Source organism: Falco biarmicus, chromosome 1 (assembly GCF_023638135.1).
Source record: "Falco biarmicus isolate bFalBia1 chromosome 1, bFalBia1.pri, whole genome shotgun sequence".
Taxonomy (NCBI): domain Eukaryota; kingdom Metazoa; phylum Chordata; class Aves; order Falconiformes; family Falconidae; genus Falco; species Falco biarmicus.
The window spans coordinates 72,082,831-72,154,919 of NC_079288.1; the positions used below are offsets into that span (position 1 = coordinate 72,082,831).

At 37.4% G+C, this 72,089-nt stretch overlaps 2 protein-coding genes across 4 annotated transcripts; both read right to left on the reverse strand.

Moving 5' to 3' along the window:
* Positions 1-3,970: 3,970 nt before the first annotated feature.
* SLC30A9 (solute carrier family 30 member 9) lies at positions 3,971-40,028 on the reverse strand. Of its 2 annotated transcripts, none has more exons than XM_056334495.1 (18): positions 39,707-40,028; positions 37,769-37,945; positions 34,289-34,351; positions 30,290-30,389; positions 28,833-28,925; positions 28,367-28,449; positions 26,925-26,983; positions 26,109-26,176; positions 23,892-23,994; positions 21,940-21,995; positions 20,441-20,576; positions 19,982-20,021; positions 19,463-19,534; positions 18,890-18,997; positions 17,468-17,633; positions 11,348-11,477; positions 8,867-8,980; positions 3,971-7,372 (listed from the first exon to the last, which is right to left on the reverse strand). In XM_056334495.1, exons 1-18 carry the CDS (start codon positions 39,801-39,803, stop codon positions 7,328-7,330), a joined length of 1,710 nt encoding a protein of 569 aa, XP_056190470.1. In that variant the 5' UTR covers positions 39,804-40,028; the 3' UTR covers positions 3,971-7,327. The 2 variants fall into 2 exon arrangements, with proteins under 2 accessions (XP_056190470.1, XP_056190461.1); XM_056334486.1 differs by lacking the exon at positions 3,971-7,372 and adding an exon at positions 10,828-10,961 and having other exon boundaries at positions 39,707-39,950.
* A 9,306-nt stretch (positions 40,029-49,334) lies between these two features.
* On the reverse strand, positions 49,335-60,528 carry TMEM33 (transmembrane protein 33). Of its 2 annotated transcripts, XM_056342043.1 has the most exons (8): positions 60,455-60,528; positions 60,282-60,346; positions 59,095-59,189; positions 58,506-58,693; positions 57,467-57,534; positions 56,548-56,681; positions 53,676-53,759; positions 49,335-52,285 (listed from the first exon to the last, which is right to left on the reverse strand). In XM_056342043.1, the coding sequence occupies exons 2-8, from the start codon at positions 60,336-60,338 to the stop codon at positions 52,156-52,158; spliced, it is 756 nt and encodes a 251-aa protein (XP_056198018.1). In that variant the 5' UTR covers positions 60,339-60,346; positions 60,455-60,528; the 3' UTR covers positions 49,335-52,155. The 2 variants fall into 2 exon arrangements, with proteins under 2 accessions (XP_056198018.1, XP_056198011.1); XM_056342036.1 differs by lacking the exon at positions 60,455-60,528 and having other exon boundaries at positions 60,282-60,448.
* Between the last annotated feature and the right edge of the window lie 11,561 nt (positions 60,529-72,089).

Below are 72,089 nucleotides of genomic sequence, written 5' to 3' on the forward strand. Positions count from 1 at the left end.
AGCTGAGTGTTTGACTTGCAGCCTTTTGGGAACTGACCACCACACATTACTGTCCAGTGTCTCTGCAAGAAAATCCCTTGAGAAAGGGAGTCTCTTAACCTCTTAACTATGAAACGAAACATCTTTAGCAATCAAGACATATGCTGTATATCCAAAATCTTTCCTGAAATATGTTGCTTGACCACCTTATTTCTGATATCTGATACCATACAGACAAAAAAACTCCACCGTTTTCCAAGTTCTCCACTTTATCATCCAGGCTTGTTGCATTTTTGTCTCTTCCTTCCAACCACATACAGATATTTTTTTTAGCCCAATTGAAATAGTTCTTTCCAAACTGGATAAATCACCAGTTTTCATCAGTATTACTGATAAAAAGTGACACTTGAATGAACCAGACAGTACATTAAATCCTTTCCAAGATGACTAATTTCAAGTGAATGATACCTAGCTTTTTCTTAAAAGGCTTGGACAGCTTTGCCGGGACTGTCAAACTACAGTTACTGTGTACGTCTAACACACAAACCCATCTTCTTCAAGAAATTCTCCACACCCTTGACTGTACACAGACATGCGACCCATCTGTCTTACTACTTTTCTTCAGGTCACCCTTAGACCTGGATCAGATCAGTCCGAACTGGAGACAGCAGCAGCACGGCCTCCGAGCCAGGCAGAAAGAGCTTACTCGGTACTAGGGAAGGAGATGCGCGCTCTGGGGGCAAACAGGATGAAAGGCACAGGTGCCAGCTAAGTACAAGCGGTTAACAAATACAGCTTGGCTATCCTAGGCAGGTTGCTCACGTTCTGAGTACATGCTATTTAAGAGTGTGTACTGTCAACATCACAAAGGCAAATTGAATAACTAATACAAACAGATGGCTATAACAACCTTTGTTTTGCATCCATAAAATACTGTTACATGCATTTTGAATTCAGAATTGTAGCAAATCACCAACTGCTTAAAGCCAGTGTTACCACTTACCTTTACAATATGTATCAAATTGCTTAAATTAACAGAACACAACCTTTACCAGCTATGTAACATTTTTACTGGGTAATTACAACTTCCAGACATTTTACAGGATGTACCAAATTCAAGTATTACAAAAGAAGGAACATATGCAGAGAAATATCTAGATGCCTACACCTCACCAATCAAAATTACTTCCCCAAACTAATATGAAGTAACCAAGACACAGAATGAAAAAGCCTGTACACCAAAAAGCATGGCTGGGGGAACACACTCAATTAAAAGGCTGCGTGGAAAAACATGTTTCAGCTTTGCGATTGCTCTTTGAAAGTTCTACCCTAGTGACAGTCCTCACCACTGACTTTCAGATTTAATACAATTTTGGCAATAGCCAAAATGCTTTCCAAATGTTTCTTCTCACATAGTTCTTCAGCATCTTTAATTTGAAGATAAACTTACAAAAAAACCTTTATAGTACATCATTTATACAACATTGCATATTTTTTCTTCTGTCTTCAGATTTGAAGCAGCGGATCACAACCTCAAAATTTTTAAATACAGTCTAAATACAGAAATCAAACATATCCTAGAGTGTGGAACTGTACTCCACTATTTTAACAGACACCTCCTCTCTGTAACAGCACTACGAATGCTGGCAATACAAAAATTTGACCAGGCTTACTGTTAGTGTAACACTACAGAAAGTAACCAAGACCTTTTATTGTAATTGGTGGCTTTGGTTTACATAGAAAAAAAGAAATTGTCCTCAAAAGCCTCATGTGATATAGGATAGAACAACAGTTTTCTGCCTACCTGCTATAATCCGTTGCAGTATGTCTGTGGTATTTTAAAAACGCACATCCTTTTCACATTACATTTTGAATGTTTTAACTCCTTTTCAGAATGTGATGATTTAACTGTAAGTCTCCGTTATCCACAGAAAAATATGCAACTTGAAAAATAGTAACATATTCACCAATGATTACAGTCCACTGCAAGAATTCGGTGGAACTTAGAAACTGCACCTTTTTTTTCCTTTTCTGTAGCATCTTCAGTATGGTGTTTCAATCATTTTCTGGCTGAAAGAAACTATTCGTTTTCTCTTGAATTTAGTCCAGCTCCCATTCCCACAACCACAATTACTCACCCTCCACTCACCAAATACATACCTCACCAACAGAACTCCAGACTGAGATTATACCATTGCCCTTAGCAATAAGACTGTTTTCAGAGGGCAAATAGAATTATACCTGTGAGACTCAATACCTTATTAAGAAACAGTTAAACAGAGGCACTTATTTTCATTGGGGGGGGGGGGGGGGGGGGGGAGGAGATTATTTTTTGCTAGGGGTGGGAGGGAGGAATCACCCACCTATCTGAATATTGCTAGAATGTCATACTACATAGTTTTATGCATTCTAATGAAATATTATTTTACCGTCCTTCTCTCCAATCATAATTTCTTATTTCTGGCCAATTTTTCAGTTTGTGTTCATCTGTTCCTATTCCCAAGCGCTCAACACCTTAGTTTTTTCCCTTCCTTGTATTCTTTTTCTTTTTACCACACACTTTGTTACTGTTTCCTTTCTTTTGCTTCAGCAAAGCCTGATTGAGTGCTGTTTCTGTAGTCCATACAACCACTTAAAAGAGTTCCTGGCACATTTTATTTTCCTCAAAGCAAAGATTTCTGAAGTGCATGTCCTTTAGAAGTCTGGATTCCTATTTCTTTCCGTTTGTAATAAAGATATAGTCTACTTTTGATCTGAAATATTTGCTTCTCACTAACAAGAAAGGAAAAATTAATTATTTAACCCTCGTAACCCCTCCACAAAAGTATCTTTTTGATACACCTCAACTTCTCATTTACATTAAGTAAACTGCATGAGAGGTTAGTTGTACTCTGTTCAGAGCTGACAGCAAGAATAGAAGCAGCACAATACTTAAGCTAGAAGGGAAAAAAAGAAACCAAATTGTTATTTTATGTTCATTTCTACAATGTAAGCCTTTAGGCATGCACAGAAGTTCAATTTTTGTGCAGGAGTCAATATTAATCAATTGTTCTATTCTACCAAGCCAAAATGCCTTAAAAGTACATATGACTATAAAATGAAATACTTGTATTTCAGATCTTGAACAATATGCTTCTGTGGATGCTTTTGTAAGAAACACATCTAGGTCAACTTTAGAACAAGGATTACTTAACTGAAATTTTCAAAAATTGCCACACTTTCAATACACAAAAGCCTAAAAACCCTTTGCAGGAAGCGTGTATTTGATGCACTCATCCTTAGTAGAGGTACCTCCCATAACGCATACTTTTTAGTTTGTTACAGAAAAAAGATAAAACAGCTAAAACTATAACAAATAAGGAGAACACAGAACTGCAATCAGTGTACTACTAGACAAAAAAAACATACTTAAAACTCTTCCCCGTACTCCCCCTTATCAAAATGGAGCCAGTAAAAATCCCTCAATAAAAACTGACTCTCCGGATATAGCTAAAAAAACTGCACCTGCCAGAATCAGAGAGCTCTGGTAGTTTTGGCTAACGCAATTTGTAGTTTTCAAAACAGCAATCACTGTTGTCAACTCAATGAACAAGCACAGTACGAATTCCAGAGACCAAAAGTAGCATCTAGCCCTGCTATTTAAAACTTAAGACACTCGTAACAGCTTCCTCCTCTAAAAGCAGAAAAAAATAATAAAATCTGTGTGGGAATTGAAGGAAGGAGAAAAGCAGAGGCTAAAAAACCTTCAGTCTGAGAATGAGTCACAGAAGATGAAGAATGCAACTTGTCCTTAAAACATATATTCTCCCGTTGCCCAAATCCCTGCTACTTCTAGGGCAGAAAACACAGCAGTCTCTGTAATAGTCGCCCATTGAAGCATATTTTAGTGGTAAATACTTAACAACTGCTTTAGGAAGTGGAGGGATAGAGGGGGACCACATCAAATACTGAACTCCAGTGTATAAAAGAAATAATTTAGACTTGAAATTGATTCATGGGGGAAAGATAATCACCTCAGAATTTTATCTTTTATAGAAAAATGAATTCTACAGGAAAGCACATATTATTAATCTCCAGCCAGCTTTGACTTAAAATACATTAAAATCACTCAGTATATTGGAACATGAAGATATTTTTTCAAACACACAAATTTTACAGAATTATGAGACACTGCGCAACACATAAGCAATCTTTCACAAAGCTGAGGGCCGTAGTACTTTGAACACAATTTGAAAAAATAGAACCTGCAAGGTCAGTATACAAAAATAAATTTTAAAAGACCACATCTTGAACAAAATCCTAGACTATAACTTTGTTAACTTTATTTTAGTGAGTGCTAAATCCTTACTCCTTTTCTTTCAAGTCAATCTAAAAGAAAATTATTATGTAATTGCATTTGTGATAAAGAAAAAAAAATCCACTCATCCACACTTCGTAAGTTCTCTTTAATTCTGAGGATTCTATCATATATCACTCTATCAGCTAAGTATTTTCCCCAAAAACACTTAAAATAAAAGTAAACTAAGTAGTGGACCCACGTCACCTCAAGTTTTAGACCATAAAGACAGTTAAGAAAAAAGCGCAGTAAAAATGTCAAAATGGTTAAAACAATCTGCAAATTGTAACGTATATTAAAATGTAACAGCTTGGAATTACTTTTCCTTTCCTATCTGTCAGGCTCAATAAATTGATATTTTCATACATCTGCAAGTCATGTAAACTTACAAGGTACTGCCAAAACCAGTCTGCCTGCCTTTTTGTGGTACATCACCATCCTGGTTGTTTTTAAAAATGGAACTGGGTCCTCAAACTACGCAACTGTTGTGCACCCAAAAACATCCAACTTCCAGTTCCTTAAATTTAACATACTGTGATGCTATCATCAGTAAGGTAACTGGGAGACAAGGATCTGAATTTTATCTTGCAATACAAAAGATGTGCGGATGGGTATGCGTCTGACTCATAAGGAAATCAGATTCCATTCGAATTAATCTCTGATGAACGAGAAAAACATTTTAGTAGACTTTTGGAGCAAATGCCCTATAAGAACATAAACTCACACCTCCTCTTAAACAAGGTATGGGAACACTTTAGTATTGATGTAACATTTACTGACCTCAAATATGCAACTGCAAAGTGCATACCTACACTACTCACTCGTTAATAACTCCAGCATACAAACCACTTAGGATCACACTGGCTGTCTCCACTAACCTCCCGAGTAGAACACTTTCTCAGTTTTACTTCTCTTCTGGTTTTTAAGAGTTGTGGAATAACAAGTTTATTAAAGTGTTTATTCAAATTCAAATTCCATATAAATATTCTAGGAAGAAGGAAAAAGATTATGCATTATCAGATTCCAGTGCTCTTCATGAATAAGACTAAGATCAGCAGAGCGCATACTTTGAGATGAGGTTTACATGGAAGGGTGAGGAGAAAGGTAAATGCTTTATAATGTGCTAAAATATGCCTTATTTATTTGATACAGTCTACTTCCAAATTACTTTTAAACTGCATTTCAAATCATCAGGCTTAAATATACTACCTAGTTCTACAATAGGAGAAAACCAGATAAAAGCAAGCTTTCTTTTGGATTAGCCATAATAACCTCATATGCTATAAAGAAGCCACCAGTGAATAGGGCTTACGGACAATGGTACTAAAAAGACCCCTTCACCCACAACTACTGTATGTGAAGTCCCATCTGTAACTAAACTCTGGAATGTTTTTCTACTTAAAATGACCAGCATGTGAAGTACTTTGCAGTTGTCAAAAGCAGGCTATTTTAAATTCTCATCATTCACTGGTGAGTGACACACAGTATAAAAACTCTAAAAAGCTTTTAGTCAAACTGGACATATTGGTCTCCACAATTACCATTTGCTGCAGTACCTACAATTTAATCTTAAACTGATTTTTGAAGACTGCTGTTTCCTATCAACACTTCTTCTTTCAGCAAGTCAGTCATTTACTCAGCAACTGAGTCACTAAGACTGTCTTATTACTACCTCTCACCCATGAGCAATTCTCATTTTACTGACATACGTTAAAGTGCATAAAGGATTTTCCTCAGTTATTTATATGCAGTTATTTCACTTATATTTCAACTTCCATGACCAGTACTCATGGCCTATTTAATAAAGGCTGGGTCTCAAAGAATCTGGTATAACTTGGGTGCCTATTTCAGAAAGCCTTGAGGCTGATTATATACAGCACTAGAATTGCACATTTCAAAGTCATAAACTCTTACAAACTTATCTCGGGATTGTTGAGGACCACTGACAGAACTACTTTACTTTCCCAAACAAGCAAGGCCAATTCTTAAAGAGCACAAAATAAGCAGTTTAGAATTCAAATAACAGATCATGTCTAGATGTAAATAAATTAAGAATACAATGTATTCATTTGTTTAATTATAAATAGTTCTAATAATTTTACTATTCTAACTTCCAACTACATCTCTTACGCCTTCTAGCAAAGACTGTAAGTGGCAACACAGCCTATTAAAAGTATAAAAAGCCAAAAATGCCAGTTAACTTTTAATAAGCACTACCATAAATATCTCCCAGATTACATCTGCAGATACTTACAAATAAGAGAACAAGCATCAAAGTAGGGAAAAAAAGAACAAAATTTAAACAAGAGGAAGTTCACTGAAATCTCTACGGGGTAATTTCTTCACAGTAACTTAACATACTCTGGCTAACCACATCCAGCTAACTCCACTGAGGAGAAAAACCTTATTTTTCTGAAGTGTGGTTGGTAATCACAACAATGGCAAAAAGCAGGTTTCCAGGTCATCGTACTTGGAGAGAAGGCCAGTGCCTGTTTGAAAGAAATTATCTCATAGAAAAGAAAAACTGTGAAAGAATCACACAGTTGAAATACTACAATTAGTTTAAGGTTGGCAGGTTCCACTGGAACAAACTCTTCCTAGCTAATCTTAATATCTCTCAAGAACCTTTAATGATATCTTGAAAGAAACTAAAGAAGTGCAAACTGACTGCAAAGGGACACAAATGGAAAAACTGTGTTGTATATTTTCAGGCAGCTACATCTGCCTAACTAACCCTCAAGTCTTAAGTTCTGAATTGCAGTAAATATACCCTGACAGACTCTCCTGTGGAATTTAAGTCAAGTAGTTTTTTAAAACTGATTTTGCCATGGAAATCTTTGTCTGCAAGTCTAGTGCTTTTCCAGAAACAGAAGCAGTGCTAACAGTCCAGGAAGCCTACAGCAAAAGTAAGCGAGGTATGATGCTGAGGTCACTGCAATTTCAGAAACTTTTCAGCCCTTTACATGACTTCTTTCCAAAATGGTAGCAACCTGAAGATTTCTTCTGCCAAGTCTATAATATCTCCAAATCCACATGACGAACATCAGGATTTCGTTGCTGAAATAAAATAAATAAATTCAAAATTCAAAATATTCAAACACATTTTTGCACATGGATACAAGTTATGTATTCCTGGTATGATGTTGGCAACTGGATAACAAATCCCCTTTTCTGGTAACATAGGGACTATTTTAACACAGGGAGCTCTTTAAAATGAGGAATAGCTTCAACAAACATTGCCCATAGTATAAGCAATTTTTTGAAGGCCAAGTCATCTTTTTACTTGATGAATACTTTTCAACATCACAAATAAACTGGTTCTTATGCATTATAAAGAAGCTCTCAATTTTTAAAAGGCTGTTAAAGTGAGATGCATATATATATATGTTTATTTGGAGAGTTTTATATAAAAACTTAAGAAAGTTTTAACAGATACTTCCCTGAATAATGGGTAAGATTGCTGACAATTTGTTCTATGTCACTGAAGCTATTTATAGAGATTCAAAATACTGTTGCTATTAAAAAATATGCATTTTCTGATACTGTAGAAATATGTTATCATTACATGAACTGTATAATCCATGAGAGGTTTAATCAAAGTCAGTGACTTCAAAATCATCCAGCACGTGAACGTGACTAGCATATTTAGTAAAGCATGTTCAACAGCAACACAACCACTAAAGTTCCTGCCTGTACCAAGAAACAGTATTCATGTTTATAGAATAATTAGTCATGAACCTGCCCCTTGAAAACCATGAAGAACTGGATCTCCTAGGGCAATTAAACTCAAAAAATAGTATTTTGATTTTTAAAAAGCACCAGTGTAGGAACAGAAATTAAAACTAGAATATTATCAAATATAATAAGCAAGGACAGACATGCTGTTGAGCAGTGTCTCATGACCAGAAAAGGCCATCATGACAGGACTGTATTTGCCTGGCAGTGAGTATACTTATAGATCTGTATTCATGTCAGAAAAGGTAAGATTAACAGTCACAATATTTTACAAAATTAAAAATGGAAACAACCCTTTGTTGCATCAACCAAAGAATATTTAAATAGCAGAATGGGAAAAAAAAAGTAATTATAAGAAAGCTATGACAGGTTTATAAATGAAGTAAACACTGTACTGCTTCAACAGGAACAAAAAATGTGGACTAAAGCCCTCACCACACACATACACTTGATATAATGCTAAATACGAGATTTTAAAAAAAAAAATTAGTAACTGAAATTTGGTGCTTTACAACCAAAACATAATTCAACAGCCTGTAAATAACCTGATATTCTGAGAATATAGTAACAAAGACACAATTGGGTCTTATTTCACAAAAAAATATTGTTCTAAACTGAACAAAATACATAACAAATGGATCAATGGCAAAGTAAGGGTTTGCTGCTGGTGAGAACTTAGTTAATGATACTATCATTAGGATTATCAACCTCTTCCCTCTCCCATACTTATAACCAAAATCCCAAAAAGCAGATGCAGTGACACTGTTTAAAATGTAGCACAGAATAAGCACTCCCTAATAAGCAGTTAAATTTTACCTTCAGGTCCTTCTCAAGTCTGTCTACTTCAGCTCCCAGTGTGTCAATGATATTCTCGCCATGCTTAAGCATGAAGGCTTCTAATTCTTCAAGGGTTTTCACTTGTTGAATTTCCTAGGAACAAATCAAATTTAAGACATTTTGATGAAGAAAAGAAAAGAAAGGAGTAACACTACAGAGCGTCCTGACACATTTCAAGTGGGGAAAACCAAACAAAAAAACCCTAACACTTTTCAGATTTCCTTTCAAAATATCATCTGTTCTTATGTCTCAAAGACACAGAAGAGTAGTATCTATTCAATGAAACAGCTGGGTTACACCTGCACTTGATACAAAACCTTCTTGTATCTTTAATGGATTTCCTGCTTGACTTTCCAAGTAAGTTTAGAGAATTTCTTTCATTTCCTAGAAGTTTCTGGGGTACCCCTTGCTCACAGCAAGGCAGAGCAGGGTACCCCTGTGTATTTTTTCCTGATTTTCTTAATGTTCTTACTATTCCATTACACTGCTTACTCTGGGCATCACATTACCAACTCATCTGAAAATCCGCAAGGATTACTATGAGTGCTGCTGTAAATACAGCTCTTCCATAATATTAAAAAACTTGAAAGTAGTTGATAGGAACTGAGACTAGGAGATCCATAGCATATGAGACTGCAGGAATGAGGTTAAAGATGACAGGATGCTATGCCCTTCCCTCCAAAAAACCCACAAACATCAATCAGTAGCATCAAAGCAGGTTTTACATTACAGCCTTGTCATAAGCTTTCCTTAGAGGTCTCACACCAAGTTGGCCAGAAGCCATTTGCCCTGCAGTATCTCAGCCACAGTTTAGGCGATACCAGTTGTGGTACATTTAGGACAAGTCAGTTATTGCTAACAGATAAGCGTAATTATTAAATAGCTAATTCTTCTTGTGTATACCGCTACAACACAACGTTAATTTCTACCCCTGCCATTACTCTCAACTGAAGAGGAATAATGTGCTTAGAAGATATTCCAACCACAATAACCTATGGCAACGATCACAGCAAGTCTCACAAGAAAAAGAAACCAGATTAATCTGAATGACAGTATTTCAACAAATATTTCACAACTTTAGAAAGAGTAACGTTGATACAAATGCTAGTTGAATGAACTAATTGTTTGAAAAACTATAGATCAAAAGGCAAGTGCTATGCCTGCCCTTGACTTCAGGTGGCTGTGTCCTGCTGAAAGAGGCCATTCTTCATGGTTTTATAGCTGACACGAGGTTACTACATGAAACTACAATGACCTGTGTAAGAAACAGTTGCCAGACTAGAGACAATCAGAAAGAACTTTCCCAACATCATTAATTGGAAGTCCCAGTGAAGGTTGTATGCAATCACCAAAGGGAACAGTGGGTAAAGGACAAAAGCTAACAAAGCCTTTGAAAAGTAGCCACTAAGCTGCAACAGCAAAGCCACCAAGACTCTAATATAAAACTAAGCAAACCTGCAGTGCCACAGTTGTACCAAGCTGATGGCATTCTTCCTCTCAAAATATATTAAACAAACTCGACACATGAACAGATCACTTACTGCACTACATAACATATATACATTCTTATTATGACATTAAAAGGCAGTACTTTTTAAAAATAACTGGGAAATTAATGGTTTCAAAACTTGCAGTAATTTAAATGTAAACTTAGATAACTTCTAAGTCATATTTAATAGACAGACATAAAATGCAGACATCTGATATCTAGTTTTCACTTTGAAAGGGTGGCAAAATATATAAGCAAGTTATTGGTGAAAGCGGGTAAGCAAGCAAATGTTTTGCCTAATTAAAACTCCTTGTAATTCAGATAAATTATTCTTTACTTCATAGCTTTGCTGCATAGAACCCAGCTGAAAGCAGTTTTGTATTTCTATATGGAGGAGAGGGATTAAGAAAAGCTACTCTGAAGGACACTGAAATCAGAGACAGACACTTACTTAAGGGTGGTTAATTGTTAAACGCTGTCAAAATGCTAAGACATGTGATGCCAGCAATCCATATTCAAGCCTAGTTTGAATGGCAGGATCTGTAAACCATAACACTGCATCTTCAGCACCCAAGGCGAATGGCTCTGCCAAAACAGATGCTTATTCTCAGGTGACAGGCTTCCAGTTTTAACTAGAGTTCTTGTAATTCAATAAAATATTATTGGAAGAAATATGTTCTCATCAAAATTATTTTGGACAAGTCTGTATTTTCTAACAAAAACTTGAATTAAAAAACATCTGCCCTCCTCAGCTCAGAAGTGGCTCTGTTTCAGCAGCACATAATAGGATTCCATATACAGATATTTAACACAGTAACACAAAATAAAAACATCTGCAATCCTTCAAAATGAAGAAGCGGAACAGATCTCACCTACTTGAAAATCTTGGGTTTAGACATACTTGAAATTGCAAAGTAAATATCAAATACTGGATGTTACAAAATCTTTTTTTAAAAAAAAAAAAAACATACTTGTAGCAGCTGTTCAATGTCTTGTTTTTCCAGGTAAGAACGAGTAACAACCCGTCCATCAAAGTCTACTTCTGCCTTGAATCTCACTTTGCTCATTCCCATGTCTGTAGCTTTAACATCATGAATTGCTCTGAAACACATAATTTTTAAAGAAAATGTATAACAACATAAAACAAACAACTAGCTAGTTTGACTTCTGATATTAACAATATTGTCACATTAAATGATCCTTTTAAAAGGCCACTGCCTTTGACTAACATATCCTTATTTTGCCACCACACTCTTCCATTAAATACTGATTTTTATTTAACTGGTTATGCTGTTTCTATAGTTATCTGCTACACTAACATATCCATACACAGTTTGCTGCAATAAAAGACAGACCACAAGAAGCATCACAGATTCAGAACTAGACTAATAGTATTTTAAAAAAAATCCTACATTAGACAGTGAGAACTTCCCTATTCTTGAGTTAAACTTCTAAGTTCAACTTACTTGCTACTGCAAAGTTTTAAGCATATACTGACCCTATTTAACAATCTTTAAGTACCATCAATTCTGAAGTAAAAGAACAATAACTACTGTCAACTACTGAAAGCACACACTGCAATTACAGAAGTGTCCTTTCCTAGATAATTACAATTTGTAAAGGCATGACCTTCTGGAGAATTTTTTATTCAAAGTAACATTTGATGTAAGAAAAACTTACAGATACTGTGTTTGGAACTCATTTTTGACTGTACTGAGTTACTGATCATGATTAATCACAGCACAGCTGTTTGTAAATGCTGAAATGCGTTATTTAAAGGTTCCTAATAGATACTAGAACATGAATGTTGCAATATGTTTACATTTTGGTCCTTTGAAAACTCCTGGTTTTCCATAGCATATTTTTGTTCTGGTTTGTTAGATAAACTCCATGATGCATGAACATGGGTAATAAACAAAAAGTGCTCTAATAAGGTATGAAGTAAACTCACAACCCAGACACACTGTGGTATATTTCAACAGTGAAATAAATATAAAATAAAACATTAAAATAATCTTATTAGAAAAAACCTAGAGTAACAAACTTAGTTATCTTTAAAGCCAAGTATAATTTAAAATTGCCACTGCAGAGTAAGTTTCCATATTTTTTCTATCAAGACCAGAAAAAAGTGGAAACTAAAATACAGGACAAATCGCCAAGAAGTTTCAAATGTTTTAAATTCTTTCTTTTGACATTTCCAAAGCAAAGCAAGTAAATATTCCACAGACTTTGGTTTTATTACACAGAAAAATGCAATAAAATCTAACACACAATTTAGATTCACCAATAAAGCTGACCTGATGGAAGGTAGTAAACCTTTTCCCCCCTGTTCATCTAAGTGGTGCAATTTCACAGCATCTTTAAATTTAGCTTGTCCTTTGTTTTAAGCAAATTTACTCCTCCCAACTAGAAATGTTTCTTCTCATCTAAATGTTTATAAATCAGAACTAAACTAACTTCACAGGCAGTGCAGGAAGAAAGCAGAAGGCATGTATTTTGAAAGTAGCCTGATAGAGTGAACAGCCGACAAAGAACAGGAGACAGAAATTTAAGATTAACAGTCACAGGAAATGTTTATGGAATGTTTCTTGTAATACTCAGGTAGAGGACGGGTAAGCACAGTAAAAAAAAAAAAAAAACCCACCATGAAATATATATAGATACACCAAAATATACATCTTAGTAAACATTTAAGCAGATTAAAAGAACTATAAGCTTCATGGTAGCCATAAAGAATTTCTAGCTCTAATCAAATTTACACAGCTTTCTGTGGGAAGCTACCAAATCAAAACAGTATTAACTGGAGTAACCTAAAGGACATCGAGCTACCTCCTCACACAAGAGGGTATTTAAGATAACTGGTGCAGTTCAATGAAGGTTATTGAATTCAGAGAACTTGTATCCATGTGATATATCTTCAACATTTTTGAATCAAGTGCCTATCAGAGCTAAGCAAGAAGCTAAGAGGTATTTGAGATTCTCATTAAGTAGTAACCTGATAAAATTCAGTGGAATGATGCATATTCTGTAAATGTGAAGGAAAAAAAGTCTACCTTACTGCTTATAATCTGTCCAGGAAAGATAAAGACAGTGAGTCGGAAGGAGAAAACACTAATAATTCAAAAATACAAATGTGTATGCTAAAACTTAAGCTACAAAGCTTACTTATGGAAGCTTCTAGATGGCTAGTAGACACCATCAATCCAATCTAGGGAAAAGACTAAATTTCACATTAAAGAAACATTTGTCAGAGGACACCAAGTTATTGGTTTTGAGCCATCAGTTATAATTTTTTTTTCTCCAAACCAGACAGCCAGATTTTCCAGCACAACACAGTAGCACAATTACCCAACAGCTGTTACAATGAAGTAAATATTGAAGATGAAAATGTCACTAAGAATAGTTTATGCCATAAGAACAGAATCAGGACAGTCTGTACCACATCATATATTTTATTTCACAGTTCTGAAAGCCTAATTTTCCTGTGAAATGAGGAAGTCTTTTAGCATCAAGCCTAACACTTTAGTTAAACTGAACACAAAGATTTAGGCACCAAAAGTAGCAATGAGAATTAAGAATGGAATGTTTGTATAGCAAAAAATAAAATCAAATAATTTTTCAGCTGAGAGAAACTCACTGAAAGCCCATTCTGGATCATAAACAAAGTAAGGGCTACCACTAGAAGTTACCAAGCTAAATGAAAAGAAAGAGGAAATAAATAACAGCCATGAGCCTAAAAAAGAAATTATGAAGTCCAGCAAACTGACAGAAGTATACAAACCAACTTTTTTTAAGTATAGCAAAACCAAAGGATAACCTCGAAACAAGCCTGCTACTAGATGGAAATCGTAAAATTGTTACTGATGATATAGAACAGACAGAAACATACAGTAATCATTGTTTTCTTGGTCTAAAAAAAGCAAAACAATATATTACTACTACAAAGCATTTCCCTATTAGTAGCAGAGAAGCATATTGGATATTTAAAAGGGAAAAAAAGCTTCTAATTCAGCAGGCTCCATAACTTGCATTCAAAAGCAAAAAGAACTAAGAATAACTGTGAAGGCAAATAAATTTTTCATCCTGCAACACTGATGAGAATTAAAAAAAACAGATTATATTAACACCACTGTGCCACAATTTAAGACCAGCAAATGAGGCAATCCATTTAACTAAAGACAACTTCACCTGACAACCCAAGGAAAAATAGTGAAAAAGGTAGCAGGAAAAAATTATATATTAAGAGCATTAATTCCAGTCATTAAGGTTTTAGAGAATGTAGGTCCTGTCAAACAACATGGTTAAAAAAAAAAACTTTTAAAAATCAAAAAACCCTCAAGATTTAGCTGAAAAAAAAAGATCAACAACACAGAGATTAATTATTTCAGTAGGACAGCAGTTAGCACTGTCTGATAAATCACATACTTTATAATTGCCAGTGGAACACAACGCTCAGGCAAGCAGCTGCTGGAATAGTAAGTTAAGTGGTGGTGGCAGCAGTGACAGGGGCAGTGGGGAGTTGAAATCAGAGCCTCTGGATCCTTTGGTCAATTTGAATCTAGAATACCTTCTGATGAATACTAAATGATTCCCTAGTAATTCTCCTACATATTTGGCAGAATGCATCTGAAAATAAAGATTGAAAACTCTCCATGAAAGAACAAGGGACGACTGTTCTGGGAAGCAGCAACTGCAAAAAGGATTGCATTAAGAACTCGGGTAGTTTGGTAGCTAAAAAACCTGAAAGGTTGAAGTAAAAAGAGCAAATATTAGTCACAGCTTTAGAAGCAGACCAGCACTCAGGAGCTTTTTCTTTTACATTTGGCCAGTAGGAAAAGTCTAAGAGTAGAGCATACTACTGCAACACTCCATTTAAGAAAACGGGAGAGTTTGAATGTTGATGAAAATGCTGAAACTCCTACAATCCCAAAGCTGTTGATGAAAATGTACAAGTAGCCTTTTGAAGAAAGGCATGTCCAAAGAAGGGCAACAAAGCTTGTGAAGGGTCTGCAGCACAAGTCTTATGATGAGCAGCTGAAGGAATCTGGGTTGTTTAGCCTGGAGAGGATGAGGCTCAGGGGCGAACTTATTGCTCTCCACAACTACCTGAAAGGAGGCTGTAGGCAGGTGGCAGTAGGCCTCTTCTCCCAGGTAACAAGCAACAGGACAAGAGGAAACAGCCTTAAGTTACACCAGGGGAGGTCTAGATTGGGTATTAGGAAAAATTTCTTCACTAAAAGGGCAATCAAGCATTGGAACAGGCTGCCCAGGGAAGTCGTAGAATCACCATCCCTGAAATGTTCAAAAAATGTGTAGATGTGGTGCTTACAAGTATGATTTAGTGGTGGACTTGACAATCCTGGGTTAACAGACTTGATGATTTCAAAGGTCTTTCCAATCTAAATGATTCTACAAGTCTATGAAACACTTGATGCTAAAAAGACTTCCTCATTTCACAGGAAAAATTTGAAAACAAACCAAAAACTAACCAATGGCTGGAATAATTAAAAAAAATTAAGAGTAGCTTCTTCCCCAGATTATGCCTAGTTACAAGCAAGGTTAATTATATATTTACATTTGAGAGAATTCTGAGATGAAGAACAGGTGTCTTATCAGAAGGTGTAAGTTAACCAAGCTCAAAATATCCGGCTTGTTACAAGAAGAACTTGGTCAAAAACAAAAGCTGCACTACAAGAAAACAAAGCAGATAATATAATGGATCTAAGAAAAGAGATCACTCGAGACAAAGTGCACACAGAAAGAAGGTCCTGCAAATGACGTTATGAAAAGCAACTAAACATGTTTCGGCTTCTAACCTTAAGAGAAACACACAGTTTCTTACCAAGTCTTCACTTGTTTTTTTCACATGCTTTTTTAAAGTTGTTACTTCTTGTTTCAAAAAAGTATCTACCGCAAGGAGACAAACTAAGCCTGCTCTGTTGAGAAGCTACAGCCATCTACAAAATGGAATACAATATAAAACGGTGCTTGGGATAGAAGAAATTTTATGATTCCAGACTGAGACAAGTAAAAGCCACCTGTGCACTTTGGAAAAAAGAACTACAGAAGCTGAGTACCAATAACCATATGAATTCACCTACTCTAACACAGTACTGTTGACACATGCTCCACACTCAGACTAATCCAGGACCACCACAAATACTTTAAGCAGAGCTTAGTTACTGACATGTGGAAATTCTAACACAATTCTATTCCAAACCAGGAATCTGGTTTAGCTTCTGGAATGAAAGGTATGTCATTCAGACCTGTTGCTTGCAACTGAGATAATGCAGTACTTAATTTCTTTCTATTATTCTGGTGCTAACTAATGGGCTTGGGGTTTTTCCTCCAGAGCTCAGTAATGACTACAAATAAAAAAAGCACTAAAATATTCCAGCTGATTTACACAGAAATACATTCCCGAATAAAGATTTTGAAGAAAACAAAAAGGGGTTTTGCTTCTAAATCAAGCTTAGTAGGGTTAAAGCTAAAATAGCTCCCTAAAAAGCATTTAAACAAGATTTCAGAATTACAGTGAGCTATAAGTCTATTTCACTACAAATTGCAGATTTCCAAAGAAAAAGAAATTAGCATTAAGTTCATTCTGTACGCATCTAACATGCAGAATCTATTACATCATAATACTACTGCAGCACTTCACTGCCAACTGCTACAGAATTCCAGACACTGAATATTAACAGTAACAGAATTTAAATATTTAAGTGCTAATAAACTATAAAAGCAACATTACAGTATCATTTAGAAGTGGTTGCATTTCATGCATTTGAAAACAGTTCTGTTTGTGATGGCTTTCTCATTAAGTCATTGTCAACTCCTTTAATGTAACTGTTAGAAGATATTTGCAATTTTATTTCAGCTGTGGAACATCTGAGAGGTACAAGTATTCACTTACTGAAATTTTTAGCACAGAAATAGAAGTTAGCAGATTCTACAATCTCAGATGAATCCACCCTAAAAATAATCAATCTCACCAGGTTTCTCCCATTTAAAGTGCTTGAACTATTTTTTCCAAATGCTATTTTCTTGCTCTTTGCTGTTCTTAGCAGAGATTGAGCTGTAAAGATTCTCACCTTACTACAGGATCACTTTCCAGTAACTCGGTGAGTCGCTGCAGTTGTTCAGGTTGAATGGATCGTCCCAGCAGGGCTTCAGTGTTAGTATAGATTAGAAATGCTGACACAGTTCCTAACAGAGTTCCAACACCTAGAGACCCCACACTGTCATAATAAGGATTTCCTAAATAAGATACATCAAATTAGTTTCACATAGTATTTCTAAGACATAGCAGATAATTCAGAGATCACACTGAAAAGAGTATATAGTTGGGGGGGGGGGGGGGCGCAGTTTGGGTTTTTGATTTTTGATTGGATTTTTTATTTTTGGATGGGGTTGGGGGGTGGGGCGGGGGGGTGGTTTTTTTAAGGCACTGGCAATTCTTTCCTACCAAGGAACAAGGTGAAGCTGCAAGAAAAGAAATTATCTTAAGATAAAGTCTCCAGTCCCTCCTGTCACCTGCAGGACTAATAAATGAGTAAATTCTTGTCAGCTATTTGGGTTTATGTGTACAGAATTACCTTTATTATTATAACATTATATACACCTAAACACAGTAGTAGCACAAAAGTCTGTTCTTTCATCAGTAACTCAAAAATTTGGAAGTATTAACCATTTCTGGAATACAGTAGGTTTTAAACGTGTACTCATGCATATTCAGATTTGTAGAAATGGTAATCTATTTTTAAGTTTATGAAGGAAACTAGAGAACTGACTTCTACATAAAAAAATGCAACATGCAATTAACTCATTAAAAGCCAAAACCCAACATAATTACCATATTTATTTTGTTAAACAATTGAAAAGCCAAAGCCAATACTTATTTGTCCCTTTTTAAGTAATCTTCCCTCTTTAGAAAGCTTAACTGTGCAGCAAATTTGAGACTTTGAATCAGCTGCCATATAGATCATCCTATCTGCACCACTTGCATTTGCCACACTGCTCAGGAGCAGCTGTTGTAATCTAAAGATAACATTAATAGCACTATGTATCAAAAGGAAGGAAAGGGCTGCTTCCTTAAATCCTCCCCACATGCACGTGGAGCTGCACACCAACTAATGAAACTCGAATTATGTAATCCCACCATGGCACAAAGTGATTTATATAACTGACTGCAATAAATATACCTTTAGTAAAAAATATCTTAGTTTGTATTACAAAATCGCTCAAAAGAAAGTCAGACCCATCTGCATGTCCTCTTTCAAGCTTAACCCCATCAATAACAGACATGAAAAAAACCCAAACTTTTAAAGTATTTTCAAATCAAACTACTAGAAATCAGATCAGATAACAGTATAAACCTCTAGAAGCTTACGCAGTACAAGTATCAGAGTAGATATGTGTTTAAGGCAACCAAAATAAACTAAATGCTCTGTGTTCATGTCGTGCACAGGAAGAAATTCACATCCTGATTGCCTCAGCTTGAGGCAGAATTTTACCTGTTAAAGAAGTCAGACCCATACAGGTAGCAGCTACAGCCACACTCAGAACTGCTGCAGCATCCTCCAGTAACACCACATTTGTACTAGGATCACGACTCTGCACAACTGCATATACAACAACAAAAATTACATTGCTTTGGAAAGCTTTACTTTACTACATTATGCACAGTACTTAAGCTACACTAACATCAGCAACTTAAAAGAAAAATTTCTGTAAGTATAGAAGAGTAAACTCAATTTCTGCATACGCACACAATTCTGGAAGCATTCATTAATACAAGGAACAAGCCCTGTGCCAATTACAGAAGCTTCCCTAAAATGTTTGAAAAAATTAAAGGGGCACTTATCCTGAAAAATGCAAGTAGTTTAGTAGAAGTATCTAAGTAGCGTTACTTAAATCAACAGGTTTTCATCGAATTTGTCAAATGTATTTATTATTACAATAGAAAGCAGATCAATAAAGCAAGGGGAAAGGAAAATCAGACAAAACTGTTTTGATCCTTATGCAAATACTGGTAAATAGATTCTGTTTTAAATAATCACATACCTTACTGCTATAACGACACATACCATATTGATAAAATGACAGACCCTTGGCTCGAGCACTCCTGCGAATTTCATTTATAGCAACAAGAAGGGTAGCTGAAACAACACCAAAGTAGTTACTGAAAATGGTTAGCGGCAAAAAGACCTGTTTCCATTTTGAAGAGGGGGAATTTTTCTTTATATCATAGTACAAGATCATCAAGAAAGCTCCAATTATTGATACTTTGAATAATGACAAAGCATAAAGTTACCTTATTTTCTACCTGTCTCCCCCATACAAATCAGAACAGCTATATCCACTGACAGTTTAATACCAAAAGGAATTCTACGTATACTTTCCAAGTGATGTGTTCTTCAACTTCTTATTATATAGACAGATAATAATTTTTTCCCACTTTTTCTTTTTTGTTTGTTTACAACACAAGTATGTGCAACAGAGTGCAAAACTACTGTGTAAGCAAGGACCAATTATTACTGTAACTACTCATATTGTACACTTGGACATTAAAAAAATAAATAGAACTGTTTCTTGAAACTGCATACCTCCTTCAGATACCAGTGACCCTGCTAAAATGCAGTATGCCTGTATGAAAAAAAAAAAAAAGTCTCAATTATTATGTTATATGCATATTTGTACAGATCTCTTCACCATAGACTATCCAAATGCAGCATTCCAGAACCTCATTACCCACTGTGCTGTGTAGGTGTCCCTAAACAGAAGGCAGCCAACAATATTTGAATTGTGCAATATATTGTAAAGTGGGAAAGGAGGACCTCTTGGGAGATGTGAAGGGAAGATGCAGGGTTTAAAAAACAGCTCATTTTGCTGTAAGTTCAGCTACAGTTTAACATGATTCTTTTTCTTAAAAACATTCTCAATAAGGATGGTTTGAGTTAATTGTGCTGGGATTCAAACTGACTCAGGAAGTGAATTTCAGACTGTGCCATTACTTTCTATTAAGTCACCAGAGTTAGATACAATATCAAACAAGATTAGCTTACCCAGAGAAGAGATTCTATAGGATGAGGGTGGAGTAAACCTATGATCCCATGATACCAAGAAAGTCCTGCACCCATCATGAAAATGCCCACCCCACTAATTAGGGAGGCAATATAGCGCATGTTTGTGAAACCATACCTAGATGAAAACAAAGAAAGTGATTTAGGAAAGTAAGATTCTGTATCTCTGCAAACATAGCTACAAGTTTTTCCATGTCTGAAATTACCATCATAGGACTGGACATCTATCTAAAACAAAGCTGCTAAATCCAACCTAATACAAGGAAAAGAAAAGCCACTTGGAAAAGGGTACCTAGAACATGCAAGGACATCAAGCATAGATATCTAATTCATTTTTAAACAAGCTATTTACACAGCTGTATTAGCTCTTGTGCAAAGACTATGGGTTTTACTACCGTTAAAAAAAAAAAATCAAACCAATAGTCATGTCACTTTTACATTTTATTGAAATGCTACTTCTAAATGAAAACTTTAGCCTTATATCCAGCCAGTCTACGTATTTTAAAATACTAATTTAAAGGGAATAAAGCTTGTGACACCTTTAAGCAGCTCAGCTAACTACACACATTCAAGGCTTGCAGTTTTTAAAAACAGTGGGAAGAGCTAAGGCAGTATTTAGGAGTGTACCTTTATTCCCTTTTTTTTTTTTTTTTTTTTTTTTATTAACTGGTACTAGAAACCATACATTTCTTTAGCAATACTGAAAAACCAGTAGTACAAAAGACTACACTGAGGAAGAAGGGAAAAAAGTGAGGGAGGGGAAGGAGATACAATGAATATTTAGACAAATTTAAGATTAAAATATTTTTCAAATTATCTGACGTTTTTAATGCAGAAAAGCTTAATTAATTCTGTACATTAGGTGTATTTCGAACTAGTGCTTACAGTATGACTGCTCAAACATGTGAAGTGTAAAGCAGGTCAATACCAAGAAAGTATCATAGAGAATACAGCTTCTAACTTTCATAAGTTGTAAGAACTTGTCAATAATATCCCTATTACTCAGATAAAAACAAAGAGCAGTTTGTCACACACATCTCCTTATGATACAAGTGGCTGCCTTGCAGAGAAGCACTTTGTTGAAAACAGAAAAAGGGCAGTATTTCTTGTTTCTAAAAGATCTCGCCATTCACGTGAACAGTGCTTAAAAACAAAGTAAATCTATCCACTGGAAGAGGTAGAAGAGTCCAAAATAACTTGAAGAAGTAATGTAAATTAAAACCGTATCAAAAAACATACCACTGAAAAATAAAATAAAATAAAAAACCAGTAAATATAACATGCATCAAGCCACTGAAGCTGCAACTCCTGCAGTTTGGAAGAAACCTCTTTCCATATTTTATCTATTGTAAAATCAGAAACAATGCATTTCAGAAATTATACAAAATGGCAGATTAAAAAGAACAAGATGACACACAAACAATAACTGATCTTACTCCTCTATATAATTACCAAAATCATTATTTACTCAAAAAGCTTACGGATGACTAGGGTCTGGCGTCCTTGCAGACTGACTGATGCCCAAAGCTAGCAATGCCTAATTAGGACAAATGGAAAAAAACCTTTGTTATTAAAAATAAATTTAGAAACCTTTATCAACTGAACTTGAAAGATAAAGGCAGATGCAGTTTGCTTATCTGCACATATGCTTTGTAACTGATACTTTATTAGAGCTGGAATATAATCCTCAAAATCTGTCATCAAAATCTACCACCCAAAAAAAATTGTTAATTATACCTATATGTAAGTATTTCTATAGTGTGTGTCTGTGTGTGTGTGGATATATATATAATTACTGTTAATTATAATTTTAGAATTGCAACTGAAAGTGAACATTACATGCAATCACAAGTGTTGTTGATCTGCTTCAATGTGAAGGAATGAAGTTGTTCAGGAAACACAGCTATTTAAATAAATCCCTCTTGAAAAGAAATTATACTGAGACTATGGTGATGGCATTCTACATTTAAAGCAATAATTTTACACTGCAGCTTCTTTCAGTAGTGAACTTCGTATTCTCCAAACTGTAGAAAAGAATTATTTTGAAGTAAGATAGCAAGAGGTTTTTATTTCTAAATGGCCTGTTTGGCATATATTTAATTAGGATGTATTACACTATTGATGCAGTAAGTTATAAATCTACACCTTAATTCTGTGAAGCATGTGCTTTGTTTTAGGACTATGAATTATTGAAACATAATAACAAGTATTAAAATTTAGACACTTCAGTCTTCACAGCAGCAAGCTGCTTTGAGGCAGCAAGGTTTCTCCTGTGTTTTTTCCCAAAACCACATACTCGAATATTTGAGCAAAAACCCCAGGCATTTGCAGTGGAACATTTAACTTTCACATTTAAAAACCAGAATAGCTCTTCCACACATAAGTGGTCAATAATGCCACTATCAAACTTGGTTCACCTATAAATTGACACACTGGGCCAAATGAGTATCACACACTAAGGCTGCCTCCCCATAAATTTAAGTATTATCAATTGAGTGAGTAGCACCCTTCCCTTCACTTTACAGCTGGAATAGGTGAAAGTTTGTGTAAACCCATTTACAGAAAAATAGCAAACAAAATGTGAGTCCTCAAATCAGTCGTTCTGGACAGAGAAGCATACCAGGTACAACTGAAGCAAAAAGGTATCCCAAACTATTTTATAATGCTTTTTAAGATATTAAGTCTGCTCTAATGTTCCATACATTCTTTAAAATTGGAGAGGCATAAGACTGTTGCGTTTTATATGAGGCACAAGCTATCCAAGGAATCCTTGCGTGAGTTGCAGGATGGTTTCAGCCACTCATTTTTAGGTGGGTTTTTTTGTTTCCAAAGCCTTGCTATACCAAAAACTGCAACAAGAAAGATTATTTCTCCATTGAGAGGAGAAATTTAAAGGTCTTGTAATGTATGCCTCAAGCATGCTAAAGAAAATAGTGGAAAAACGAGCATTAATTTTGTCCCTGCATACTAATATTACTTGTCCAGCTCTGAGTCTGCCGTACCACCTCCCAAAGTAAATGTGCCAGGTATGTGGCTACTTGTGCTGTAAGAGGCTGCTAAGGCAGTCTAGAAATAGAAAAAAAAACAGAGAGGGTCATATTCTCATTATTCTACCAAGAGATGACTAAGCAACAAAGTCTGTCATTCTATTACAACAACGAACAGGAAAAGTATTTGAAATATGAACCAAAATAAGAAAGAGGTATACTTTGTACATCATCTTAGTTTCAAGTCCCACTTATCTATGAAGTAGCCAAGTGTAAGTCTGCTTACAACAACTCTTCTCTTTCAACTCACTTCTAAAAAAACTTCAGAATCTAACTTTTTTTTTTTTTTTGCTTTCAAGTGTAATACAACTACTCTAAGTATCTATCTTTATTCCTGAAAAACTATTACAAGTGTTAACTTAAGCAGAATGGAAAAAAATACTCACCTGGTTACATGTGTCTGCTAAAGAATGTATGGCTTCTGAAAACATACTTGCAGAACCCGTGTAAACCCAAGCAAGTAGCTTAAAGAAGAAGTTCAACCCATTTCTGAAAACAAAGCAAAGAAATAAACTAAACGCCAACAGAATATCTGGTCCTTAATATTCTCAGCAAAACCACAAGTGCTGTACAATCATGCATCACCTACTGGCAAGTAGTGAAACCAAGTGTCAATTTAATCACTAAGTGTCAATTTAATCATTAGAGGCAAATACAACATACAGATTTTCTGCATGGTTACTATTGCAAAGCTCTTTCAACTAAACTTGATATGTAAAGATATACACTTTACTTTTGCAAACTAGTTAATTTCTAAGCAGTTCCAATACGTTACACTTCCTGAAAACTACCATCACATTCACTACTCAGAACAACTAACTGCCTATTCAACAGGAGAATACAAGCCGTAAAAATTTCCTTTTCTCGTTCTTCAGTCCTTTCACTCCTATACATTCCCTTCCAATCCTGGATGGAGTGCAAGGTTCCCCACTTCAATCTCAGCTTGGGCAATTCAAACAAACATAAGACAACAGACAGGAAGACAAGGCTGTCATTAGATTACACTGAAAAATTATCTATGGAATTTTTCCATTAAGATGTCCAGGGTGACCTGTCAAGTCTTTTTTAGGCTACAAGCTCACTGGACTGTGAGCATTGTGTTATGTTGTACAGAGAAAGGTAACAGCACTAAAATGCCAGTCCACATTCTCACTTCAAACATTCATTACCAGGTTACAATCATGTTGCAAAGAAAATCATACCAGAGGATTGTAACATTCTCCTTTACCTTTTTTAATACACTTCAATTTAGCTTACTGGCAATTTTAAAAAGTATTCAAATGCAATTACGTGTTATAAATAAGTATTAACAACATCTTGTAGCTGCAGTTTTGAACAACCACATGCCAAGAAACTATAAAGTTAGAGGAAGCACGAGTCCAGCCCCTTGATATACACAAAACTATACACTTAATTAAGTAACATGCATTGTCAAGGTCATCCTTAAAGAATTTTTGTGAGACTACATCCACTCCTTCAAGCAAGAGGTAGCACTGTTTTCTATACCTCCGTTCACCCATGGACCTGAATGTGCTTTACAATTTTTAATTCAGTCTCATTACCTCATGAGATGGTAAAGCATCACCATAACTTACAGGTAAGAAGTATAAATGATGCATAAGTTAGCGGACAACCCAAGAAGAAAGGAAGGCTGTTTTAACACTAAACCATAATTTAAACTCCCTGTGTTAATTACAAGTTCTTCCAACTCACAGCATAGTGCATCTTTAGCACAGAAAGAAAAATTGAATGAGATTCATGAGCACAGTCTCTTGACTTTTGTATTATTCTTCTCAATGTTGTATTAAGGGAGTTAACAGCTTATCTGAAGGTACAATTCAGCTGTGGGGCCCTCAACTCTTCAGATAATACAACAGGCACTCAGCTTATGTTTTATTGCACCCCTACAAATTCCGAATCTGTGGGGGGATTTGACGTCCTAAAAATCTAAAAAGAAGCCACACTAAGATCTTTGAAAAATTCACAGGTTTTATGGCAAGTAAATTTTAGTCATCATTTCCTGAGAAAAACTCAATATACTTCTATGTATTTCATGCCAGAGAGTCTCTGTTCATTTGCTTTACATCTGGATCATTAGTTTAGTTTTGTTTCATTCAAACTTGTAAGGCATGTGAAAGGCAAAAACCTCTCCTAAAATATCCCACTTTCAGTTAGAGAGGAAAAGAGCTGAATAACAGCAGAAAAAGAAAAGTGAATTCTTTTTGTTGGTTATATGGAAGATTGTTTAAAACATATGAAAAGCTTCCTTGCAAGAAGGAGCAAGAAAAAAGGAAAACTTCAAATGCCTGCCTCTACATGTCCTTCAAGATTTCAGTTTTCACTTTAATAAACTGTTTAGTCTGATCAACTTCAAAAAATTTGCTCTTCTATGATCAGAGATATATTCTATCCCTGATCTCTACATATTGATGAATGTATTTACCTAAAACCTTTCCTGCCAATAATGAATAAACAAATTTATTAACTTCAGTTACAGAGACACACAGTTATCTTTAGCTTGAATACAGACTGTTCTAATTTCCAGGATAATAAAAATAAATCGTTTTATACTTGCATAAACAAAACATTTATTTTTAACTTACATGCAAATAGCTACCATCACCACCTTCCCTGGTCCCTTGAAAAACATAGCTGCTGCACTGGAGCGTGGCTATATAAAGAAATAAGAGATTATTAAAATAAAATGACCATATATTGACCTCATGAAGGACCTACCATACAAATTATTAAATAAAATCTTTGCATTGCCCTGTACTACCAAATTGAAGCTACAGTCCTTGAAGCCTACTAATTTACTGCTGCATTCTCACCCAAACTGCAGTTGGGTGTTACACATTTGTACAAATGGATGGCTATAAAAAGGATAAACCTAAAAGGCCTCCAGCAAGGGCCACTGCAACCGTAAGGACAGGAGCCAGCTGTGCAGCAGAAAGATTATCACAGCAGAGCCACTGGATCTAGGGAATGGGTCTGCTTAAGCAAAGAGGAAGGGCCAGAGCACAGTGTTCATGTTTGGGGTTTTTTTCCTTGGGAAAATTATTTCATTTCTTTAAATTAACAATATATTTACTATACATGTTTATAGGCTATAGATGAAATCACTAATACACCTGCGATCTTTTTAATAAGACAATTGACTGAAAAAAAAACCAACCACAAACCACACCCCACCTTACTCGTGGACTACACTGCCACAGTAGGAACACATTTAAACTGGCATCGAAACATTTACCACTACATTACAATCAGGAATAGATCTGGTATATTACGGTGCAAATAAATGTTCAAATAAAATCGTTAGTTAAGCTTATGCAACCATTTCACAACTTTTTTACTTCAAAAGATGTCGGTACATCTCATGGCATTTTTCTAGACAAAAACTTTAAAACACATCTTACCTTAGTATTTCCAAAGAACTCCTTGTATTCCCTCAGCAGCCTTTGGTTTCTAAATAGGTCTGCAATACAAAATTGTTATCATGAATACATACTAGTAACCAGTAGTTTAAGGGATTGAAGTTTTGGGGTTTTTTTTAATGTAGCAGCCAACTTCTAGTAAGAGCTACATGGTCTATCTTTCTTCGTGAAAAACTCCTCTCCTAATATTTTTAATCAGAACCACCTAATACTATATACTAATGCAAAATGCCAAATAGAGTCTATCATGATTCTATATATCACCACCATTTCTACCAACAAAGGATGATACACAGAGGGAAAAGCCCAAAATACAGTGCACCAAATCCAGGTACTCTACTGCCCCTCTCCTGCCCCTTAACCACAAAGGAAAGGGGGAAGGATGCTACAAAGCAAGTCTCTTATCAGCATTTTTCCATCCACTAACAATGTTCAGTAACTTCAAAATAAACTTTGCTATACTACAGTATCTAGAAGCTGCAGTGCTAGATTCTCCCCTACAAAGTTATACAAAACACATTGTACGCAACAATTTAAATAGAGTAAAACAGCCAGTAGTACAAGGATAGTTTGCAAAAAAAAAAGATTACCACTTCAAGTATACATGTTTCAGTATGTTATTATGACTGAGTATTTTTTTAATCTCATTTTTTTAATTGTCCAAGAATTATTCTGCTTGGTCGCTAAAAATTTTGAAGCTACTGACTGCACCCTCAGTACACACACTTACAGGTACCTTAACAAGTACCTGCAGCTCTAACCCTTTTACTAGGAGCATGTTCCAGCGGCACAATAGTTTCAAAGAAATTAACAAGACCTCTAATTTTAAGGTGCATAATTGGAATAAGTACCTTGAAGTACTATTGCTTCTCCTATGATTTTAACTGACTAGACAGATCAAAATCCATTACAAGCTACTGATATGACTGTACCTGTTACTGATAATACCAGCAAGGATGACAACAATGATATTAAGCAAAAAGATGATTTGGGGGTGTTTCCCCCCTCCCCTTCTGAAGCATAAAGGAAAGCTGAATTACTTTCAAAGGAAAAATAAATGAGTAATGGTATAGTATAAAAATCTGGATTGGTTTTAAGTCTTCCCAAAGCTCTCAATAAAAAAAAAAAATCTGAAACCATTGAAGATGTTAATCATAATCTAAAAATTGAACCCCCCAAAGAATGACTACAGATCTCAACTGGATGTATATTCTTGCTATATCAGATAGATGACAAAACGTAAGATAGTAACAGACTATATCTGCATAAATAGTTAACATGTTACTCTAACACTATGCTGTAAAACTTTATCAGCAGTTGCCAATTCAAAATTTGTACGTTGATGAAATAATGTAACGTCTAGTGGATTTCTAACAATTACTCTGTTGTTTAAATTTGAAGTTATCTGAAAACTCTATACTCACTTTCTCTGTACTTGATTTCTGCCTCTTTACGTCGTTTTCTTTCTCTAGCAAGAGCCTCTGGACTACCCCACACTTCAAGAGATCTGCAAAGAGTAAAAGCACCTTAACAGCGGTTCTATTTCAGCAATTTCTTTGCAGTTTGACATTACAAATGCCTTTCGTAAAAGCAAAACATTACATCATTCTTTCTGATAGGAAGCCATGCAGACTACTTTACAGAATAAAAAGCTGGGCAAGAGGAGGCTAAGGACAAGCACTTAAGCTTTGGACACATGAAACATGCCCTCCAATTTTACTTACACCATGTAATTATTACAATAACGGGGATATAAAATGTGTTCTGACAGAAAATAGAAAACATTATTGCCTTTTCACATTGTAAACCTGATTTTTAAAAGGTTTTTCTCTCTCTCATATAATCCATTTTAAACAATCCTAACATTTTCCTTCATAAAAATGTTCTTACTTTGCCTCTACATCTGATCTCAGGTACACAGTGAATGTCTCAATGTCATCGTGGGGGCTTCGTCGTCTAATTTTCCTCAGCTGGTCTAGATCACTAAGGAAAGTGGACAAACAGTTTAGTGCAAGAAAAAGTTCATATTATTCTAATTTTACTTTTATATCTGGGTGATCTTCCACAATTTTAATATTATTGCTTTGCAGTAAAAAAAACTGAAGTTGTTTACTTGAGACAAACAGAACAGATTCACCACATGAAGCAAGCAATCCCTAGGATGTAATAAAAACCACTGTTTTCTCCACACTCAGAAGTTCAAATCATGTCCTCACAATATGAAATACTATACATGGAAGACAATGTAATAAAAACTGAATAATAAAACATCCAAGGAATGATCTGCATGTAAATAATAATGTGCACAAATCCTAAACAAGAGGGTTCATGGCTTAATGTCTCTACATGGAAATCGTTAAGTCATGTGACATGAAAATTTAAGGAATTTAATTTCAAAACCTACACAGCCCACACAAGTCGCAAAAGGTTTGAGATAAACCTATTTCGGGGAACTGATAAATTTCCTGTGCTGAGCTCCACATTAGGGCATCTACGTTAAGAAGCATCAGGGATTTTATTTATTATTTTTTTAAATAAAACAGAACATTTCATTTTTAGCCCAACCAATTATCCAGTCCCTTTTTCTTCCCTCCCTTTTGGTCAATCCAGGAAAACTTTACCAAGTTATTTCTCTGCACAGCAAGCCAATTATGACAAAAACATGGAAGAGGACTAAGCATAACTTGTTACTGGATTTTCTGCAAAGACCAAGTCTAGCAACGTACACTGTATGTAAAAGCTGGGCGGAACAGTGTCAGCATAAGAAGTTGCTAAGCCTTTAGATTTAATATGGGTCACACATTCACACATCCAACATGCATGAAATCTGACAGACACTTCAACTACAGCAATACTCAGTCAGACCTGCTGGCAGGCATGGCACATAGTAAAAGGCAGTAAATATGAATCAAGTAACAACAGTTAGGTCACAATGAATAAGATCATATTATATTTTATTCCAAAGTACAGAGCCCATGTAACATGAAGTTTCCACTGATCTTTTAGAAGTGTTCACATCATCACAACCTCAATATGCTGAAACGAAAGTTATTTGCCTTACCCCCTGCAACCAGCTGCTTTAGAGGTGGACTCCCCCCAGTTAGATTTATGGTCACATTAAGTACAAATAAACTCCATTAAGAAGCAAGTACAAAAACATGTAAACTGCAACTTCCTAACACACTGTAACAGTAAGTAAACAAGAACTAACTTCAGCCACTTATGATTATGTATACCACAAAAGCATTTAGAAAAAGTTGCTGTGCAAAAATCACTCTGCAATCACAAGTACTTCTGAAGCACATACAAATATTCACCATTTAAATTTCAACTCAAGCCCATCATACCTGGATTTAAGACAAAACTCATTTATTGCTCTGACTCCAGTGATGAAGTTATTCTGTGTGTATTTTGGTCCATACTCTCTTTTTTTAAGGACTGCTTTCACTTAAAAACAGAAATCGATAAGCAAGTTAAGCCACAGGTGGAGACCATAGCAGAAACTTCAAAAGGTAATTCAATCTAGTGTCGTATTACACCTCTAAGCGGAGATCTGAAAAACAATACTTGTCAATGAGACAGAAAACTTACAGCAAAGAGAAAGGAATATTCTTCATTGTAGAAATGAGTAAAAGTAGAATGATTTACCTCGAAAAATGCTACTTGCTACATTGTAGTTCACAGCTCTCAAACATCCCACACACTTAACTGCCATGGTCAGCTACTGCTCCAACTTTGATGTCAGAGATCGTGTTTGGCTACTACGATAGATTTCAAATATGGCAATTGGAAACCCTCATCCTAGCAACTGAAACAGCAACTTAGAGCTCCACATCTTTTTCCAACACTTAACCAACTGTACCTCCTGCAGATAGGATTTTTGACCTTTGCAGACTATACAGAGAACAGAGACAGACTGTACACATTGTTTTTCTCACCTACTACTTTCAAAATTAGCACACTTAATATGGCCATTTATAAAAATTAAAAATCTATATTATTTATAATGCTTTGAATTTCTAGAAGGTGTACTCTGATCACATCAGATTTTCATGCTCAAGGAAAAGAATACCACACGTATTCAGAAAAAGGATGAATGGAATTTTAAATTTATGCCATTACTCCTTGCTGGTCTATACGTACGTAACTTCATCTTATCTTCAAAACTAAGTCACTACATACTCACCTCCGTTAAAAACGTTACACTTAGTAGTAGAAGAGTTACAACTGTTGAAAGGTATAACATTACAGAACACAACTGAAAACACAATGCTCAAATTCTGCAGATGAGAAAACTTATGAGCGCACGTGAACTTCTTGTATATCACAGGACTGATAAGACTTCTAGTTAAGTCCAAAACTTCTCCTTTAATCACAGGATACTTACAGAAAGATACTGCTTTTAAAGACTTTGAGAAAAATTTTCTCAGAGCTCTACATTGCCTTATTTCTGAGTCTTGAAGGCTTAAAGGTAAAATATATTGCTTGACACTCAACAATGCACTAACACTTCAAATATTGCTATTTACCATAATAATATTTCTGTCATCCAGTTTGAACTTAAACAGTTTTAGTATTTGAGTAATCACATGCATCCCACAATGCTCCTGAGCAAAGGTGACAAAGAAAATTAGAGATTTCCTAACAACAGTCCATCATTAACTAAAGCTAGAACAGGATGAACATTTTTAAACAAGAATGCTTCCCATTTCTTTTTATTTGAAACAGGTATATATCCAAAGTGTATTGACCTTAGTGAAACATAACTTGTGGATTTATCAAACACTTAACTAATCCATCTTTCAGAAATGCAGGTAAATTTCACTAAAAGAAAATACTGTAACCAAATGCTCACTGCAGAGTATCTCAACAATCCTACCCCTAGTTCAAATAAGTGTATAAAACCGGTGCTAAACAGGGGGAATCAATTTGGTATTTTCAAGAGAAGGACAAAGCCCAATAAAAATGATGTAAATAAAATACTTTAAATAGCACAAATTTTTAAGATCAGTGACCCTTTAAAAACGTTATTGTCTTACTAATACTTGGATCATTAAGTTTCTAAGTCACAGCAGCATCTGAAGACCAGAATTCCACATTCTAGACACTATCAAAATCTTTAACATAAACATTCTTGCTTGCATGTCTATAACCTACAGAGCCAAAACTCTCTTCTCACTGAAGGATGTATCTATTTTTACAATTATTTCACAATCTAATTTCTCCTATCTACCTTGTATGTTCTCCTTGCATGCATGCACTAAGTGACAAGAGACCCAAAGAAATTTACGTAAAGGATGTAGACAAGAGTGTACAGAAAAAAGACAGAGACAGAGTCGCTGATGTCACCTTATAACCAGCAAGTACTATCACTTGATGTTTCTTTACATTTGGGGAAAGACAGAAGGAATCTTGATATAGTTTCAGTCTGCTGAATCACTTTCACTTGAGAGAATATATTATTTTTTTTGATGGAGTTTGAAGAGAAGTGGTAACTTCTATTTTGGTAAAGTTCTTTCCATACATAAAAGGCTAGGAGAGATCAAAAACCCCAAAAAGATGGGTTTTTAATAGGATAAATCTCACAACGTAACAAAAACTACTGGAGTGAAGATGGAGTGAAATAAGTCATGATAAATTAAAAACATGAAACTTAGTTATGTTCTTATTTTATCTGCTTATGTTTTTAAACCATGTAACTAAAGACAAAAACATGTACTTATTTGTATTGGGTTTGTGAAACAAGGTTTTAGTGGAGGGGGCTACAAGGGTGGCTTCTGTGAAGAAGCTGCCCCTATGTCTGATGAAGCCAATGCCAGCCAGCTCCAAGACAGAACCCTGACACTGCCCAACACTGAGCCCATCAGTGACAGTGGTAGCACCTCTGGGATAGCACATTTAATGGGGCGGGCGCAGTGGGAGTGGGGAGAGACTGCACAACTGCAGCCAAAGAGAAAAGTGAGAACATGTGAGAGCAACAGCCCTGCAGACACCCAGGTCAGTGAAGAAGGAAGGGGAGAAGGTGCTCCAGGCACCAGAGCAGGTATTCCCCGGCAGCCTGTGATGAAGACACGGTGGGGCAGGCTGTGCCCTTCAGCCCATGGAGGTCTACAGTGGAGCAGATATCCATCTGCAGCTGAGGGAGGACCCCACACTGGAGCAGGTGCGTGCCTGAAGGAGGCTGTGACCTCGTGGGAAGCCTGTGCTGGAGCAGGGGCCTGGCAGGACCTGTGGATCCATGGAGAGAGGAGCCCAGGCTGGAGCAGGGTTGCTGGCAGGGCTTGTGATCCTGTAGGGGAGCCAGGCTGGGGCAGTCTACTCCTGAAGGACTGAACCCTGTGGAAGGGACCCATGCTGGAGTAGTTCATGAAGAACTATAGTCAATGGGAAGGACTCACGTTGAAGAAGTTCATGGAGGACCGTCTCCCATGGGAGGGACCCCACACTGAAGCAGGGGAAGACTGTGATGAGCCCTTTCCCTAAGGAGGAAGAAGTGGCAGAGACAACCTGTGATGAACTGACTGCAACCCCCATTCCTTATCCCCCTGCACGGCTAGGGGGAGGAGGCAGAAAAAATCAAGAGTAAAGTTAAGCCTGGGGTAGAAGAAGAAGCTGTTTTAAGATTCAGTTTTTATTTCTCATTACCCTATCCTGATTTGACTGGTAATAAATCCAACTGATTTGCCCAAGTTGAGTTTGTTTTGCCCATGACAGTAATTGCTGAGTGATTTTTTTTTTTACTCCCTGTCCTTATCTCAACCCACAAGCCTTTTGTTATATTTTTTCTTGCCTGTGTTTAGTTGAGGAGGGTAGTGATAGAGCAGCTTTGATGGGCACCTGGCATTCAGCTATGGTCAACCCACCACATCACTACTACAGGAACAAATGGGAACATCGCAGGATTCAGATTAGGCAGTTCATGTGGTCAAAATATATTTAGAAGCAACACTGATTAGATTAACTCAGCAATAAGAAGGAACAGAGGAAGACTTAGAACAACAAACAGGGGAAGATCAAGTATTCAGCTTAGCCACATTAAGACTGAGACGGTGAATGGACATGCCTAGAAAACAAATAAGTGTTTTCCTGACAAACTCATCAGCTTAAATGAAACAAAAACAGACGCAGAAGAGCGAGTAATTAGAAAGAATACTGCTATATTTAATTTTTCAGGAACCATTTTCAAACAAATGGGTACCAAACAAAGCCGACATACGAATGTGTTTTAAAACGTTATTCACTAACTTGTTATACAATTGAAGAGGAACCACAGTTTCCTTACACATAACTTTTTTTTACTACTAGCAGACAGTAGTGAAGCTTCAATACAGTAAGTATTACTTTACCTTTTACTTGGATTGGCTCTTTAAGGAAAGACTGGTTTAGGCCTGCATTGGTGGTATCTTGTCCTGTAAGATAAAAATAAAGCTCACTGGAAATATGGAAGTACCTACTTTTCTTATTGGGAAAGAGTTTGGTTGACATAAAATAAGAATATATCTTAAAATTGTTTCCCATCCTGACAATAAAAAACATTTTTGCGATATTTCCAACATTTAACAGTCTCAAAATAAAAGACAGAAATTGTAAAAAATAAATAACAAAATAAGAAATTTAATGGAGCATAGATCAATAAACTCATAGCAGCCTGCAGAAGAGCACCAACTTGCAACATAGTTCAGAAAAGTATCCTGAAGTTTTAAAAAAATATTTTAACAGTGTACTTATAGCCTGTGCCAATTTTTATGCAAAATTTAAATAATTTTAGGTAATAAATTATATATAGTTTATGGTTGCTGATCACCCAAGCTTCATAGAGCTTTCAAGCTGTAATTCAGTTTTAAAGGACTAAAGCTTTTTCACTTACAAAAAGCTAGTTCCTTAAAATACAGAATATTTAAACTAAAATCCACAGCTCTCATGTTACAAGCTAGAATTAGAATGAAAACAAAGTATTTTAGCTGGTTCTGAAACTTGAGGATATGATTCAATGCGAAGTCACTGAAAAATAATTTACAATACTGTTAAGTGAATCTTAGTATTTGGAAAATAATAAATTCCAGTAATTTCTGTGAGATTTCTACTTAGAAATCAGAAGTACTACTTAAAGATGCCATATTTGTATTTTCATCTGCTACATCTCAACATAGCTTTCAGAACAAAAACCTTATGATTCTAGCATGTTGAATCAACATACCCACTCTTTTGTGACCTAACACACTTCTAACACTGCAGGTTTTCCATTAACAAAATTAACACTGTTGTTATTGAAAATTGTATTTTTTTAAAAAATCAAAAATTTTCCAGCAGGTTTGTGTTGATTAATGAGATACTGCTAGCTTAACACGCTACTTGAATTACTCAGAGGTCAGATATTCTTGAAGGTTGGACTACATAACTATCTTTCCATCAGGCAATTAATTACTGCCCTAACAGCAACTGAGGACTAAGGCCAATAACAATCCAAGCATACTTTCTTGGAAAAATAACACTTATAAGTTTATGAAACTGATCTTAATACACCACAAAAAAGGCCGGACCATAAATAACTAGCATTCCTAAAACAGTAATCCCTATCAGTCGTTGTTTGACTTGAAAACAACATCAAAAAACCCTTTGCTGTTCCTTTCCTTTCTTTTCTTACCTGGTTTAAAGCACCAGACAGCCAATCTATTAATTTTCATGATAAAAATCTTCAGCTAAGATTGCTTAGCAAAAACTGAGTAGTAGCTTCTTTTCAGAAACTGTGTGCAACCATTGGTTATTAAAAGAAGTATCACCAACACCATTTAACAAAAGATTGGGTCATAAGATTTTGGGGGAGGGGGGCAGCAGACAAATAAAAATTTAGATACTTTTGTATGCACAGAGATTGATGTACATCAAATACCCTCTTACAGTTTACCACCTTGGCCTAGAGACTGGACAAAAATAGCAGTGCATGAGTGAGAAAAAAAATATGCAGAGGCTGATATGATAGATTATTTCAAGATTAATGCATTAATATTTTCAATATCACATTAACAAGAAAAGCATTTCCCAAGTTTACTGATAAAGAAATGAAGGTCCAAAAGAGGTCATTATTTGCTAAATATTTAAGTTACTGGACAAGTATGGCAATCTTTACAAGTAGTATATTACCTTTTCAGAATTCTACCAAAACATCATGCTTTTTTTAAAAATAAACAGTAGTAATACATCCATAATGCATAAGAATATCCTATCCACTAGACCCCAGAAAACACCCCCTATATGAAGCGTGCATATAACAATATGCATTCCAAAATAAACTTCAAAGCTACTGTTCATCTATGCACAGTATCTCTAGATAGCAGTTTCATAGACACTCAGGTAAGTCAGCCCCCACTCTCAACAGAAGGTAAGTCTGATGGTGCTGATGTGGTGCAGTTCCACTCAGGCTTACTATGACACAAGGCAACACTGCCACAAAGGGCAGCATCTCTCCTCCAGACATTTTACATGAGCAGGGTCGGCTTACTGATCCATCCTACCTCTACCCTAGCTCTGCAAAGCAAGAAAGCAAATAATTGTTCACAAAACAGGCCTAAACGTCATTAATGCCAGCACAAGATAGTGAACAATCAGAGAGGGGTAGGAGAAGGTGGCAACACTCCTTCTGATGACAGTCAACAATTATATAAACAAGGCAAGCATGAAAGCAATAGTGCTAGACTATTTTCACATGTCCGAATTTTAACACCAGTAACTGCACATTAAGAATCCAGAAAGCACCAACAACTCCAGTGGGCTCTCCAGTCTTTCACGGTATTCAGGAAGACATTCTTCTGCAAGAACCTCGCCCTCTAGCAACCACCTTCAGCTCAAGGCTTTCCAAGGAACATAAACGGTCTTAAGTATTATCCTCTTCTCAAATCCAATCACAGACTTAACAAACATCTAACTGTTACACTTACAAAAACATGGAAGATCCACTTTTGTACTTCCAAACATCAGAAAAATAAGACTCTTAGTTGGCTATAGTTACCAGTTTTTAAAGACTGCTGCAAGCCTCAGGTTACTAAACAAAGAGAATACCTGTTAACCTGACAATGAAGAGTAGGAAATTTTCTTTAGTAAACCGCTTAGTTTTAGACAAAAGCACACAGAAAGAGCTTTCATTTTGAAAAGCATTTCTTCTGTCTTAAGCAGTAGTCTTCCAAACATATCTGTGCAGTCCTACATTTAATAAACATAAAAAATAGAGGATGCTACTATGGACCAAGGACAAGACTGTTCTGAATTTCACAAGCACCTAACTAGCACAAGACTGACAATCAAACTGAACAGCAAGGAAGGTCAGGTTATGTCCATTATATCAAGCGCTCAATGTGAATGCTGCAGTTTTGACAACTGTCAGGTTAGAAAGCTCTAGCAGATGAAACAGCTCAACCTTTACCAGTCATCTATAGCCTGACCTGGTGAAGTCATGGCACTCCGTATTCACATTCATTCAATTTTTATCACTAGTTCATTGCACACAACAAACCTGAAATACTACAAAAAGAATTCAAGCAAGCAAGCAAAGTGGTAAAAGACAAGTAACACATTCCATTTCTTATCCCTCAAGTTACCTAATCCCTTCTGATAACCACATTTTATCATCACCACTTTAATTACTCTAAACTTAAATTTCAGCATTCCTCCCTGCTTATGCATTTGAAATTTATATGTAGATGCCGACAAGCAAATATGCTTATCATATTTGCTTTAATATCAACAACATTGATAACAAATAAGTTACCAATTGTTAAATACAAAAAGGTTTTACATTTATATAAATACCTTTTATTTTAGCTTAGTACTACCTGTTCCAACTTTACGCAGGTTTTCTTCAGAGGTGGATCTATTTGTATCTTCTGATCCAAGATCTTTTTTCTGACCACTGGAGGTATAAACTCTCACTTGACTCATCAACTGCACAGGCAGACGATTGCATGGCAGAATATAAGTCAGACTCCCGTTTTTCATTGAAGTGTGCCATCCTAACACCAGGAGGAAAAAAAAAGATGTTTCAGGCAACCATTTTGGAAAGAAAAAGAAGGGAAAGTGGTTCAGCTATACCAGCTTAAGCTAGCTTTTATGTACTGATCTGTGCTTATTTTACCCATGCTTAGGCATTACAAAATGGGAGTACACAGCATGCTTTCACTGCTTCCCTTCAAATACCCACTTTTAAACTTCATTTTAACACTAAGGTTTTTCCCCATACAATCTGGTATGCACTTTTTCCAAAGACCTCTCAATGACCTTAAATGGGTTAAAAACAAAAATGATACGAAGTTATTTGATAAGATTGGCTGATACATTGTCCTGTTCTAGTCACACTGCCTCAAAATCTTTAAAAAACAAATACTGATAAAAGAACAAATACAGACCACTACAAAACTATAAGCCACCGCTGTCATTTCATTTCGCTCTGTGTACACTTTGTACAAACCACAGCTTGTGGTTTGCACACAGCTCATAAATTCAGAAAAACTTAACTGTGTGCATTACACATTAAGAGTTGTATACAGTACAGGCCAACCTGTATTAGCAACCAGTTTCTTTTAGGCAGCACAAACACTTCTGTAAAGAGGGTATATAACTCCTCCAACCACAAACACAACAGGCAAACTGGCTGCTTTGGAAAACACTCATTAAAAGAATAAATAAAATCAAAAAAAGTTAAGCAATGCCAGTAAATCGAGTCATGCAAAGTATGACGAATGATACATGAATAACACACCTCTCACAAAATGGTAGTATTTTATAAAACTGTTTATTCCATAAAAGTCTCAACAGCTTTTATTTTAGTCCTCTACAGTACTGAAGCACCTGCATGCGTGCATGCACAATTTGGACCTTATAGAAGAACAATTTCACCAACAAAAGTCAGATCCGCTCTTACTATTAGTTGTTGCCAATGTGACAAAAGCCCAGAAAAATCACCTCATCCCAGCTCAGCAAGCTTACTGATCACAGCTCATAAAACACCACAATGAATACATGGCACAAGATGAGCACTATTGTTTCCTAAGGTTTGGTGATACTGGAATGGCTGAAAAGGTAAACTTGATCAGCGTGTTTAGAGGATGTTTTTCCTACTAATGCACACATACACAAGCAATCATTAAAGAAAAAGGGTATTTGCTGCAATTCAACCGTAAGTGATTACATGAAGAGGGACAAATATGGTCAGACTGAATTCCGTGGGATCTGTGGCCTAAAGCCAGGGCCCACCTCGCAGACCAACACAAATGCTGTCAGACCACGCTTGGTTTTACAGAATCACTGCAAACCAACCCCAACGCGGGCATGACGTGCCAGTTTTACGTAACACCGGGGCTGACCGGGCAGCAGGCCTGCAAGGGGCGCGTGAAAACACGGGCGACGAGGGGCCACGCTGTCAGGATACACCTCACCTGCCGGGCGGTTACGGGTTGGAACATTTTCCTTCTTTTTGAAGCGGATACCGAGAAGGCCGCCTGCGCCCTCCGGCGGCTCCCGGCCCGGGGGTGCCCCTCAGCCGAGGGCAGTGTCGCTGCCCCGAAGGAAAGCCCTTCCCGCCGGTGCGGCCGCCCCAGGCCCGGCGAGCGCCGGCACTGGCTCTGCCCCACGCGGACCCGGGGCTCGGCTGCGGCTTCTTACGGGACCCGACCTAGGAAGACGGGGGCCCGCCACCCCGGCCCGGTCCTACCAGCCCCGGGGGGTGGCGGCAGCCCGCCGGCGCGGCGCAGCGGGCCGGGCCCCGAGGGACTCACCGTGGCAAGCGCGGGGGAGCGGCGCCGCCTGGCACCGCAGGTACAGGCGATAGAGGCCACGGCAGCCCCGCCGCTGGGCGGCCAGGGCCGGCATCATGGCGGCGACGGCCCGCGCAGCCCGGCCGCTCCCCGCCGCACGCCAGCGGCCGGCGAGCGGGCGACGATTCGCATCGGAGAAGCCCGGCGCGGCTCCCGCTGGCCCCGGGCGGCAGCGGCGGCACCCGGGAGGCCGGCGGTGGGCGGCGCCGCGGCACCCGGATGTGCGGAAGGGACAGGGGCCGCGCCCGGGCGCGACGCCCCGCGGCCGCCGCTGACTCACCCGCCCCGCCCGCTGCGCCTGCGCGCGCCGCCTCAGGGCGGCGGGGCCCCGGCACGGAGCGTGTGGCGCCGCGACGGGACGGGCCCCGCCCGGCCTGCAGCGCCCGCCGGGAGCGCCTCCTGCCCCCCTTTACCGCTCGTAACGGAGAGGGAGCGTATACGTGTGCGTAACACGCGTACGCGCGCTACGTTTGTTAGCGCGGGTAAAGGCGCCTGACAGGGCGCTGTTGTAGGTAACATCGAAGATGGCCAGGCGGAAACGCGCGCCCCTGCCCTAGGCTCCTCCCTACAGCGCGCCCCCGAACGGGCTCCCGCCGCCGAGGGGGCTGCCCCCGCGCCTCCCTCAGCCCCTCGCCAAGGCCCGGCCCTCGCCTCGGCTCTCCGGCGGGCTTTTTTATAAAAAGTTTTTCCAGAAGAGCTTTGATACTAATTTACATGACTCCGAGAAAAAGTTTCTGGCTTCTTTGTCTTCATTTGCGTGCTGGGAGGAACGCGGGAGCTCGCCAGAAGTTAGCTTGGCAGGGAATGTGAATAATTAATGTACCCGATAGTCCACAAAGCGTTTGATCGCTGAGGAGAATTACTACGGTGCCTGTCTTTCACGTACCAAATTAGATTTTGAACAAGGTTTGCTGGCACGTAGCTTCTTTACCAGGCAGCGAGTGATTAGCATTGCCAATACGAGTTTTCCTAGAAGCCCAAAGGAAGCAAATTAAAATAAAATACTTGCATAAAATAATTAACACTCATCTACCCCGTAGCCCGGTTGCAGCCATAACCTGTGAAGCGGGAGTATTGCAACAGATGCTGTATCATTAGGTACCAGATGCACCACAATAGAGTTAAGTGCTAAATTCACTGCAAGCTGTAGAGTAGCAAAGGTGAGGTCAATTCGCCAGTTTTATTCAAGGTCTAACATGCAGCTGATGTATGTTTTGCTGTCTGCTTGTTTTGGCAAAAGCCTAACAATTAAAAATAAAATAAAAAAAAAAAAAAAAAAACAAAAAATGACACACATGAGGTTTAGAGTTCACTTTCCTTTCTTTACATAAAGATCTTTGAAAGAATATAGAAATTCCCGAAACAGTTGTAATTCCTGAAGTCTTTTCTATACTCTAGATGAGACTGTAACTGTTACATTACTTCTAAAAATATTTTTGTTTGTTTCTCATTTCCTATCCAAAACCAAATGGAATTACTAAACTATTTCATATTATTTTATCCAGCTGAATAACTGAATTTGCTTGTCTGGTTTTGTTGTTGTAAATACAAAACAAGAAGGAAAATACTAAAGCTGGAATATCATAGACAGATTAATACTACTGGTGTGGCCGTCAACCAGGATTTACATGATCAAGGGCTCTGCATGAACCACCCTACCAATAAACACTGAAACCTGAGGAAGGCAAAGAACAAGCAAAAAGAGCACCAGTAACAGCCTATTCAGCCTGGGATAGCCAAGTACATAAAACAATTGATAATGAATTACCATGCCTCACAGCACGTAGCTGCAGCATCCTAAGACAAAAATCTCAAATCCTTATTTATGAGCATCACAACCATTAGTTATCAATCACTAGCAATAAATGCAGAAACACCCTAAATTACACGGAACTGATTATGTATTTCAGTACATCCAAACTATATTAAAACAACTTTTTGCCTATGGAGAAGACTACTATATGTAGCCATAGCGAAATGGTGAGATCTTGTTTCTCATTTGGTGACAAAATTTTCATTCAGTATAGCTGGAATTGCATCCTAAGGTTTAATTTTGAATAATAGTTATTCAGTAGCTATTTAAAGCCTGTATTCCATGAAATCAAGCCAGTTTAAAGCAAAAACCATAAAAATAAACCCCCTCATTCACATTCAAGTTGCTAAACTTTGCACTTATAAAAAAAAAATTATATGCCATGCTTGTACAGGGGCTTCTGTGCCATCTGAACCCCTGGCTACAGGACAGAAGTTCTCATACACCTATTGTGTGAAAATCATGATATACTGCTCATAAGCAGAGGGAGGCTAGCTACTATATTGGGGTCATTTCCTCAGGCATCCTTCTGCAAAAATTCTAGAATGCTGTTGTATAAAGCATATTATCCTGTCAGTAAAAACTTAACAGGTTAAGCTGCTTTACCAGGTCCTCGGGGAAAAACAGGGACTTTGTGGGTGCCACTTTTTAAGATTGAGAACCTGCTTTATGGAGACACTTGAAAAGTTTCTTGATCTGTAAGTGGTCCTAAGTAAAGACAGGCAACTTGATTGATATATAGACCTTTGGAAACTTTTTCCCTTGTTCCTGTTTATTTAAAAGTAGTAACTAACTGACTGGATAACTCAAGCTACAACAGTACATTATGATGAAATTCACCAGTGTTACTGCGTAGCTTTGTGTATCATGGATTTCTTGCTAATATACAGTGAAGGATTTTTGTGTTCCTTACATGAAAAATGATGTAATATAAACCCAATTTGAATATTTTTAAATCTGAAATTCATTAAAGATTTCAAGTTCATATAATGGATGAGACTTGCAATGTCTCTAGACCAGTGGCAAGAGCTGAGGTAATTACTTAATATAGTTTACATTACTCTTTGGGATTCCCATAACATCCTATCTTGTGTGTCTTTCATACAGCATAGCAAGGTTTTTAAAAGGGACAGACTGGTTTGATTTTTGTACTTTTTATGATCCTACACATATCATATACTGCTAAAACCAAGTAAATACGTAATTATAGTTAAAAAAAGTGTGAATACATGGAGTGTCCAGTGATCCCAAAGAGACAAGTTTTTCAGGTGAAATATTTAAATTAACAGAAAAAGAATAAATATTTCACAGCATGCAGTTGCATGAGAGGAACGACTCTTCTGAAGCACAACATGGTGAATCTACAGAAGTCTGCGTAACACCATTCAGTCACATAGATGTGTAAAGTTATTTTGTGGTCACTGGGTCAAAGATCAACATAAGGTAGAAACAGGTATCTTTCATTTCCAGCACGTGGGTGTTTTCAGTTATTCACATGCAGCTCATTCACCTGAACACCAGCAGTTACCTTGGTTTCTTGAACCGTGTGCAGCAGCACTCAACAAGCCCTTTCAACTCCAGTAGCAGCCAGGCAGCTAGTGACCTGCTGCTGCTGGAGCAGCTTGCTGTCCTCTCACAGCACAGGCTGGAAACCGCATCCTTTCCTCAGGAATCCGGGTGATGCACGCCAGTTCTTCTCGGAGGCTAAGCTGACATCAATACTGCAGAATCAGTTGAAATAGGAGTACGAGTACAATAAAGCAGAGGGAGGGAATTCCAGAAGAGAGAAAGGGTATCACAAGAGCAGACGGCAACAGGAGATGTGACAGGTAAAGAAGGAAAGGAACATCAGGATAGGAGAAAGATGGTATAAACTTTGAGGGCTAGAGATTGGGCTAGAGACTGACAGCAGAGGCAGAGATATCATTTGGCCCTTTATTTAGAGTTGAAACACTTCAGGACACCATGTGTTGTCTCCATGGTTTGGAAGCCCTCCATTGCCGCATGTACTTGGTACACACATGAGAACCTGGTAGTAATGCAGCCCCCACCAGTCAGACCTGACAAGAGACTAGGACTTACTAGGAGTCTAGAGCAGACTTACCATGAAACCAAACTGGAACATGAGAACAATCAGGGGTTTTGCTTTAAAAAAATCCAGTATGGCTCCAGTTTAACACTCCAGTGCAGGCACTCCTTTTAGCTACCCAGCACTCTGTTTTCCTAAAGGGACATGTTACACTTTCACATTACACTTCTAAAATATTTGCTCTCCCACTGGGGAATGCAGACTCACTTGCCTATCTCAACAAAAATCGATGGGAGTTATACTGGGACACAGGCAGCTACAATCAAATTATGGAGAAGGGAAAGATTCATACAACATATATCCAGAAGTGTGTGCTCCATTGTTATGGAAAAGTACAAAAAATATTTACTGTTCCCGGATCAATAATTCCATACCCACACATGCAGGAAATACTTCTATTGTAAAGCAGCAACATCCTAAGCAAAAAGAAATCAGGATTCTGCTAATATAAATTACCATGCTTTATGACTGCAAGGATTTGACAATAAATGTTTTTAAACAGATCTTTATTATGAGATGCTCTCACAGATCATGGGGTCTTTTAGCATCCCAACAATCATAAACATTTAGACTTGCAAGCGGTTACTTCTTTAAAGAAACCTTAACCATAAATCTGGTTTTCTTCTGATCTCCTTTCTAATGCATAAGGCAGACAAATTCTTGCAAAGCCAAAGTACAATAAATCGTGGAGAGACATTATTCTTCTGAAAAATTTAAAGGGGGAAAAAAAAAAAAAAAGACTCTCCTATAGCCAATAGGCACATGAAGAGCACATGAAATTACTAAAATGTTGTGCTTCATAGTTGCAGACTGGCCACTAGAGGTCAGTAGTTTGGAATAAAATTAGCACACGGAAGAATGCCAGTTCATTTCAAATGAAAAAAATCGTTATTATCAAATTAAACTTCCAGCCTTTAAGTAAGGAAAAAGAATTCTTTAAGGTTAGAGCACTCATCTTTATCCTAAATCATAAAGCTAGTTCAACATCCTTAAACACAATACTAGGTATATAATACATGGAAAAAACTACTCTTTTTTTCTCTAGAGTAATATGCAGACATGCATAGAAACACCAGAACAGCCGAAGCTTTCTGCATCATCAGGTCTAGTCTCCTGCTACTCCACCTGTCCTACAGTCTCGTACATGAACAAATCAAGGACCAGCTTAAAAGCAGCTCAATTCTTCTGCTTGTAAGGAAAAAAAAAATATTATAAAAATGTGAAATAAGTTTGACTAGTACTTTTGAAGTGTATAAAGGCAGGATATTAGAAGCACTTATGTAGCACAAGAATCTTTTTTAAAAAACTATTTCCCTTACAAACGTGTAACACTGCAAAGAGGCAAGGCTGGCAGAGGGCAGGAAGAGGTTTTCTTCATTATAAAGAACAAAGTGTATTAATATATCCCAATGGCAAAAAAAACCAATCAAAATACATGTTTCATTTAGTCATTTATCTGCTGCTTTCAGTATACATACACACCATCAATCCACAGCACACTGATGCAACCAAACATCTGGCTTACCTCTGCCCCAGGAGTGATGTTAAAAAATTTGAGAGAATTAAAAATGTGACTGGAACCACTGGATGCTAAACAAAACACCTGCTGAATTAATGCTTGATGCTGTAACTAGTTTTTAAGGCTTCACTATTTGTCTTACACAATTATACAACTGAAAAAATGCCAGTGGATACAGGATAACTCAGGAAGTCAACTACAGATTTCTATCTGCCATAATGGCTTTCATTTAAACTTAACACTGAAAGGATTCACAAGGATTTTTGTTGTGCTTTAGTTAGAACCTAACAGAAGTTGCTATAGCAGAAAGTATTTTGAAAGGAATTGTAATAGACAAACATCTGTCATCTCAAAACACTGGTCAGATTGTCTAGTTTTAAAAAATTAAATCAAAAATCTTAAAAAGATAAATTACAAATATCATATTCTATACGTGTCTTTACACACAGAAGCAAACATCAGTAAAAAACCCCATGCAGTTGCATATACATCTTCCACTAGATTGCCAATATAAAAAAGTAGCAAAGCAACATAGAAATGTAAAAGCTTAAAAAGTCAAGTAACCCAGTAGCAATATAGAGCAGAGGAAGTGTTTATTTCTCTACTTTTCCACTACAGGAACTTCAAACAGAATGGACAAGAACACGTAATTGCACTGCAGCAGTTTTCCATTTTAAGTAAACCAAGATCAGCATGTCAGCTCTTGCACAACGAGGCAGCATCCAAACGTGCTATTCCAATAGTATTTTCATAGAGACTAGAGTTAGCAATAATTTACAACTAAGAAACTTAAGTGCTATCCATAGGATACTGATGGCATAAACCCATTAATGGTGAGTTTGGGTTTGTGAAAGCAACAGAGCACCAAGTAGGATTTCCAAATCTTTTTACCAGAGCTCAACTCTTCTGTGTTCTCGTTATTCTCCCCATTCTTCCTCCTTCTCCTTCTGTTATATTTCTACCTTTGTGAGAAGTTCTGAAAAGTTAACATTGCTTTAACCCTTGCAGATAAGCTGAAAATCAGAAGCTATAAAGGTGCAGGGTTAATTTTCCTGCGAAATATCTCAACCAAGTGATGCACCACCTTCATCCAACACACTCTTGCTCTTCACATTGGCAAAGATGCATGAGCGAACATTCATAGGAACACACACAGCAATGAAAATACCAAGACCTGCACTCGTTCTCAGAGCCAGGTTCCCCACCCCAGGCAGGAGCCTGGACTGCTGCAACACTTCACTGGCCTCACCAGCAAGACACCATGATCAGGCACATGGAAACCGATAAAGGGAGATAATCAAATTAAGTTAAGAGCAAAATCATGCCTCCTCAGAATACAATCCACACTGCTGCTTCTACAAAACTGCAGCTGGGTGGTGGTAGCCAGCTGCAGCAGAATAAAGCCCACGTGGTTGGCACTGGGGCTGAACAGAAGTCAGCTATGTAATGTGCCACCACAAATGAGCTAAGCCTAGCCCTCGAGAAGAGGGTAACACAAGGCCACACTACTAACACTGGTTTACAGTTTGCTTACTAGTTGCAAAACACATTACTATACTGGTCCAAATGCCAAGTAATCAGGCCCTAGCTATGCCTTGGTTTCAGTTCAGCAGTAGCACTTAGTAAGATGTAATCATAGTCACAAAGTAACCTACTTTAAGATTAAAGGGACAGGACTCCTGCCAAAACACAGGTGTACAGTGTTTCTCTATTAACACCTGCACTGAAAACACAGCAGTACACTGAGCACACAGATATATTTTTTCACAGGTTCATGTTACATATGCCAAGTATAAAGCAGAATAGCTCCAATGACCATGATCAACTTTTGTTGTGGTTGACATACAACTTAATCTTGCTGTTTCTCTAGACAAAGCAAATGAGAAGCCGCAGTACCTCACTGCATCCTGCACCGGACGGACACACACGCAAAAACACAACAAAAAAACTCACCCCACAACAGCCAACACACACCTAGAACGTTTAACATGGAAAGCTGTTGGTCAGTAGCGCAAACTTGGAGTTTTGAACTTAAACAAGCACTATTTTGCAACACAACATTAGTAATATTTTAAATCCAGGAAAAAAAAACCTGTGCAATTTGATTTCAAAAACATCAACAAAACCATAGCTATATCAATACAGAAAACAATTTAATTTGTTTCAAAATAAATATTTGACATACAAAGCACATACAGTGAAAAAAGGTCACAAATTACAAATGGAGATACTTGCTCATTCACTGAGAAAAGCCCTTGGTATTTCCAATTTCATTCCATCAAATTTATCATTCTTGCTGATTTAAGCACAGCACTAAACAAATATGGATCCCAGTGCTCTCTTTCACAGGTACTGGTATGGATAATTTACTGCAGTGATCTAATTTGAAAATCAGTAGGGACCAGTAAATCGCTGCATAAAAGAAAGAGCGAATGAGGTGCTTTTTCCTTAGTGTCAGCAGCCTGTGATTATTATGTTTATTAGATTTTCTTGAAAGAGCTTCACATTTTCTCAAATATGCAGGAGAACTATATTTCCCCTCTGAGCCCTTACATTAGCATTTTGTGCCTCAGTCCTTGAATACAAGTAAAAGATGAATTTTCCAATTAATTTTAGAAGTTTGTACCATCTGGATGGCACAGAGCTAAGCAATGAAACTCCCTTACCTGCACAGTATCTGCCATTATCACAGAGCTGGCTTCTGCAGAAAACTTGGTAAGTAATGCTGACATTTTATGAAAAAGATATTTTTGAATCCACATTTAAGATTAAATTCAATTACATTTTGCTTCCTGATAATGCATCTTTAAAATACAGGATTGCTTAAGGTTCTATCCTTGAAAGGCAATTTAAGACAGCAAGGCCTGAGTCTTCCTGTGATTTTAAGAAAATTATAGCACAAGAGAAGTTACAGTACAAAGATACAGTAACCAATTTCAGTGTGTATATATAGTTTAACCACAAATACTTGTATCGCAACAATTAAAAATTATGGTCAATTACAACAGATCAACATACTTTACTAACATCTAGCATGCAAGTGCTTGCGATCTTATTCTACTGTTATTTTTCCTCACCAGAAAGATGAGGATACCAGGGGCCATACCTAGCTCTTGCACATGGGAATCAATTTTTGACGTCATTTTAAAAGAACATGCTGTTGTTCTAGCTTAATGGTCTTTTGCTACCCTTAATCTAGGTGCTGTAAGGTACAGTACCTTTTGAAACTGTTTAAGCAGCAGTTAGTATCATTTTGGAAAAAGGACTGAGCAGTCTTATGTGGTGTAGAAACAAATCAGTTGCCTGTGGATGCTTGTCCAACTTTTTTTTTTTTTAAATCTATTTCCTGCTCTGCCATAGCTCTTACATTGCCTCAGGTGAGTGCTCTTTCCTTCCATGCCTCAGTTCCTGTCTGTAAAGTGGGCAAGAAGTGTACTTCCTTAATTAACAAGGGATCTGTACAGCAAGTCTTACAACATGGTGCCTAACAATAAAAGAGGTCCAACACAGACCGTACAAAATAACCAGCTACATTATTTGTTTGGACAGTACTATTACATACATGGTTAGCAGCTCAAAAACTGTTGGAACAAATAGTGGTTCATGATTATGTTAAAAATCCTTAAAACATGTAACTAAATATTAATGGATATTGCTCCCTTTGAACGTCCATCAAAAGGGAACAAAACATAAAACTGACAGCACAAAAATGACAATAGAAGTGTAACAGTAGATAAAAGACAATAAAGAAAAGGATGGAGGCTTTAGTGAATTACTTTGCATGTAAGAAGTTCAAAAAGTGAGAACAGACAAGTCTTATGTCACAGCATCACTTCCACAGCAAGCTTGTGCACAGCAAGGGGTAGGTCTACCCACAGAATCTATGCAAAAGCACTTTTAATTCACAAAAGCCAAGACCATCAAAGACTATGACCAGTGTGATTTGTATCAGTGGAAACAGTTGCCACATTAGGTAGATAACCTTTCAGTGGGACAAAAACCTCTTCTGTTTCGCATTTGGGGTTGGCAAGCATTTTATGGTCAGTTGCAAAACTTTACTACCAGACTAATGTTACAGCCTCTGCATCACAGCTAGCTGTTGACAGCACAGCAGCATGAACATACGGTTCTTTTCACCAGAAAAAACCTCAAGCTAACAGCACGCAACCAGCATTTCATGTGTTTAATTTAATCGTTAGCATAGAAACAGTCACAAACTGTGGTAAGGAAGCAAGAACAAGGAGAGAATGGTTTTGCCAGCATTGAGGAAACAATGTTACCACTTCAGCAGCATAAAGGCTGCAGTAAAAATCGAAGTTGAAGCAGAGTATAGGTCAGTTGCCCTATTTATTTTGCTTGGAAGTTATTCTTACCCCATGGTTCCATGTTGTCTTGGCACATCAGAGAGGTAAGTTTTACTAGGCCACAAGTAAAATCCAGACCTCATTTGTCAAGCAACATCTTGCAAAGCTAAGAATATACTACTAGCCAAATCAAACCCCACTTATGAAACATATTCCTCTGCTTGACCCATTTTTAAGACTTAATGAAAAGAGTTAACAAGAATTCAGTATCCACATATAAGGCCTACTTCATAACACCGTCTTCCAGCCCTCTCTTTACTGAAACCTCATTCACTTACTCCTTTTAATCTTCCTCAACCATCCAGAGTAAGAGCTCATGACTTTGCATCCTTCAGTTACAGTTGCAATACATCAGATCCAATTTAGACTCCTCTCTAATTTAATAACAGCATACAATTAAAGGAACAGTAGACTGCACCCAGAACAGCAGTCTTAGACCACAAAAATTTGCTCAGAAGTAACATGATATTTTGCTTATATTAATTACAATAGTATTTATTTGCCTTCCACTCCCAGTATGGCAGACCAACCTACATGATCAAATTAATTTTTAAATCAGTGGTGCAAATAGCTGAACAGAATCTGACGTCACCACTTGAAAAATATACCATGGAACATGAAAGAGGGTCTAGAATAGCACTGAAGAATTAAAATAGTAAGAGGTACGTCTAGATTTCTGCTCTGATTAGACACCATTGTTGCAGTGCTTATTCTTGGGTTAGATTTTGAAGGAAAAGGGTCATACATTTTTGCACTTTAGAAGGCAAAAATTCCCTATAAAACAATTTAGAAACACACAAGACATTATGTCCCAGTTCAGAAGCAGCCATGGGAATGTAAGAACATGCACACGTACACGTCAGCATTCTGCTCAACTTCCGGGTTCAAGCATCAGTATGTTCTGTTAGAGAGAAAATAAGCTTGAAGAGCCTAGCAAATTACATTTAACACTCCTTTTATTGCAGTAGAAATTTTAGTTTTTATAAAATCCTCAAATTACAGGATATACATATAATTAATCTTGTTGCAAGTCTTTAGTAGCTGTAGAGCGTTACTGCATGCAGTTGCTTCTGCAGTGTTCTATAAATAGCTAATCATGTTCAGAGAGCAAGACAAGTAGCCAAAGAATATATTCAATTACCAATTGGTTCATCAGCACCAAGAGGTTGAGCAAAAAATGAAGTTTATAAATACATGGCTCTGATCTAACAAACTAATACAAGTGGGAAGTCTGAATGATATCCACATCACAAACAAGGTAATTCAATAGTTACAGGAAAATACTTGGCTTCAAGACTGTTTTTCAAAGTGTTTCATATAAGATTTCTCTGACCAAGGAAGAATAGTTAAGTACAGTGCTATAGAAGTTTACAGAAGGTCAATGAAAACCATTTAATTTTATGCAATTAATTACAGAACAGTTTACAGAAAAATTAACTACAGAAAATTAGGCAAATACTTTGCCTTGAATTTACGGAAAGAAGTTGTGTTCAGACAATATTCTTTTTCTACTACCTACCTTTCAGCTGCTGGGTGAATGCATTATCAGCACACAATTTAATATTCATTTCTGTAGTCATGACATTGGCTTCAGATCAGTCATCAGATGGATTTATGCCAAAAAAATCCTACACCCGTTTGTTTCAGAAGCTGCCTAAACAGGTGCAATCCTTTATGCAAATGTCCCATCACAACCAGAGTCTCAGAAACTGAAAGAACCATTTATATAGCACTAGCTACAGATTAACTTCCTAAAAAGCTGACATGCTTGAATTACTGCAGTGTCATATTTCTGTGGACACAAGAACTAATCTGCTATGATTCTGCAACAGTTACTTCATTTACATTGATTCACTTAAGAGATGGTTAAGTTTAAGCATTGCATCTTTGTCTGGAAAGCCTATAGGTCAGCAATTTGGCTTGGTAAAACATCTTGTTATGACTAGATAACTGCACAGTTTTCTATGATCAGTCTCGATTATTTCTTCCAACAACATAACGTAAGATTGTCACAAGGTAGAAACTTGGAAGAGTTCTTTTTAAGTATTATTAATAAAAATAGCCTCTCCTCAGAAAAGGTGTTAACTATGTCAGCTTGATAGATTTTAATCCCTTTTGTTAAATTCAAAGTGGACCATATTTTTACATTGGGTTTAGTAATTTAGACAAAATGGTTCTACAGATACATTTAGTAAGCAGAAGAATACTGTCCGAAGTGTTCTGCATAGGTATGTGTACCAATGCTATCCACTGGAGACATCCTACAGTGGCTATAGTTCCAACTAACATACACCTACTGAGCACAGACTTCTTAAGAGTTTTAGTTAACCTCAAACACTCCTCGATTCAAAAAAACCACAATTCCTTATGACTGGGCATGTTTTGGATAGGATGCAGCTACTTTCCCCCACCCCCTCAGCCCACCAGTTAGCAACACAGCACAGTAATTTTAAGTTTCCATGACTTGCTTTTCATATTCTAAGTTTCATATTATCTCCAAGAAAAGCATATACACATTTTTTATACAGCCTGGAGTGAGATCAGTGTAAAACCAGGAATTTATAATCATCAGCAGAAGTGCCAGCTGCTCATAATGTTCACAAAACATAAGTGCCTGAAATTTGGCTATGCAACGGTTGGTGCCAATCTGCTTATAAAGGAAATGCTGCTGAGGCACAGTCTTCTTACAAAAACGGGGCATGAGGGTTTCATTATTAAGTGTTCAACAACAATCCTCAGCTCAGTGAAAAGAGTCCTGAAAAAAAACAGATTTGAAGAGTTTTAAAATCCTACAACATTTATCAGAAGTATCATCTAAATCTATGTTTTTCATTCACTTCTTTTCTCAACACCACACACACACACTCTAGTTTGCAAATTCTATAGATCAGCTAGGTGTTGTAATATCTTGCAAGAGCTTCAGAATTCTTGTCTTTTAAATATTAAGCGTTTTAATTAACTTTAGTTCAGCAGCTTCCAGCTGAGGACAGACAAAGACAGCAGAAAAATTCTACCTTCAAGCAAAAAAAAAAAGTTATTAAAAAAGAAACAGTAATGCTTTATCAGAAATAGCGTAAGAACTTGGGAGGTAATTGTGCGTTTGCACTGCTTCTTGTCAAAACGCAAGAACCCTGCATTCTAGAAGCAACTATTAGAAGACAGACATGAGAAGTAAAACCCACAGCACTAGTTTCCCTTAAAACTACATAAAGGCCAGTAGAACATCTTGAATAAACTAGTTCTATTGCAAATTAGTTTTAGTATTGCACAACTTAAATTATTTTTAGATACCAAAGTAGTAAAGGGCCTTCATAGATCTATTTTTTTTATTAAAAGACTACATGTACTAAGATGGAACAATTGATCTCTTACAAAATAGTAAGGAATAGGAGGCAACTAAGCTTATAATTCTCAGACCTGTCTTTACATACTATGGCAGCCAAAGCTACTTCCTTAATACTTTAAAAAAACATTTTCTAATCAAGTAGTGATCGGACTGGAAAGCATGTTCACAAAAATCTTACACAATGTAACGCCTGTCATGTGCAGTTCTAAGAAAACACTGACCTGAGCAAATCCTCACAGAAATACTTATGATTTCGAAGTTTAAAGCAGTATTATTGGCTTGACCAACTTTCAAACAAAATCAATAAGGCTCTATTTCTATTATAATTCACCTGACTTATGAATTTAACTAAAGGAGGTAATGAACATGTTGACAGAAAAAAAATCTATGGATGATCTTAAACATTACACAAGTTCATAAGCACCTGTTCATGTATAGGCTTAGCCTCAGACAGGCCTGGAATCTAAAAACAAGGACATCTTTCTGGTAAATGGTTGCAGAACAGTTGGAAGACTTTCTTCTCCCAAAACATAGTTTTAATTACTCAAGCATGCTCTGAAAGCTTCCATTCAAGAATGGTGGTACACTTCAGAAAAGTACAGTTAGATAAAATGAATGTCACCTTGAACCAGCTGTGTGTTTTGGGTTTTTTTAGAATCCAGATGTATTCCACATTCTATGATTACCAATTGCAGATTTAGTATTATGAGCTATGCATTCATTTTAGAATGAAAATGAATGCATATGCCTGAACACTATGCAGTTAAACATTAACTTTCAAAATCAATTTAGTGCTTACCGACAGTATGGATTTCGCCGAGAGGAGTAGCGTAATGTAAGAAATCTATAGTAAATGAATGGCTGGAGCAGACTCCCTTGCCCACTGAAAGAGAATAGAGAAGCAGAGCTTAATACTGACAGGAAAAAAAAAAAATCAGTACTTTTCCTAATAAAAGCAAACAAACTACTTAAGCTCAAAAAAAGCTAGATTGGGGTCACATCGGTTCAGATAATCTAAATCTGGCAAGAAAAACACATACCCATATACTTATGAAAGCAGAAACTTACATTATAGAACTGCTCAATGAAGCACCTGAAGTGCTGTTCTTGTATTGATTTTATATTTATTAAGTTTTTTTTATATGCCTCATTTCTGGTGGCATGTAGAGGGATGAAGCTGAGTTAATTAACATTGATAATATACAGCTGTGGGCTGGCTTCAGGGGCTGTGAGGGACTGCTTCTGTTTAAAGGTTGGGCAGCCAAGGAAGGGAGAGCAGCCAAGGAAGAGAGAGGAGGAAGAAGCAGAGAGAAGAGAGAGGACGCGCACCCAGGATGAGGAGAAACTAGGAGAAGGCAGCAGAGGGACTGACATGAAGAGTATGTTGGTATGAGATGGTAAAGGACCTTGTTGCAGCCAGTTAGTTTGGAGAGTGCTGTGACAGTGGTGAGCAAAGAATCACAGAAACGATGGTGGATGCCTATTCAGTGTTAAAAAAAGCTTGCTGGTCAAGCACAGAAATTGGCTGACAAAGAGTCCAGTTAGAGCAAGCTGCTTCAGCTCTAATTGCAGCACTTTCAGCATGTGGACCATATTTTAGTATATTTTGAAAAACTCAGAACACACTGGATATTACAGATATTTTGAGACACAAACACCAAGCTGATACCCGACTACGTCAGCGTACACTGAAATTAGGTTTTGATACTATATAAGGCTGCTGTTTCACATGATGGTGCTGTAAAATAGTGAAAGGATAGCACACAAACCACATACAGCAAACCACTGAAATACCACAAGTTTCATTTTAATGACTGAAGCTTCTTCCTTATATAACACAGTATTAAAAAGCTCCATCTGAAGTTGAACATAACAGTTCCGGTAGCTACAGCTCCTTCAAGTATGAGCAATATCTTTACCCAGAAGAAAAAATACAAAGTGAAAAGGAAAGTGAGCTACAGGACAGGGGGAAAGAGGAAATATTGCACTTCTACAGTATTTACAAGCAATTTAATATGATAAAACAGTTTAAAGAATAAATTCTCACAATAGCTGCATTTAACCATTATATTATTTTACAATTTGGTATATGATCTTTTATAAACTTCAGTATCTACTAGGTGACATATGAAATAGTAACACTTCACATACTAACTTCTCCAGAGAGAGACGCTAAAAAACTTCTCCTAAAGACAAGTTTCAGATACTGAATACAGAATAACTGTCAGTTGGTAAGCAGCCTTAAATAAACTGAATCCTCCAGGGCAGAAGTACTGAAGTGTTCAGCTGACATATCAAAAGATAAAAGACAAATTATACATTCTATCAACTTCCAAGAAGATAAAGCCTCTCTTCTGCTGCCTCTGAGACCACTCAAGACAAATGCTCTCACTGGGCTATGACTTGTATAGAACAAAGGGGCATATTCCCCCTCCAAATATTAAAAGGCAATGACCCAAACTTCAGTGACTGGCAGGTCATTATGCCTATACGATTCCAACATGCATATGTTCAAGATCCCTAAAATCAATACAACAGGCTGCACAGCAGGCAAAACCAACCGGAATTAAAAAAAAAAAAAAAAAAAAAAAAAAAAAAAAGAGAGAGACAAGGGTCACTGGTCAGAAGTAACATAGGAGAGGACACAATCTACTCCTGTTTGCCTACTTCGGGCACAAAGCAATTTCATGCCACTTAAATTTCTGGAATCTAACAGTCAAAAATAAAGAGTTTGCTCCCAGGGAAGCTGAAGATCTTAATATTCTATTACAAAATTAAACTTACTGAACAATGTAGGAGAACACAAGTTACAGGCCTGAAAAACTTTGATTTGACCCAACAACGTCATCCATGCTATGAAAGGGAAGTGGGTTTTGGTACTCATTTATATCAGTGTGAATGCTTTTTGATTTCATGATGCACCAACTTGAGAAGTCTAGGAATCCAGTAAATTTAACTCTTAAGTTCAAGTCTCATGTGGTTTGACCCCAGCTGGCAACTAAGTACACGCAGCTGTTCACTCATTCACATATGCACACACATCCCCGGTGGAATGGGGAGGAGAATCAGAAAAAGGTAAAACTTATGAGTTGAGGTAAGAACAAGATAATAACTGAAAGTAAAATATAATAATAACAACAGCTGCAATGAAAAGGGGAGAGAGAGGGAGGAAGAGAGGGAACGAAAGGAATAAAGCCCAAGGCAAGTGATGCACAATACAATTGCTCACCACCTGCTGACCAATGTCCACCCTGAGCCCATCAGTGGCCCCCAGCCAACTCCCCTCCGGTTTATATAATGAGCACAATGTTCTGTGGTATGGAATATCGCTTTAGCTAGTTCTGGTCAGCTGTCTTGACTCTGCTCCCTCCCAGATTCTTGCACACCTGCTCACTGGCAGAGCATGGGAAACTGAAAAGCCCTTGAGTTAGTATAAACATCACCTAGCAACAACTAAAAACATCAGCATTATCAACATTATTCTCATACCAAATCCAAAACACAGCACTGTACCAGCTATTAAGTAAATTAACTTTATCCTAGCCAAAACCAGAACAACTTGGTCAGCCAGAACCATCCAAATTGAGATCTGTGACCCATGTAACTCAATCCCAAAAAGTAATCTTGTGTAAAAAGTTTCTAATTCTGAAAATACTTATTGTAATTCTTACCTGAAGAGCATAAAAACTGTAGCTGGCATCAGGAAAATTTCATTGCAAGCAATGAATTTTAGAATATTCTGTTGATTAGCATTCAGTTTCTCTAGAAGATTTCTCAGAAAGGGCAGACTATTTGAACTTCGTGCCTTTTAAGAAGAAAAAAAAAGAGACTGCCAGAAAACTTGCAAGTAACACCTAGCTTCTCTAACACAAAGAAACCAAAATATTAATAATTATCATTTACAACTCGTTTCAACATTTTAAGACTAGATCCTTTAAAAACATTGAGATCAGTATCCTGAAGAAAACTACCGGAAGCTTAGAACTCCATAATTACATGAAGTACAATTAAAAACAGAAGGTGTTGCAATTCCCTCACCCATTTATTTTAAGTTCAACTGCACAGAGATAGCCACAAGCCTGAGTCTGTCCACTAGGAGGAAGTGCCTATGGTAGCAAGACAGCCCAGTTAAGAACACCAAAGGTCAGCCTTACATTAGGCTGCACAAATCAGTTCATTGAGCAGCAGGTCCAACTGGCAAGTATTCTGCTTGCTAGCCTCACCCTGCAGTTTGTTATTTTACTACTGAAATAGAGTATTAAATTTCACAGATTATGGTTTAGCTTGGAAAGACATGTCTTAAGTTTCAACTTAACTGTTACACAGCTTTTACTTCATTCAAAGAACAGCAGTTGAAGAAAGACAGTGTCAACTCCAACACATCACTGGGTCATAACAGAAGTGGGGAGAAGGGGGGCCAGAAAGAACCCAAAAAAAAAAAAAGGGACTTCTCAGATTCTCTGTGCTCAGATTCCACAATACACTAACTCCTCTAGCAGCTAAAGGAAACCATAATTGCAACTCAAATCTGTTTATAAACCCCAAAAATAGCAGCAGCATTAATTGTATCACACATCATATCATACTTACATCAAGAACCTTCTTTGTATACGTGGCAGCATGAAGCAAAGAGAACAGCAGAACTGGAAAAATACTCACTGAAGCAAGCAATAAGGAAAATGACAAGCTGCACAAGTGCTTTATTTCTCTGTGATGTTATGCTAACACAGAAGTCATAGCTTGATGGCTCTTTGCAAGAGGTTGGTTGGAATGACCTATACCGGATTAAGATATGTATGTCTAACATCTGTATTTATAGCTCTTCCCTGTTTCTTACACCTCTTCACTACCGATTTTTATTAATTTCAAAATATGTGTATATGCAGGTATGCAAAAGTACAACATACACCATTATACACCAGTGCATTTCTACTGAAATGCATTCTTTCTGCATGAAAGACACAAGAGATTACTACTTAAAACCTATCAAATACATGTAATCATAATATTTTTTTTATTAAGAGATGCTACAGAATGGATTTCTTTGTCAAAGAACATGCAGTTGCCAGCCATGCAGACTCTAGAGAGCAAGAACATAGACATTCCTTTGCCAGTGACATTTAACAGTAGGACATTAAGCATATAGAGAGAGCGGCACAAAGAAAAGTCTGTTCTTACATATCTTTGATAAGCCACAGGAGTAAGTCTTTTTTGCAGACTATCTGTTTAATAACTCATCTGAAAAAGCTAGTACTGAATAATTGTCTCTCTACATGACATATATCCTACTTACAGTTAGCACTCATATATAAACCCAGTACTGGTAATAAATTAAAGTTAGCAGCTTCTCTAAGTACCGCTTGAGGCTGGTCATATAATCCACCAAACTTATGCCTCACAAAAAGAAAACTTAAGTAACTAGAGACTGCAGTGCACTTAGTTACAGAGGTCATTAACCTGAATATGGATCAATCATCATAAGCCTCTCCTATTTTACATAGAGTATGTTCTATGAATAGCAAACATTCTAGTTTAAACTAGTTTTTAAAATCGTGGCACAGGTGAGGAAATGAATCAAGTTTTTTAAATATTTAAAAAACATTACCAGGATGACACAAGTAAAGGATACTTGTAACAGGGTAGGAATTCACAAAGATAAGAGAGTACAACAGGTAGTGGCAGCTGTCCTCCAGCAAAGCCTGGGCCAGAAACGCCCTGCTAAGCTGAAAGTGCGGTAGCCTTTGGTGTAGTCGGAGGGCACTAGTAAGAGCATTTGCCAGCAAGGCACGCTGATAAAAGCTTGCTGCTTCATGCAACCTGCAAATCATCAGAGGAGACGTTACCATATGAACAAGCCCCTGCTCAGAAGTCTTCCACCCTTGAGAATTGCATCATAATTGAACAACACCCAAAAATAAAACTCAAAAACTGGTAACACGGACTTACTACAGGTACCAAAGGTAAAACAACTTAATACATTACTCTGTAACTTAACATAAAAACATGCATTTGCCACTATTTTGCAGTTGCTCAACGTATTTCTCCAAACATATCTACAACTGGTTTAAAACAATCTAAAATCTGTAAACTGTTCTGACAAAAAGCATCCAACTCAGCTGAATAACAGACATTTACCCTTACATAAAAAACAACTCTATGAAAAGGGAATATAGTTACTTTGTATTTTTTATGCTAGTTTACAATATTACAATACATACCCTAGAAGAGGCAGGACAAATAAAGCTGAGCAGTAAACTGTGAACAAGCGGGAAATCCACATTGCTGTATCCAACTTGTTAGCCATCAAAAATTGCTACATTGGAGGAAGAAAAGAAAAAACCCAACCCCCACAGAAATTGGTATCTTAGTATTTGCATATAATGAACACTCTTCCCTTCTATATTAAATTGACAGTTTTTCTCCAACCTTGAGCAGAAGCAAATTATAGCTTGAAGCAAAGAGCATCTTTTTATTCATCAATATTTGATTCATATGAAGTTACTAACCAGATCAACAACAGCCAGGCTTCCTCAGAACCAAAAGGTTCCTTTGTACACTACAACTAAATACAGTCGTAAGATCTTCTATGGAAGTATTTTTTCTACAGAAACCAACCTCACTAAACAGCCAACTTCAAAAATGTAATCATGCAAAGTTCTGTTTAGAATACACTACCCACACCTGGGGCTAAATCTCCACAATTCTTACTGGGGAGAAAAAAAAAGAAAGGGTCTGGCAAAGTTAGCATAACTACACTGTAAGGCAACTGGCATCTTTTTGGTCTACATATTCTTGACCTCAAAAAAGCAAAAAGCTTTTAACAGTAACCTAGCACCTCTCCCATTACTGGGGCTCTCCTTAACCACAGCCATCTTCACTCCTGATACAGTCTCTGTACCAGAAAAGCTCTAATGAAACACAGCATGTTTTTGCCTGCTAGGTGCCTAAGAGTCAAAACATCAGCTTCCTTTCACCCGAAAGAGCTCTAAGGTTTTTTCCAAATACGAAAAATACGAGCTTTTTAAGACTTTTCCTCTATGTTCCCAGACCCTTTTTATGAAAGTGACCTGAAATTAACCTGACCTGCAAACCATATTCGTATCATTATCTTCTGCCTCACTTGCACAATTTAAGTATAGACAGATAGCTGCTGCGACACGGAGTTAGATTTTATTAAGGTATTTTCAAGAATGGCGGCGCTGCAACAACACGTTTTTATGAAGTGAAAAAACGCTTCCCGTGCCGTCCCCGGCCGAGCTACCGGCCATACTGCGATCCCAGCAGGGCAAGGGGTGTCCGCGCCACTGGAACAACGCCGCGGCCGGCCCACGGCCCTCACGCTCACCCCCACCCCGCACGGGCCGAGCCGGGCCGGCGCGGCGGCCTGCTCCCGCACCCCCCTTACCACGGCTCCGCCGCCGGCTCCGCCTTGCATGGGCCCGTTCTGCGTGGAGTCTGCCATGGCCGCACCTGCGGGGAGAGAAGCGCCTGAACTACAGCACCGACGACCGCGGCGGCCGCCACCTCCCGAGCGTCCGCTCCCAGGCCGACACCGCAGCGCGGCCGCCCGCCACCCACCGCAAGCGCCACGCACGGCACGGCACCACGCACTGCTCCCGCGCCGCGCGGACACGGCCAGACGTCACTTCCGGCGGGCCGCAGGGGCTGCCGGGCAATGTAGGCCGGGCAGCGTAGGCCCGGCGGCGTGGCGCGGCCCTGCTGGGAGGCGGGGCGGGGTGCCGCGGCCCCTGGCCCCTCCGGGAGCGGCATCTCCCGCGGCCCGGCCCCTGCCTCCGTCAGAGCCCCTCGGGTGCGGCGCCTTGCCCGGTGTTGCTGCTCAGCTGGCCCTAGGGGGCCTTCTGTGTTCTGACAGCAAAAGCAACAATATTAATGCTCGCTTCCCTGCTAGTGTGGGGAGTGTTTACTTACTGAGGGCCAAACGGGCCTTACAGAGCCCCTTAGCAAAACACAGACTTAGTGCTGCGCATCTGCAGTGTAAATGGGAATCGTGACAGGTCCTAGACAGGGCGCTCCCCCGTTCCTTAGTGCTGCGGTAGCAGGGTCGGGTCACACAGAAATGATGCACTGTGCAAATTGAATACTGTGCTGCCTTGGGCTGTGTCCATGTGTTGGTAGTGTTACTAGTTCCCTATAACATAGTAAGACAAAAAAACAAAAGCCTTTTAAAAGCCGTGTGTGCCCAAAAGTTCATAGTGTGAGGGGTATTAGATTAAAATGCAGCAGCTCTGAAATAAGTTTCTGAAATCTTTGGTCAATAATAATTAAATAAAGCTAAGGAGCTTTAATCAAGCACAGGTATATTAGTAACATTGATAGGGGGACCAAGCTGGATAGCACAAAGCAGAAGCCTCCTGCTCACTCTGCAACATGTAGCATTCACCATTTGCGAGGTCTTGGAAAGGGTTAATCCTTCATTAATCTGATCCTTGTCTTTTTTTTTAATGATCTGTGCTGGATAACTATGCAAACATGTGTCTGTTCTCAGCTGGAAGTCTGTAAATCTAGTATAACTCAGCTGAAGGGGTATCAAAGTAAAAATGTGGGCCTCAAGACCAACCCCCTTGACTTGGAGCTCCTGCAGCCTCTGTGGTTTGTAGGGCTGGGTTTCTCTCAGAGATGTGCAGCAGGTTCCCCCTCCTGGCAGTACGGGTTCCAGAACAGCAAGCCATCTGCTCCGGTTTCTAATCATTCCCAGATGCTTTCAATTACTCTTCAGCAGTAAAAAAGACATATTCTGCAACCAAGGATGTTGGAATCAACATCCTCAATCAGCCTCATTTCTGGTTTATGATGATTAAACTTGAAGATTGATTGGAAGAGACTCGGGAAGACATCAGGAGAATATGTAATGAGGTATGATGATGGGGAAGGAGCAAAACAAGGGTCAGCTGATAGGGATTCTAATGTCATAACAATTACAAGTAAACTAAGGGTTTAAGCAAATTAACACTTTTTAAATGGAAGATGCAGAACCTGGTTTTCCACTTTTTTCCTAACTCTCATCTCTCACTAAGTAGCTGCAAAGTATGCACAAGAGCTACCTGGTATTTTTGGACCGCTTTTCTGCAGGTGGGGAAGACTCTAGTAAACTGCTAAAGAGTTAAGACTCTCAGTGTGTCTCCTGGGTGCTCTCAAATGCGTAATAAAAAGATTAACAAATGTATATGCTAAACAAAAATCAAGGCTTTAAATATAGCCCAAGTAAAGTAAGTTTAACCATTACTAGATTATTTTATTACTAAAGAAAATACTAATATATTTGGGAGATTTATTTAGATGCAACTGAAACATGGATATAGATATCAAAGACCACCAGATATTTAACACTGCCAAACTGAACTATCACAAGGGAAAACAACCTGATCAGTCTTCAAGATTATGTATTTCTTAAAAGAACCTAGGATGACAAATCCATGTCTTTGTTAGGAATGCTTATTTATTTCTTAGCATTTCTAATTTAGGAAGAACTGAATACAGACACATGCAAAGCAGTCATTTCTAGAGTCTGGTTTGCTAACAGTCATAACACTTCTGTATTTTCTTCTAGCAAAAGTTGCCTTTCACAGATTGAACTTAATTTCATTTAAATAGAATGTTAAACCATTGTTTATTACCAAAAGTTAATGCCTTTAGAAGTGCCATACTTTTGAAAATTTAATAAGGAATATCACACTTGGCCCTTTACAGCCAAGAAATCCCCTTTGGTTTATATCAGGTTTTCTTTTCCCAGCTTTCTTCTTCATTTTTGTTCTGCATCTGTTGTCATTTCTTGTTTGATACAGTCTTTCCTGTTGAGCAACTCAGACCACACTACTATTTACTTCAGCTTGAGAGAGGACATTAAATTATATCTTAAGAAATAATCAGCTGTTGGCTTCTCCCTTTCCCAATTCTCCTCTGCTATAATATTGCTGATTGAGCATAGAGGAGGAACAGAAATCGATTCCTGTGTTATTAATGATTTGGTTTCTGACAGTTGTAATGGGGATTCTTCCGGGCCATCAAGGCACCAGTTTGCTTTCACTGTTCATTGATAGTTCAGATATTTAGAAGAGTATCATTGTAATTGCTGAGGACTTGTCTACCTCATTAGCAGTATAGTCCCATTTCTCCTCTGTGGCAGTCCAACACAATCAGCGCAGACATACCTGAAATTGTACTACATATTTCTCTGTTTGCCCCCAGTGAATTATCAGAGAATTATTGGCAGTAATGACAGATGGAATCAGCTCTCTCTTAATTTAAAAAATTATGGATGCAGAGAGATGTATTTTGAACTTTTGGGCCCAAATATATACACCTACTTCCACTAACCCACTTTGAAGTCTCAGGGGAACAAAAATAAAATACCTTAATGTGTCTGTAAAATAATTAATATATTTTAGAAATATATGAAAGAAAATATGCAATGCTTTGCATTTGTTTGCCTCCAGCTGAGATCCTCCAGACACAGTGCAAGTTTACTAGTGCTCATAGCTATTAGATGTTCAACTAGATGCTACATCGCTATTAGATGTTCAATGAAGACTTTAGGTCAAAAAGGTTAGTAATTTGCTTGTAGGCACACGACCAGTTGGGCTTGAAATGGAATCCACAACTCCAGAGTCCCCATTGCCAGATTTCTTCTTAGTTGCTGTGTTTTCAGATTAAATCATATGGAAAACTCCGTATGTAATTTGAAGACAGTTTGAGTATCTGAAGAAGAAGGAGGCTTTTATGGTGTTTCAAATTGATTACTGCAAACCTCATTACAGGCACTATGGAAATACTTTATAAACAACAATTATTATTAAATAAATTTTGACAGCCATAAGAAATAATTTTATAGAACCAGTATTTTGCATTACAGGTTGTTTTAGATTTGAACTTTTTATAAAAAATACTTTAATAGCATCACCATCAGAAACATGCAATCTTTGGTGATCTCCAGTGGCCTTAATTCTCAATCATTTTAAAAGAAGCAGATTTGCCATTATTTAAGTGGTGTTCACGACCTTGCAGCATGGAGCACCTGAGGTTCAGATGATGATTTATCTATTTTGCCTTTCTTGATTTGAAAGGAGGTACTGTTACTAACATCTGTATGCAGTTTTCATTTATTTCAAATAAAAGAGAGAACATTCATCCAAGGTCGATAGGATTGCAGTTCCTCATAGTCAAACTAGCTCCATTATTTGTATCAGTAGGGTATAATGCAAAGCTAAAATAAGTTTTTATGCAAAGTTGTAATGAACAATTTGGTTCTTGTTTGTGGTTATCTCAAGCTGTCTGTCCAAATCTCAAGAAACAATAAAGGACATTGGGTCAATGCCTGTTACATTTTTCAGAAAAAGAAACAGAAGTCTTCTGTCTCCCTCTACCAGATTGCTTTGTGATTTTTGCTCGATGGTCTGTTGCAATATCAAACATGGTCTTCTTTCTTTTCCCTTACAGCTGGAGTTTCCATTTACTCACCCTTTCTGGAAGGATTACACTTTTAATCGCTGAGTGCCTGCCAAAGCAGTGAAAAAAGGAAACCACAACCTTTTTGAAGAGGTGCAAAATAGGAAGATATTCCTTCCAGTTGCTTTCTGTGTCAGCATTTTCATAACTGTCAGCATTTTGGTATATCCCTGTGTGACACAGATACATAACACAGAAGCTGCAAGTGTAAGCTTAAGATGGTACAAAGAACTATGATAATTTTTATTTTTTTTTAAAGATTGGAGGTATGGCACAAGGCTTGACATGTGATTGAATCAGAGAGCAGCCTTAGCAGCGTATTAATTCCAGTCCACTAAGGACATGAAAATATTGGAAACTTAAGAATGGAAAGAAAATGGGCAAGTGTTCCTTTAACAAATGCAAAGAAGGTTAGGAAGATTTCAGAATTCTACAGCAAGAGACCATATCAGCAAATGGAGGAAAACGGTGAATTATGGATGTGAACTTTCGACTACCTGTACTGCCCAATTAGAAATACCACAGCAGAAAAGATTGATAAGCATCCTCTTACAAGCTTGAAGAAGTGTCTGGAAGAGTATTGATTAATGCTGAACTCAGTACTGAGTTGTTGGTTAAAGGCTCCTTTTCTCCTACTAATCACAGGCTACAACAAGGGAATAAAAAGAGGACAAGGGAGAAAACCCCAAAGCTGTGAGCTTTCAGCTCATGATGTAAGGAATGTTAGCTGTATGTATGCATAAAAATGTGTAAGGAAATATTGCCTTTCTGAAATAGTGTCTGCTATATGAACAGAGCAAAAAACCCACCAAGTTTGGTGACAGTAACACTTGACATGGTTCTGCATTAATAACTAAAGTCTAATGACACTATAATCTGTGGTCCGGTCTTTCTCAGCAGAGATACTCATGAACAGGATTATATTTCTTCTATTCATTCAGTGTAAGCAGATGTTTACAGATAAATAATTAGGATTGCAAGCTGTACAAGCTGAATGAAAATGAACCACTAAGACATACTTTGCTTTTATCTGAAGGTCATGCAAGCCAAAGACTTCCCTCAACATAAGTGTACCAGTCAGAATGCAGAGAATCCCACCCTGTTCACATACAAAACTTATCTCACAACTACAGCAAATGTGGGGGCTGCATGTTTTTTTGTTCTCTGCATCCCCAAAGCTGCCTCTGATTTCATCCACAAGCACCTTTAGACGTTTGTTCATGTCTGCCAGTATCATCTGCACTCTTAAGATCACTATAAAAGTACCAGGGCAGTAAATGTTTTACAGGTGTATATGAAAATCCTTATTAAAATTAGAGGGGGCTTCAGAGAGCTTTTCATTTTGGACAGTTTTTACACAATCCAGTATGTCTTCCTAACCAGAGTAGGTTCCAGTACTCTCGTTTATAATATTACATAAATTCTTCTTGATCTTCTACCATGTATTCCGGGTGCTGAGTTTAAAAGTCCTTTGCAGTACAGATATACTCTGAAATCAGTAACTTTCTTCATTCTTTGTGAGATCCCATTGAGAAATTCAGTCACAGAAAACTGGATGGATGATTACATGATAGGAATATGTGGAAATATTTTATATTTGATATTAAATTGTTTAAACACGAAGATTGGCAATCTTCTGTAGATATTTTACTGTTGCTTTTTTTTTTAAGGTATTTTTATTTGTTGGTGTTTATTCATTCACAGCATATCCACTTCCAAACATAGGAGGCAAATGCTCCAAAGGGTCCAGTTTATGTAATTAATCCCTCTATTTTTTATTTTATTCTATATAATTTAATTAGATTAATCTAGGTTTATAATCATTGCCAAAAAAAGTATATGCATATTTTATCCAACTGTTTTTTGTAGCTACTGATAATCAATAATAGCTTAGAACTTAGAAAAGATAAAGAATACATGGAAAGACAATCAGGTTAATTAGATTTGTCCTTCCAAACAGTCATAGGTAAAGTCCATCCATTTAAATCTGATCTAATCATGTGCTAAAGTGGCGTGAAATTGAATGAAATCAAGCTGTCCATATCCCAGAAAATGTTCTTACTGAGATATAAAAATCCTCAAGGATACCAATTAGTCAGATAGTCTACTGATAAGTCAAGGATAAGTTTCTCACTCAGTCGTAATGCTTCCGATTTATATATTGACCACGGTGACTGGTAATGGAAGAATATTCTTTGAGGCTCATAACTTCTTATTGAATTCAGCCTTCCATGTTATGACTCTGGCAGAAAAGAACTATCTTACATTTCTTCTTTGTCAATCTTTGGTTGCTTATATATAGCCACTAGTAATTGCTTTATTAGGAATGTAAAATATAGAGGGGTTAGGGTTCAAGGGAGATATCTGCCATTATAGAAAGGAAATCATAAGCAATCTAGAGAGAGTCACAAGTGAAATGAAGAGTTACACACAAAGCAAGATTTTTGACAGGGATGACAGCTTCTGAAACATAATAGTCAGTGGCATGGGAAGAGAGGCGCAGGAAGTTCAGGGCATGTCTGTAGCAAACTATCTGTGCTTACTGTTAGCTTTTTCACTGAGGTTTAATAAGACTTTTCGTGACTTATACTATTTATTCTTGCTGACAGGAATTTTGATGAGTTGCACACTTCTGAGAAGTAACCAAATGCCCTTGATCTCGTTTTCTTAATCAAAAGATAAAACAGAGATTTAAAAAAAAAAAAAATCTTTGTCATAGATAGGTTTGCTTTACATTACAGTTTGCCCAAAACCACTACAAATAGTTCTCGTCTGGACCTATGTTTTAATCTTCATGGATGACATAAGGGAGAGGGTCTTTACAAAAAGCCTTGAAATATTAAGAAGTCTGGCAAGCTTGTCATGTGATTCCTTCAGAGTCATTTGTCTGGAGCAGGAAACAATGTGCAGATGTAAAGTTTAAAGTCATTCTCAGGAGATGAAGGAAATTTTTGGAAGTTCACCTAATGATAAAATTCAATGACTTCATGGGTAATTAATATCCTGGGAAAGATACTTAAAGGTAAGGGAACCCAGCCAGTGCTCAGTATAATTCCTCTGACAGCCCACTGGGGAGGAAAAAACCATGAGACGTCTTCAGCAGGTAAATTCATGATGACTGAGGTAGGAAAGATACGAAGATGTTTGGCCACTAAGAGTCATTCATGCTAAGGATTTTAAGCAGCATTCTAGGATTAAGACTGGCAGAGTGGATATAAAAGAAAATGGAAAAAAATGATGACAAGGGAAAGATGTAACTGGCACCCAAATTTTAGCACAAGTAGAAAAAACCAGAGACATAGAGGTATTAAAATAGATAAAGGAACATCAGTCAGGAGAAGGTTGAAGTGTAAGAAGGAAGCTGTAGCAGGTGGTGGGCTTAGTGACAGCAATGTGCTTGAGAAATGGGAGATGAACAACAAGAAATGATAGAATAAATTACATGCAACAGTATATTGCTGAGAGGGAGTGGAATCTGTATCCTTGGAGATTTTCGAGACTCATATATGGTCCTATCTTAAGGGGGAGATTGAACCACCAGGCCCCTGGAATCCTTTCCAATCAGTATTTGTATGATTCTGTGAAAACTGAGGGTCTTACACAGCAAAAATGAAGAAACTGGAACAACTAGTGGTGGGTGTGACATCCACCATTGTCAGGATAACAAATGCATGATGGAATAGCAGGCACGGTTGTTAAGGAGTACTGAAGGATAAGAACTCTTAAGGAGTCCTAGAAATTAAATTGATGAGAAACAGTAAAGGTTAATAACAGAATAAATGTTCTCAGGAATTCCATCATTATGAAAAATGTTGATTTCTAAGATACAGATGAAAAAATAGAGGTTATTTGTAACCATGCAGTGCAGCTACTCCAAGTGTTACAGCTCACAAACTTCCTCATGAATACTGCATCAACAAGCAGATCTGCTACATCAATCTCAGATTTGGAAATAATACAAATATTGTAAGATAACCATTTATTGAAAATAACCCTGGACTGAGCAATTGCAAATTGATATGGCTTAAAATAAATCAAAGAATAAACAAAAGATATTTATCAAAGCTTTTTATATTTTGCAACAATATCCATCAATAAATTAAGTAAATGGTTAGTGAGGTCATTTGTACAGAGGAATTCAAATAAAGGTGAAATAAGAAAATAAAAAATATATATGCTATAGCAGGATATCTGTAATTCCTTCCCCAGTCTCTTAAAATGGCCAGGAAGAAAAATTCTCAAGTTTAGGTAGTGTAGGTTGCTGGAGAAGAAGACAAAGAGGTTGCGTTGCTACTCTTGCCACCACCCTCACATAGATCTGAATTAATACATAGTGAAAAGTTACTGGAAATAAACATAATGTCTGAGATTTCTTAATGTTACAAACAATTTAAAAATAATTAAATTTTAAATCAGCTAAAAGTCAATGGAAGTTTATGAAAGATGTAAAATGGAGTTGGTTTTCTATAAAAAGGAAACATAGTAGATTTCAGATATCCCATCAGTTTAAAAAAATGGCATGATGCTGCATGGCTCTGCTAGTGGCAATGGAGAAGAAGGAATAGAGGAACCACAGGTAAGTAATGAACTGGCTCTGGCAAAGATGACAAAGATTAAACGGGGAAGACTGATGGGTACTGACTGATATAGTTCCTTAAAGATAAAGTGTAAGGCTGTTGTTGTTCATTGTGCTCATAACTGCACAGCGGCATAGGTATAAGTATGGACATAGGGTTATTGGCAGCGTTGCAAAGGTATGAGGCACCTTCAAGACAAATTAATTGCTTTATCATGCAGAAAAAAATCTGAACAGCTTCAAGGCCTTGAGAAATAAAAACATGATCAAAATCAGTAGTATTGTGTGCAAAATCATAACCATGTGGTCACAAGAGAACTGCTAGCGGAAAGTTACATCATCTGGAACCGACCTAGGTGGAGCTGAAGGTACGACTACCAAAGCACAGATATGAGCTGCCAAAATGATAGGCAATGTGAGGGATACACGCGATCCTGCTGGCAATAAGAAGAAACGGGCACATTATTGCCATTGTACGTAGCAAAGATGAAACCTCATGTGGAACACACTGTATGGTTTTGGAGATGTAAGTTCAAGAATAAAGAAGTGAAACAGAAGTACAGAGAGTTATATTCTTCAGGGGAACAGCTGATTTTATCAGAGGACAGTAGAAGATAATGACTCTGTATTAGTTAGGTAACAACAGGAAAGACATGCCATTAATTAAGCTGGAGTTGTTACGAAAATAAATGGGTATAAATTGCTATTCATGTATTTAGAGCAGAAACAAGAAACAGCCTCCTAACCAAACAACCAGAATCTGTAGTAGTTTCAGTGAGTATTGTGGAACTAAAACATCAAAATGCTCTTAAAATGGAGTTTAGTAATTTTATGCAGCTTGACAACCCAGATGGTTCCTCCTGGGAAGTTAAGGAGAAACTCTCTTTAAATCATCCTTAAAGGGTTTTATTTAACTACAACCTTTAATTGGGAGGCATGAAACAGCACCAGACATGATTGTTTTTACTGTTTTGATTTAAAGGACACTATGAACATGTCCACAAAATGAAGATTTCAGTGGTTAGCACATACTTTGAGACCTGCTGCTATTTTCATTTTTACCTGAAAAAAATTCTGATAGTGCTGATACATTAAAATTCTAAATAATTAATATTTTTTCAAAGAAAAAGTGTTTCTCCATCATGAGTTTTTATCCAAAGGGATGGAAATTAAATTATTTTGTGTGGGTTTTTTAAATAATCTCAGTACTCTGCAATTTCTGAAAACAATTTTGCAAGATGGCTGGAAAAAAGCATCTCTGAGGTTCTGTAACTAAAATGAGATGCCATAGGGGGTCCCGTAGTCAAATGATTAAAATTTCACTAAAAACTTGCCCCCCCCACACACACACACACACTTTGGAGCTGGAAATGAAAGCCTCTTAGAAGTGTCTAGAATCCAAGTCACCAGGCAGGAGAAAGGTCTGTCAGTGCTGTCTCCAAGCACAAAGTAAAATCTTGGCTTTTGTCTGAATTTCCAAACAGCTATCTCTCAGACTTCATTGAATCTTTCCAACGGTCGCGTCCCAGTCTCTGGCCTCCTTTTGGACTTCTTTTGGGCACCAAAGCCAAGCAAGTCAGAACCTTGTTCATCAGCTGTAATCCCAAGATCAGCCTTTCCTCAGTACTATATGGATGCTTTGAACCTAAGGTACAGCTAAGCTAACAGCCTGAAATATGAACAGAGAGCAGGTCATGGAGCTTGGCCTTCTGAAAGCCACAACAAAGATGTGGCACTTTTGGCCAGGACACCAGTTGTACACCCACTTAACATGGTGCTCACTTTCTGGAGTTGTCCAAGCCCAAGATAAGGATGCTGTTGGAACTGTAGAGTTCAAAACGTGGTAACCATAACAGGTCTGACTGCCTGTATTAACTACAGTCCTATTTGAAACCCACTTCCTCAAGAATATTTTCCAGTGCATCTGCTTTTATGAAGACCTTAGCTTAGAAGAAATAAAAATGTTTTTCCAGAAAAAATATGAATATTTATAACTTTTGCTAATATAATGACCTTACAATCCTGTCGTGGAAGTGTATTCTTCCAATTCAATACTTCTAAGTATTGAATACGATCCAGCTATTTTACAACAGTTTTAAAAGAGAGGTGCCTCAGGCATAAACCATAAAATTAAATTATTTTCACCTGTGAGCATCAGATCATGCAATAAAATAAAACTTAGGTTAATCAAATATTTATTTGGCTTGGCTTTGCATAATGCATATCAGAGGATTTATCACTTAGCAATAAAAATGTAAAATAATTCAAAAGTCAAACATAGATAAATTAAAAAAGAATATAAATAAGAACATGTAGACCTGTCTTCTAACTGTAACTTCTGATTAAGGTTAAATTTATGAGTGAATTAATGCATTCCTATTCCTAATTTTTACTTCTAATTAGAATATAATCTAAAATAGGTATTCAATGCATGAAAAAAATACTTTGCATAAGAAAATACACAGCTTTTTGTCCTCTTGGCCAAATACGTGCCCGTCATGAGGATAAATGTCTTTTATATCTTCTTATCATGATACATCCTGTGTACCAGTGCGTGGCCCAGGAAAAAGATGAAATGCTACAAAACTGATAAAAATGAGAATGGAGGACCAAACAGTAGCTAAAGGGAAAGGCGTAGTTAGTGATCTAAGAGAACGAGCTGTGATTTCTTATCTCTTATGAAGATGCCATGTCTTGCTCTGCAAGAGGTAGCAAGGTCAGAATTTTCGTTATGTCCCAGTCAGTGCTGGAAAACCTTGCAACTGATTCTGTCGTGATAAGGACATCATATCAGGTGCAATTTAAGTCTTACTCTCACTAAACCCAGGTGAAAGAACAAACTGGGGAGCACAACCTCAATAACACAGCAAATTGCTAGTAAACTTATTTCTGAAACGTATTTTGGAATTCTGGAATTATTAAGACCTCTTACATAGTAAATGAGTGAAGAAACTTGGGTGAATTTCCTGTTTCTGCAGTATTCTCAGGGTTCAATTAGTAGAGATTTAGAGCATTATGATCTGATAATTTGTATTCCATGTCTACTAGAATCGTAACTTTCTAGTGTGCCTTTCAAGCAAACTCGCTCATGATAATCCAGATTTCTAATTATCCAGAAACTGGATTGTAGCTGCTCACTGTTCTTGAAAACTAAACGGAGCACTACACTTGTGT

Bases quoted from the DNA above. Each gene is read 5' to 3' on its own strand.
- TMEM33 (XM_056342043.1), bottom strand. From the start codon at position 60,338: ATGGCAGACTCCACGCAGAACGGGCCCATGCAAGGCGGAGCCGGCGGC. The intron at 58,694-59,094 runs GTATGTATTGTA...GATGATTTGCAG, and splicing joins TTTGTCCTGCCTCTTCTAGG to GTTGCATGAAGCAGCAAGCT. The intron at 57,535-58,505 runs GTATCCTTTACT...TGCTTGCTTCAG, and splicing joins GAATTCCTACCCTGTTACAA to TGAGTATTTTTCCAGTTCTG.
- SLC30A9 (XM_056334495.1), bottom strand. From the start codon at position 39,803: ATGATGCCGGCCCTGGCCGCCCAGCGGCGGGGCTGCCGTGGCCTCTAT. The intron at 30,390-34,288 runs GTAAAGTAATAC...TCTGTTTTTAAG, and splicing joins AGAGCCAATCCAAGTAAAAG to TGAAAGCAGTCCTTAAAAAA. The intron at 8,981-11,347 runs GTATGTTTTTTT...ATTTGTTCCTAG, and splicing joins ACATTGAACAGCTGCTACAA to GAAATTCAACAAGTGAAAAC.